The sequence below is a fragment of the Beta vulgaris genome, chromosome 6 (genome assembly GCF_026745355.1).
Source record: "Beta vulgaris subsp. vulgaris cultivar EL10 chromosome 6, EL10.2, whole genome shotgun sequence".
Classification (NCBI taxonomy): Eukaryota; Viridiplantae; Streptophyta; class Magnoliopsida; order Caryophyllales; family Amaranthaceae; genus Beta; species Beta vulgaris.
The window spans coordinates 16,926,943-16,997,704 of record NC_079207.1 but is presented as its reverse complement, the minus strand read 5'-3'; the positions used below and the strand labels follow the sequence as shown (position 1 = coordinate 16,997,704).

Here is a 70,762-nt window from a genome sequence, read left to right as displayed (position 1 = left end):
AGACCATTCTATCCTTTACATATAATGTTACTCTAATAATATTAATTATTACATACTTTTGTATGCTAGTTTTTGCATAGATTTATATTATCATATAGTTACTAATACACATAGCAAACCCTTACTTATGACCAAATTCGACCATTTTCCCTTTGTTTAAATTTAGAAAGAAAAAACATAAGTGAATAACCTAAATTACGATTTCGGTAAGTTATAACATCTTATAAAATACACTTAAATAATTTCCAATAAGATCATGACAAGGTGAAGAGAATGCACCATAGATTTTTTTTTTTAAAAAAAGGACATCATAGGTAGTTTTAGTTGCAACAAGTATGCCAACTCAGGCCACGCAACACCTATCAGGTCCTCCAATTAATAAGCATCGAAAGGATTTACTTAGTCTGCCCTGTTGATTACATAATTAGCCAACCGGTTCATAATACGATTAACTTTTCTGTAACAATGGCTAATTGTAATTTTGCACACTTATTGAGCAATGAATGCCTTGCACTTGAATAATATGAAAGTAAGGCAAGATGGTTTGGGTGGTGACCAAACGACAGTTTAAATGAATTAAATTAGTTGTGATCCTTGAGCTTGGATGGGTGTTCAGAAAACCCCAACCGGTTGATCAGTCGACCTGCAATGATAAATCGGGTAATTAATGATTCAATACTATCATGTTTTAATGGATCGGTATAGACACTCAGAAGCATAATTAAGCTTATCTAGGGAGCAATACTGTGAGTCTGTGACTTGTCTTTCACCCTCCTGCATTTCTATAAGAAGGACCCTTGCTCAATTTCCACAAACATTTAAGCTCCAAGAAACGGAGATTATTTACTTATACTGTTAGTAGCTTTTTTAAGGGGTTAAATATCAAATAGACAAATACTCCAGGGCTCAGCTTTAGAGGGGGGTAGGAACTCGCATAACACTACATCAGTAGCTAATAATTAATGTTATCTGGATCGAAATCCTACTTTGGATCCTAAGGGTTGGTAGGTCGAATTAGTGCGATCGGATCGTAGGATCGTTAGATCCTACTATTCGGTAAAATAGAGATAATTATGCTAAAATATAGTGAGAACCTCATTTTAAATGTTTACACATATCAATTATGATTTAATTCATTAATTAGCAAATGGTGATAGTCTTTCAATATTATAAGATTGAAGTAACATGCCACCAAAATGAAATAGGAGAAATATATATAATATGCGAAATCACTTTGTGATTTTGTTATGATAGGATCGAGATCGTAGAATCGTAGGATCTTAGAATCATATGAAGATTCCACCATGTGATTTTTGTGGTTTGGTAGGATCGAAATATCCTACAAAATTAAGACCCTACATAGGATCGGGATCGGTGAGGTCTTTTCGGATTGTAGAATCGTAGGATTATAAGATCTGGATCCGGATTTTAACAACAATTCCAGTAGCAAATAGAAGTTTGATTGAATTTTTCTTTTATTTTTTATAATTTGAGATGATTTTATATATTAATTAGATCTCTACTCCCTCCGTTTCCTAAAGATCTTCCCTCTTTCCGTTTAAGGGTGTTTCCAAAAGATCTTCCCTCTTTTGCTTTATTCCTTATTTGGCAAAACAAATTTCCCTATTTACCCTCTCATGTCACTATCATATGGTCCACCATTACATTATTAATTCAATTTTACTCCCTTTCTCTCTCCTACTTTAACCCCTTTTTATTTGTTTATTTATTTTAACCCCTTTCTCTCTCCTACTTTACCCACACCATGCCCCACACAACTTGATTTTCCTTGGTATCTGTAGGAACAGTAAGTGGGAAGATCTTTAGGAAACGGAGGGAGTATTATATAAGGGAAGGGGGGAGGAAGATCATGTCCCCCTCTGAAAATACTAAATTACCCTTAATGATCTAATTAATAGAATGAAAAAAATTACAAAACAAAACAATTTAAAAATCCTTTCTCATTTTAGCTTGACATTTTAAACAAGTTTAAAATGGTATATGCATCAAATACTCCAATCGAAAAATTAATTGGACAAAATATTTTGACCTTTTTTTAAAAAGAGAAGATGGTATATATGACGTCCACCTGAAAAGTCTAAAACATTCACTACCTTTGATATTCTTTAATCCAGTCAAACCAACTCATTATTTCTGTTCTTTCTGCTCAAAATTCATTCACAAAAGATTAATATTAAAAATCGCTCACAACCTTTGTTAGTTTTCTACATTAGCAAATTAATATATCTAAATTCATCTATTTATTAATCTTTTACATTTTAAGTTCAATCATAAATATCGTACGAGTGTAGCATATAATAAAATAACAAGTTTTGAAATTAACGCGCGCATCGCGTGTATATGAAGATATAGAATATATCCAAGTACGTTTGATGTTCAATTGACCTGCAGGCATTAGTTTATCAATGTACATTAAGGCTCTGTTTTGTTCAACCTATTTTAACTTATCTCAGAAAAAATAAGTTCTAGATAAGATTAAATAAAATAAGCTAAGTTCATATTAGATAAAATAAGTTGAATATAATGGATTATCAATGTTAGAATAAACTAAAATATAAGTTCAGATAAGACAAGTTCTAGATAAGATAAAATAAGTTGAATCAAACAAAGTCGCAAAAAAGAAAAAGTTTAATCAGGTACCCTATGACTAGAACCCAAAAAACTCGGGTGGGTACCTGGTTTTTTGGGGTCGGTCCACATGCCTTTTGAAAAATACCCGTCAACACGGGTATTTGCATATCCGGGTACCCTAAAAATCGGATAGTCGGTTAACACCGCTAAAACCAAGTGTACAATTAGCGGATGCTATCTATAGTATGTTCAAATCTTCTGAATTTAAATGCAGTCAACTAATATTCAAGTTGGATTATACTATACATTAATATACGGTTATAGCGAATTTAACCAAAAGTCTCATACCACTAAGGGGGCGTTTGGTTCATATAGTGGTATTGATTTGGAATCAGGAATGAAATATAGGTCGTATAGGTTTGGAACTTGATACCTCATACAGTGTTTAGTTTTATTTAGGAATGAAATTTTTTCTTTTATTTGATACCTAGAGGTATTGGTATGAGTCGTACCTACCTCCCCTTGTTTTCTAAACCCCATATCTTATGGGTTTGAGGTTTTGGTTTCAAATCTATCGATTTATTAAACAAACAGGAGTTTGCTTATTCTAAACTCATACCTCAATCAGAATCATATGAACCAAACACTAGGGGTGTTCATAAAAATCTAAAAAACTGATAAACTATACCGAAATACCGATAAACCAGTCAAAATGGGTGGTAATCATACCGATAAAGAAAGTTTTAACGGTACGATTACCGAACCGATAAAATTAACAATTAAACGGTACGGTTATAGTTATGATTTTTGAGTAAATGGATAACCAAAGTATCGATTTTTTTCTCTATTTAATTATTGTGAAACATTTTCAAACAATTTCATTAATTCTAATATTTGTTACTAAGCTACAACGATTAGAGGAAATATGTGATTATTTGGAAATTCTAGTACTAATTATAATATAAACACTATAATTAGGAAATGGAGTGAATTTTTAGTGTTATTTATGTTTTTCAATAGATCTATTACCTACTTTATAATAGATTTTATATTAGAGTATATATAATATTAAAATATATGCACAAAAAAATTAAAAAATATATATGTACATTAAGTAAAACATAATAGTATAACTTAAATAACGGTTAATGATTAACCGAAAAAACGTACCGAAAAAACGGTTAACCGCTTAGGCGGTAACTGTCTAAACGGTTACGGTTCTCAAAAAGAGCGAACCAAAATGTCGTTTTGGGACGGTTAACCACCCATGACACACCCCTAACAAACACACTAAGTAAATATAATTTTTATTTGTTTAAAATACCATCCTTAATACTTTATTAATTATGCTAACTAATATTCATATATTGTATAGGCTATATAAAGCTTACTTGGTGTAGTTGGTGGTAGGGGCGTTCATTAAAAATCGAAATACCGTATGAAATACCGAAAAACCGGTCTAAATGGGTGGTTAAATTACCGTACCGACAAAAAAATGTTTGAACGGTACGGTTACAGAACCAATAAAATTAGCGGTTAAACGGTACGATTATGGTTATGATTTTTGAGTGAACGGTGAACCGAAATACCGAAATCTTTTTTTTTTCTCTATTTAATTGTTGTGAAACGTTTTCAAACAATTACATTAATTCTTATATAAGTTACAACAATTAGAGAAGCATGTAATTATTTGAAAACTCTAGTACTAATATAAACAATATAATTAGGAAATGAAGTGAATTCTTAGTGTTAGTTATGTTTTCCAATTGATTTTTTATCCACTTTATAATATATTTTATATTAGAGTATATAAAATATTAAAATATATGCACAAAAAAATTAAAAAACTATATGTACATTAAGTAAAACATAATAGTATAACCTAAATAATGGGTAATGGTTAAGCGAAAACCAACCTAAACGATTACGGTTACGGTTCGGAAAAAGAGCGAACCGAAACTTTCGGTTACCGAACCGAAATATTGTTTCGGGACGGTTAACCACCCATGCCCCTAGGTGGTGGGGAACTCACCTTGTGACTTGGGAGGTCACAAGTTCGAACTCTACTACCTACTTGTGCTTTGGAGTAGAGATTTCCCTATATTCCCCATACTTTCAAGCGTTGACCTGTGTAGTTGGGGTTGCTGACATGAGCGAGGTGCTAGTCTAGTAGGGGTCTTCTCTTACCAAGGGTCCCCAGTGGGGGGGGGGGCAAAAAAATTATATAGGCTACATATACTTCCTCAATTTCCTATTACTTGCATCATTTCTCATTTTTGGCTTTTTTTTATTATTATTTGCATCATTCTTATTTTTGATAATATATTCTCTCATCTAGCACATAAGGTTCATTTTTTATTTATCTTCTCACTTTGGTTTTTTTGAAAAAAAATACGATACAAATAATAAATCAGTATAATTAATATTTAGATGGAAAAATTGACAATAGAGGTCTGAACTTTGGGCGATAATTTTTAAAAGGTTTGAACTATTGATTAACCTGTGTAGGTCCCAACTTTAGGGGGTCTTAACTTTTAGCAGGCCTCGGTGACTTAAAATTGACGATTTTTTTTAAAAATCTCACCTAGTTCCTACTTCCGTCCCTCAATTAACCCTTCTAGTGTAACCCAAGTTTTCAAGTTATGACCTATTAAGCCAATTTCAAGTCACAAAGGCCCGCTAAAAGTTAATACCCTTAAAGTTGGGACATACACAGGTTAATCAATAGTTCAGACCTTTTAAAAATTATCACCCAAAGTTGGGACCTCTATCGTTAATTTTTCCTATTTAGATTCATTTAATATTTTTATTTTTAATTATTTTCTTTTAACACCTCAAAAACGCTTATTAGTTTTTGCCTATTTGTATATGGGACAGCATAGCTTTTGCCTTTTGCAGACAATAGATATGTCACCAAAGGTGGCCATCATTTGCTAAATGCCACAATTGTTACATTATTTGCAGGATCCTAAGCCATGGTCTAGCATCCAATGAAATCAAACTCAACGTTGCTGACTTTCTCCTCTGTCCCCTGTATGATCACTTTTTTTTAGGTATGATTACTTATAAATATTCCCGTCCCCTCAAAAAAATCTTTAAAACGATGGTTGTTAATACCTGATGAGTAGTCTTTAAAATGAGTAATAGGTATGATTACTTATAAATATTCAATTCTTTAAAACGATGATTGTTAAGTCATGATGTATTAAACTGTTAAAAAATATGAAGAAAGAGGTGGTAGCTCAGTGGAATACCATCTCGAATTTTAGAGCATTATCCAGGGTTCAAGCTAATAGCTTAGAAGGGGTTGGTCTTCGGATCAATTATCTTTCCTAATAATAAAAAAAAATCTGTTAGGAAACACGGTATTCTCGAAATCTCAATTTATTTCTAGTTTGTCCAAAAATTACTTATTTCAAATGCTACTCGATTGCAAATAATAATCATAAAATATATTAATTCATAATACTTAAAAAATGTCACATTATCTAAATCCTTGCATAGATTAACATAGCATTAAAGTATTATATGGACGAGTACAAATGTTCTACAAATAAAGAAGTTTTTGTACATATTTTGTAGACCAAGTGAAAGAATCGCTAAACCATGTGGTAGAGCGGCTGCCAAGGTCGCCTTCACCGGTGGTGGGCACCTCCCCCCCCCCCCCCTTTTTTGAAAAAAAAATAAAAATAATGAAGAAAAAACAGAGGAGAGAAGAAGACGGTGGTAGTGGTGTGTCGGGGTAGGGTGGTGGTTCAATGGTGAAGAAGATGGTGGTGGTGGTGGTGGTGGTGCCTTGATATGTCAATTTGAGGATTTTTTTTTTCAATTCCAGTTCAAAGTTTGATATTCTGTTGGCATGGGATTGGCGGTGTTGGTGGCGGCGGCGGTGTTGGTGGTGGTGGTGTCAGCGGTGGTTGTGGTGGTAGGGAAGAGGGGAGGGAAATGGAGAAAGAGAAAAAAGGAAATGGAGGTATACATATACAATATAAATACACCATATGTAGGGCGTTAGTAGGAAATTCCAGGACGTCAAATAGCATGACCCCATTAGATTTTCCTAGACTTACTTGAACTTATTACACCTTATCGTGTGAGAGTCCAAACCTTATGTTTGTTGAAGTGAACTTATTAGATTATTAGATTTTATCTAAACTTATTTTAAGCTATCTGAACTTAATTTTTCTGATAAAGACAGAAAATAAACTAAACAAGACAAAGTTACACCTATCAGAAATAAGGAGTACAATATAAATCAAGTCAATCTATAAATGGATAACTAATTAAAGATAGTCTTACTAAAAATGAGCTTCCATTAGTAACACTTAATTAAGGTAGGACGTTGGAGGAATAATAAGGAGTACTTGATAACGGGGTATAACTATTAACTAGTAGGTAAGTACATCAAAAAGATTGTCCCTTTTTCTTAAGCTCTTTTTCAACTCCCGGGAAACTTCACCACCTACTTTACTTTAACCATCTCTCTCTCTCTCCTTTCTTCTCTCTTCTCTCTTCTCTCCGTCAACTCCCTGAAAAAACGTAACCCACGCCATCACATTCACACCCTCCTCACCTCCTCTCTTCTCCAATTCTTCAACTCCTAAAAACCAAACATTACAACAAAACCAAACACAACCTTTAAAAAAAAAAAAAAAAATTAAATCACTCTTTAGAAATGACGGTACTAGTAGTAGTTCACTCTCCACCTCCTCCTTCTAGCACCTTCTAAATGCCACGTGGCAGACACCAATGGCGTCGCGAAACGGCGGACTCGAGACCGAAGAAAACACCCAGAAAGTGGGCCAGACGTTCCGGGCCCTGGTGGAGAAGGCTGACCGGAAGTTCTCCCGGGTAAGGGACCTGCCCGCTTTCGGACCCGGCCCGAACCCGACCCGGTACATGAACAAGGTGTTCAAGGCGTACACGAAGGTGTGGGATTACCAGAGGAAGAACCGGGCCAAGCTGGTGGGTTCGGGCCTGCAGAGGTGGGAAATCGGGGAGATCGCGTCTCGGATCGGGCAGCTGTATTTCGGGCAGTACATGAGGAGTAGTGAAGCTAGGTTTTTAGTGGAGTCGTATGTATTTTACGAGGCTATTCTGAATCGTGGGTATTTTCAAGGTGGTAAAGAACATGGTGGTGGGGTTAGTGTTAGGTTTAAGGAATTGAGGTTTTTTGCAAGGTTTTTGTTGGTTGCTTTGATTTTAAATCGTCGTGATGTTGTTACTTTGCTCGTTGACCGTTTCAAGGCTCTTGTTGATGATAGCCGTGCTACTTTTTGGGTAAATTTTTCTCCAATTTCTTATCACGATTCATATCATTTTCTTGCTGTTGAATTTATGATTTCTAATTAGGATAAATTTGATATTAGATGATTCGATTGTTGGAATCGTTAATATACTTTGTTGTCGAATGATTGTACTACTTTGCTGTAGCACTAGGTTTGATCATTGATGTGGTTTGTATTGGGTTCATAAGTTTCGAGGAACACCGGAATTTTACTTTGGAACATGTTTTATTGCGAGCTTTCTAAGTTGGTTAGTTCTGTGAGGGTAGTATTGAAGAATTAGGTTCAAAAGAATTCTACATTATTGTTTGGTGTGGCTCTGTATGTGCTAAAATGGCCGTTTATATTATTTCTTGATGTTTAGATGAGTAAAGAAGTTAAGGTTCTCAGCTATCTAAGTTCATTGAATCCGTTTTGTATGAACACTTTGGTTAAGAACCCGTACGACCTTTGCACTTAGAGAGAGAGAAGGGTGGGGGAGGGGGGGGGGGGGGGTTGTTTGACTGGTCCTTAGCTGTGTTTTATCACCTATTGATGAAGGAGTATAATTTGTTTCTGGAGAACGATGATCCTTTGCTGATATAAATAAGGTTGTTTGTTTTGAATTTGTCTTCTCAGGAAACTAGCTTCAAAGAGTGGAGGCAAGTAGTTCAAGAGATTGTTCGTTTTGTGGATGTTGACAAGCCGTTCCCAAATGCTCGGCCTTTGCGTTACTGTGCCATGTTTGACACTCATCCAGACTCGTTGCCATATGTGGCTCGTTTCCATGCAAAGAAAGTTTTGAAGTTGAAAGATGCAGTGTTAACTAGCTATCACCGGAACGAGGTGAATGCTTTACCTGGGTTGACTTTGATGGCCACCTTTGGTGGACTTGTTGAACTCTTAGGCTGAGCTCTAAGCTTAGGATCACCTGACCGGTTGCTGTGTATGTTCCAGGTTAAGTTTGCAGAAGTGACGTTAGACACATACAGAATGCTGCAATGTTTAGAATGGGAGCCAAGTGGATCATTTTACCAAAAGCATCCAAGTGAACCTGTTGAAAATGGTATTCACAAGGATTTTTCTGGTACCTCTGGGCTGATTGACATAAATTTGGCTGCTGATTTGACGGATCCCACCTTGCCCCCAAATCCAAGGAAGGCAGTTCTCTATCGTCCGACAGCGACACACTTGATTGCTGTGAGTATCCAAGATATTGCACTTTAGTAGCTTTTGCTCTTCTGAGTTCCTGAGTGTTTATTAGCTGACTATATGAACATCAAATGAAATAATTTGTGCTAAGAAATTGAAGACTAAATTCATCTGAAAAAAAAGTATCTTATGATTCAGAATGGTGATAGACCTCTTATTGCTGTTTAAAATCTTCTGTTAGGAACTTTTTTTGATGATTATGCTTCTTCGGCAGGTTATTGCGACAATGTGTGAAGAGCTCCCACCAGATAGTATTATGCTAATATATGTGTCATCATCTTTGGGTAACTTGGCTTCTTTTGAACATCATTTATAATATATAACGTGTTTGGTTTGCAAGCTTCTTAGTAGTGTGGTGACTCTATTCTTTTGCAGGAACAACTAGTTCCACGAGCACGGACAGCTCTGGCGGTTCTAGAAGATTTTCAAAGAGTAAAGTATTGTTTTCAGCTGCTCGTGACCAGAACACGTCTCCTGGAGATAGCAAAAAGGGATATTTAAGTGGTTATTATGATAATTCCTTGTGTTTAAGTCCACGTGGAATTAGAGGTGTGCACCTTACAGAAAGTTTGTCTTGTCTTTATTTTGTAGGTTTTAGAATTTTATGGTTTGGGTGGCTCGAATTTTACCTGTTAGATTTAAGTATAACTTATGAGTATAATCCCGGTATTTCAGGTGCAAATTACCTTTATCCTGGAGACTTATTACCCTTCACTAGGAGGCCTCTCTTCTTAGTTATTGACAGTGATAACAGCCATGCATTCAAGGCAGGTTTGTCAAAACTTGTTCTGACTAGATAGGCTATGACTAATTACATTGAGCTGACGCCTAATTTTCTGTTTCTTGAACTGTTCTAAAGCTATCTATAACTTCTATCTTTTGAGGTGCTTATGCTTTGCCCTTCTGATCTGCAGATTATTCATGGTTCAGAAAGAGGGGAGCCATCAGCACTGTTACTATCCCCATCAAAGCCGTCATTCAAGAGCCCTCCTAATGTGGATGCAACTGAAAATGGGAGTCAGTTCACTCTGTTTTTGACAGCTCCTCTGCTAGCATTCTGCCAAGTGGTTGGCCTCTCTGCCTCTGATAGAGAAACAGTGAGCTTTCAACAATCACTTTGAATATTTTCCTTTTCAAAAATACTTGGAATTCGCTTTAACTTTATATTGTTTGAATTATAGTAATAACAAACAATAATTTCAGGACATTTATGATGAGGCTGAAAACATAATTGCAAATGCCTTTGCTAAATGGGAAATGATGTTATGCTCGTCAACAAAAATTGATCTTGTTTGGGCTCAAGTACTTTCAGATCCTTTCCTCCGTCGCATTATTCTTAGGTACATAATCTTGCTCCTTGGTTATTTTGCAGTGAGGCAGCTTTTTTTTTTCCTGGTGGACCTTTTTTTTGTTTTTGATCAAGAGTCAAGACAAGGTTCAAAGGCTTAGGCCTTGACATTTTGGGGTTGTTTGGTGCAAACTAGATAGGTGGACTGAAAATATTCACTTTACTAATTCTGACAAAACTATCTATTCACATTATGGAAAGTTTACATAGAGCTGGTTAACTATGGTCCTTTAGAAAGAAGCAAATCTTATAATAATTTGATTATGGTATAGTGCTATTCTGCAGACCAAGTGGCATGTCTAGTTATAGTTAAGATCACCTCTCACCAGTCACCACCACCCAAGAAAGACGATAAAGGGTGAGTCCTCTTCACCTTAAAGAAAAACGTTTTAAGGAATATAAGTTCAGATTAGTTCCAATGAGTTGCAATGGTTCAGATAAGTTCTAATATGTTCTAACTAGTTTCCAATAAGCTATAAAGATAAGGTCCAATAAGTTCAAATGAGTTCCCACCAGTTCAGTTAAGTTCTTATATGTACTGATAAGTTCAGCAAAATCCAGGTGGAGATAAACACCCAAAAGGGGGTGATGTCGCTATCTTGTTGAAATGTCCACCTCCTCAAGTCCTTAGGATACGCTTTCACAAGTTATCTACATGTCATTTAAATATTTCTTTGAAGGGAAACGTTGAGCTTATCCTCCTCTTTTTATCTCTGTGATGCTATTCAGATTTGTATTCTGCGATGCCGTGTTATCTCTCTTTCACTCTCCTGATGCAAGGGATTCATACGTGCCTAGTTGCTTGCCACATCTTCCGGGTTTTGTATCGCCTGATGCAGAAGCTGTTGAGTCGTATATTCAACGGCTTGCTGAGCACCTCAAAGTTTCCGACTGTTTCTACAACATGTAATTGTAAGCTGGTATCTTGTCAGCGCATTGTAAGGCTTACTACTAGATTACAAGTTTTGTTATTCCAGTGCGACACTCCCGGAAGATACCGTATCACTTTTTGTGGCTATGGCGAATAGAGCTTCTGGGAAAGGCTGTACTACAGAGCATTTGGGATGATGGCACTTCAACTGATGGGAAGTTGTATTTAGGTGTCATTGGGCGGATTCTTGTTGTGGTATACGATGTGAAAATAGTGTGTAGATGGTTTTTTCTTCTTTTTTTTTTTTTTTTTTTTTTTTAATCTTTTATTTTTTTTCCTGGGAGGTGGATATTAGCTTAATGTTCTAGCAAATTGCTGTTATTGTGTTATATTTCTTAATAATATTTATACAGGAAATGCTGAATTTCGTCACACTTCTGTACAAGAATAATTTGATCCAATATTAGAAGTGCTCTCAAAAAAGAAATTTGAAGTGAGGCAATGCCCAATATGTGATATTGTACGGATGAACTGAAGCGAGAATGTGTGTTTTGAGAGAAGCAAGATATGATTTTCATCTTAATTATTCATGTCTTTATCTCATGTATTTAGGAATTACTTCCTCTTTTTTTAGATGATTTATTTTGATTTTTGATACTATTTACATATATGATTTTGACTATTTTTTGTGATTTATACTTAAGGAAAAATATAGTCATGTGAGATCTTGTTAGATTCGTCTTAATGTATATTCTGCAAATATTATCTTTTTGTAATTTTTGCTTAGAGGTTAGTTAATTATCGCTCCAAAATTACTTAAAATCGCCCCAAATTCATTTTTTTGGACCATTTTACCCTTTCCTCTTTTCCACACCATCCAACACCCCCATCACCACCCCCTACCTCTCCATTGCCACTTGTGACCCTCCACCGCCGTCACCTACCTCCCCCAACCACCACCATCACCCACATACGATTGTCGCAAATTTTTTTTAGGCTTGGGCGAACGTCCGTGGTGGACGTTCTCCCCATGGCCGGAACGTTTGGCCTGGACGTTCCGGCCATGGGGCGAACGTCCACCGCGGACGTTCGCCTAAGCCTAAAAAAAATTCGCGAAAATCAATTGAGGGTCGAGGGAGAGTGGTCCACTGGTGGTCTTGGTCTCATGTCGTCGGGAGGGGTGGACCAACGAGGCCGTCGGAAGTCCGAGTACAGCGCCACAACAGGAGGTGGCCGGCGACTGAGAAGGAGAGAGAGAACTCAGGGGTTAAGGGCTTGAGAAGGAGAGAGAGAACTCAGGGTTAAGGGTTTGTCGTGGCAGGATTGGAGGTGGGTGGTGGTGGCATTCTGTTAGGAGGTGGGTGGTGGTGGTGGTGGTGGTTGCTTGGCAAGAGGTGGGTGGTGATGATTTAAGGGAAAAAAAAGAAAGAAGGTATAAGAGGTAATTTCAACTATTTTTTAGGTGATTTTAAGTAATTGTTAGGCGATGTATAGAAGTTCAGTTTTGGTTATTGATAACTAGAGATATTAGGGTTCAAAGAGTCCGTTTTTGGAGAGACGGTTTCATGTTAGTGTAACGTGAGACCGCTGATGTCATGCTGACATCACGCACGTGCATCAAACCAACATGAGAATTAGTTAAGCACTTGCACCTATTAGTTATGCTAGCTTTAAAGTGTTTCTGGATGAATTAGTTAAGCACTAAAATATATTAGTTAAGCGCTGGAGTATATTAGTTAAGCGCTGGAGTATATTAGTTATATCATATATTTCAGATTATAATGCATTTTATTGACTCTAACTTCAGTATCACACATAAACATTCTCTCTTTCTTCTCTAATTCATCGAGACACTCTAAAATCTGTATAATTTTTCCTCCTCCATTCTCTGCATACAACCTGCATTGGATGTTTAATTTGGATGTAAGTAAAATATTTGAGCACAAGTTTGCAATGACAATGTCCACAAACACTTACTTTGTGTTTTTCACCTGATAAGATGTTTATCATGTTTGAAGTGAAAGAAGAGTTTGACACATATTCATCACAAAGGGTAATATATACTGCCCAATGTTAGATGATAACTTGCACTTGCAAAAACTTTGAAGAAACAGATTAGATCACTTTTGGTACCGAATGTTTAACTTTTGCATTTAAAAGTTTAACTTTTATTTGAAAAACGTAACTAACACCTAAATGTTATTAGTTATTAATTTATTCGTAATAGTTAAATAATATGAAGTAATAGTTATGCTATTAGGATTGTTGTATTTTCATGCCCTGAGAATCATGCACTTGCGTTCAATCACAAAAATACTACATAAGTGTATGTGCAAAAAGTGGATTAGATATGTGAAGAAGAAAGTGTGGAAAGGAGAAATGACTAGATGATAAGAGGTTTTTAGTGTGTCGTTAAGACACCAAAAATCACTTTCCAAACAATATTTTAAATACTAACAAGCAATTACTAAGAAAATAGTAAGGGCAAGTCAAGGGTCGATCCACAGGGAAAATGGAATTAATTAAAGTCTATCAAGTCCAAACTACCTAATTGAATGGTATTTGTGGGTTTGAAAAGGTTTGGTAACAATTATGACTAGGTAAAAACTAGAAATAGCAAATACCAAGAGTTTAAATATCAAATAGGAAGACACTAGAGTTAAGGTTACTAGTATGAATAAGAACGGACAATGATTGTTGACGCGATTGTGAAGAAATGGAGACGATCATGCAAGATTCAGTTTCCCTCTAAAATACTCGATTCCTCTCTCGAATGGTCCTCAAGAATAATCACTTAATTAATCAACTAAATCCTCTCTCGAATGGTCTTTAGTTAATTGATTAAGAGATTCAATAAATTCGGAAAACCCTTAATAGAGGATCCCCTTAATTTCTACCCAATATCTTGGCATAGAAATTAAGTTGATTCTTGGGGATGATAAAAAAGTTCAAATTCGATTTAAGAATATTTGAATTCAAAATACCAAAATATAAATGTGATCAATATCTATCCTAAGGTTTCAAAACACCAAGATCAATGCATTACTTTCTTTAGAACATCACAATCTCATCAATAAAACATTTAAAACCCTAATTCATACTTTCACCCTAACCCTAGATATAAAACTACTCACTAATCATGGATTCTAAGCAACTAAACATGAAATCTATGACTAATCTAAGGTTAAACATGATTAAAAGATAATTAAACTAATAAAAATCACAATTATGAGACTATGAGAATGAAAATCTAAGAATAACTAAACAAGAACAAACACGAAAATAATGAAATAAAATTGAAACTTCAAATTAAATTGAATGAAAAGTACCTTGAATGTTATCCGAATCACAAACTATGATTAACAATTCTCAAATCTCAATAAAACTCAAGTTTTTCTCTTTCTAGTATGAACCCTAAAAAATACTCTCTAAATACTAGAATAAAACATAAGTTCCAACTAAAAACAAAACTATCGTTTTTAATGAAGGCTCAATTTTTTTCTTTCCGGAAACGAAGGGTGCAGGCGCACCTCACCCTTCTGCCTCCAACTTGGACAGTTCAACTTAAAACGAGCATAACTTCTTCGTTTTTTATCCAAATCAAGCTTATGACCAGTCGTTGGAAAGATATCGAAACGAGCTTTCTCCTCCAACTATATTACCTTCATTTGATTTGTGGTTTGAAAGTTATGTCCATATGAAGTTCTCTGTTCAAGATTCTATTGTGCAATGTGCTCCTTTGTGCGAGCGGACATGGGGAATGGTGCAAGCGCACTATTTCTCAATGTGTGCTTTATTTTCATTGCTACCTTTTCCAACTTTACAAATCGTAGTCATCTTAGTAGTTTCACCTATATCAAGAACATGGCAAAACAATGTGAAAGCAAATGTACTAGAAATTCGGTCAAAATGACTAAAAATCTAGCAAAATGTCACTATGATCAAGTGAATGAAATAGAAGGGGAAAGGGAGAAGAAAGAGGGAAGAAATGGGAGAAAGAGGATCAAAATGAGCTAAAAGGAGTCCATAAAGTACGTTTGAAATGCACTTTTCAATAGATAAACCAATATAACCCCATGACGATATGAAATCGCAAGAAATTTAGTTCTACAATCTCATCCTCAAAAGTCAAGATGATGAAGATGCAAGAAAGGTACTCCAAGAAGTCTACAAAAATACTACGTACTGCAATCATAAACAAAGTCCTAACTACAAAACCAATCATAGAAGAACGATGCTCATCAAGTACAACTACATTGGTTATTTTATACCTGTATGGTTCAAAAACAAAGAGAGGAAGTGCAAGAAAGAAAAGTCATTTTGAGAAGACTAAAAAAATAAATTCCAAGAACCAAACTGAAATTGGTACAATAATTACTCCAAATGGTAGGTTGTTTTAAGTTAGTTTTTCAGGTTGTCTTTTGTATTTGACATTTTAGATTTGTAAAAAAGTTTTTTCTTCGTTTATATTAGAAATCAAAATAATGCTCAATCAATCTTAACTAATTATAGAACAACACTAACTAATGTATCGAATATGTTAACTAAAAAACAATGGAAGTCTACATAAAGATTACCAGCTCTAAACTATTGTGCTAAAATACTTAACTAATTCGCCAAAAATCTTAACTAAATCGCAAAAATATTATCGTGAGAATTTGTGAGACACGGTCCGTGTTCTAAGAAAATATATCTTTTGGGTTGGTCAGGTCTCACGTTAAGACTAACATGAGACCGTCTTTTTTAAGACTTTGTGGGGTTCAAATTAGTAGTGCATTGGTAAGTTTTTTTTATGGAGGTAAAAAAAAAATACATTAGGAGATTTCATGCTCGAGGGAAATTCTTAATATGTCGATTACAAGGATATGAGAAAGAGAAGAATTAATACAAGGAGTGACAATAAAAAAAAGAATTAAATGACCAACATTAGCTATCTAATCAGCCGCTCGATTTGCTTTTCGAAAGACATGGTTGAGCTACTAGATGTCAAATTTATTAAGTAGAAGTTTGATATCTCGCATTGTTATAACGGATGTGAGAGAGAAACAAATTATGAATGCAAAAACAATAAAAACAGACAACAGATTTACATGGTTCACCAATTTGGCTACATCCACGGCAGAAAGAGAGAATATTTTATTATGTGAGGAAAACCAGATTACAGAGAGAATAGAGTGAATTTCGTAGTCTAAAACCCTAGAATATAAATAGTGTATTAATATTCCCGTCAGAAAACGCGTTTCCGCGTTTACCGGGCAGCCGCCCGATCGGGCGGTAATTCTTTCCTTCCCCAGCTTCGTTGCGCTCCCGGTCGGGCGAAGTCGCCCGAGTCGTTGTTCGGTGACTCGTCCGATCGGGCGAACTCCTTTCACTCCTATTCTTCAGCGCGTTGCGGGCCCGATCGGGCGGCCTCGCCCGACCCGATCGGGCGGTACCCCGAAACTCCCTTTTGACGCATTTCTTCGAACACCTTCGAGGCACAATTATTCAAGGCATATTTCTACAAATCTCCACCTTGACTTGAATCCTCTCACAATAACCAGATGCATTGATCACAATGCCCAGAATCTCCCAAACACCAGATTTGTCCCAACAGACAACCAGGCCAGATTAGTCCCTAAGGACCCCAGAATTGCCCAAGAGGGCAACTAACAATCACGAACAGCTTGTAAGTCCAAGCAACCTTGGAACTTACCCTGTGGAATCAGATTCGAACAGATGTGTTCCTTATACTCTTTCCTAGCACAAGTAACACCTTCCTTGGACGGCCCAAAAATATTCACCTCTCCGACATACAGTGCAAAACCCACCATGTCCACAACCGTCCTTTGGGGAGAGTTCCCAAAGATTTCATGCTGACCAGAGTCAAGTTTGACTGACCCAATTTGATGACGAAGACACGGAATTTCAGATTCAGATTGTGAGTGTTGACAGACTTCTCCCTGACGTAAACCACCACTCCAACCTAGAGTGCCTCTGTGCTCCACCTGTTTCTTAACACTATCACAAACAGCCAATGTAGCAACTCCGGACTCAGATAACGTAGACCCTTGCAACACATACAATGTCTCCCGTTTAACCCCTTTCAAAATCATCTTCGAACCCCTGTAGACATACAACCCTCCACCCTCACCTTTAAAACTGAACCCTTTCTTGTCTAACAAACTAAGTGAAATCAGATTCTTTGTGACCTGTGGAACATGCCTAACATCATTCAAAGTACAAACTTTGCCATCACATGTCCTAATTCTGATGGACCCTATACCAACTGTCTTACAGACCTCACTGTTGGCCATAGTAACACTTCCATCAACCTGTTTATAGTTATAAACCACTCCCTGCGCGAACGATATGACAAGACGCTCCAGAATCTAAAACCACACATCCCTACAATGTGACTGACTATTAGCTACTAGGGCCAGATCTTCCTCAGAATCACCTCCAGTTTCTGCCAAAGCAGCAGAACCTTCATTCTTGTCCCTCCTGCTTCTTTTTCTTAGGACACTCCCTTTTCCCAATGCCCCGTTTCCTTACAGTAATTACAGACATCACTAGATTTAGGACCTCTAGAAAACGGTCTCCTGGATTTTTTCCCCGAATTCTCTTGTCCATTACTACTGGCTACTAATCCAGCAGCCTGATCGACTGTACCTGTACTAGACGCCTTATGACGAATCTCTCTAGTATGCAGAGCAGATCTTACTTCTTCTAACGACAGACTATCTTTACAACAATAAAGGAATCCACAAAATTCTCATATATATAGGCAAAGATACCAAAATATTAAACAGCATCCTCATCATTACTTTGACATCCAATATTTCGCAGATCTAGCAAGATGGTATTTAATTTATCTAAGTGATCTCTTAGAGACGTACCTTCCTGCATACGCAGGCTGAACAGACGTTGCTTCAAAAGCAACTTGTTGGTTAGAGATTTCGTCATGTATAAACTCTCTAACTTCAACCATAGACCAGCAGCAGTTTCCTGCTCCGCAACTTCAGTAATTATGTCGTCAGACAGACACAACATAATTATTGAATGCGCCTTTTCCTCCAGAATTTCCATCTTAGCGGAAACTGAATCCGTTGCCTTCTTGGCCAACGGTGCCTACAACCCCTGTTGCTTCGATAAAGCCCGCATCTTGATTTGCCACAGAGTAAAACTATTCCTCCCAGTAAATTTATCAATTTTGACATTCATCCCAGACATCTTTCTCACACAGATCGATCACCAAAGCTCTGATACCAATTTGTTATAACGGATGTGAAAGAGAAACAAATTATGAATGCAAAAACAATAAAAACAGACAACAGATTTACGTGGTTCACCAATTTGGCTACATCTATGGCATAGAGAGAGAGAATATTTTATTATGTGAGGAAAACCATATTACAGAGAGAATAGAGTGAATTTTGTAGTCTAAAACCCTAGAATATAAATAGTGTATTTATATTCCCGTCAGAAAACGCGGTTCCGCGTTTAGCGGGCAGCCACCCGATCGGGTTGGGCGAACCCGCCCGATCGGGCGGTAATTCTTTCCTTCCCCAGCTTCGTTGCGCGCCCGGTCGGGTGAAGTCGCCCGAGTCGTTGTTCAGTGACTCGCCTGATCGGGCGAACCAGCCCGATGGCATCGGGCGAACTCCTTTCACTCCTATTCTTCAGCGCATTGCGGGCCCGATCGGGCGGCCTCGCCCGACCCGATCGGGCGGTACCCCGAAACTCCCTTTTGACGCATTTCTTCGAACACCTTCGATGCACAATGATTCAAGGCATATTTCTACACGCATGATATTTGCTATTTGCCATGGAGGTACACAATTACCTTTGACTGCGCTGACGACTAAAAGATTATCGTCTTCAATTACGATATTTTTAATATTTTGTTGGAATGGGTAGGAGCAAACCTTGGTGAAGAGCGGAAGCTCCGGCGATGTATGTTGAGGTCGTACAAGGTTGAAAGCACGGACATGTATAAGGTCTCCCAAATGGTTGCAAATGATAATACAGAGTGTCTTGACAATTGTGTCTAAAGGAAATGTGTTAACAAAAAAACAGAAGAAGTATGTATCAAACTAACATTTGAGCTTGAGCGATTGCTGGTGTTCAAGGTTGTTGTATGGACAATCATTATGACCTTATATGTGAGATTGTTTATTGAACTTTTTTTAGTTAATCTTTCATTATTATGTCTATCACTTTGTTTCGAGAGGAAAAGTTGTAATAAAATTTGTGTATTGCATAAAATTTTGGAGATTTTCGGGATTTTATTAAAAGGCATAAATGTCATCAAAGAAAGTAGTGGACTTCCAAATAAACGAGTGGCAAAACAAATTACATCCAAATTACAAGAGTGGCAAAACAAATTACATCCAAATTATAAGAGTGCCAAAAATAAATTAGAATCTTGATGTTCAAATTTGAGATTGCAGGTTTAAGGCTCATAATAATTATGTTTATAATTTAAGTGATTATTCACATATTATCATTAGCTAATTACCCCAGTTCATATATTGTCTTTCATTTTTCACCACCAAATTAGCCCACATATACGTAATTAGTCTATTTAGCTAACTTTAGTTATGTAAACAATTCAATGAGACGATGAATAACAATGTTCTCGGATGGAGAGGTGTGTGCTAGCTCAATGGAGTACCACCCCGATTTTCGGAATATTACCCAGGGTTTGAACCCTCATGCCTATAATATATTGGGGAATTCTCTTTGAGGTGGTAGTAGACGTTCAAGCCTGTTGTCTTCTAGGATGTTCAACCTTGTATAGTTGTACCCAACATATAAGCTTCTGTACCTTGCATGGTAGTAGCCTCGTAGGGGTTGGTAATCTAGCCAATTATCTCTCCTAATAAAAAAAAATGACAAATGTCCGCTAATGTTACTACCATTTTCGGATGCCTAGTAACATTTATTGTGGTATATTGAATTAAACCTCAAAAGGTTTAATTTTGCTTTAACATAAGGGTCCAACATAAATATAATGTCCACTAAGCGAAGTCAACAAAGATCAAGATCAGCAAAGGAAGACCACCAAGACTACGAAGAGATGAAGGTCAAAGGCATTAAAAGAACGAGCAATCAAAGGATAATCATAAGACAATTCAACATAAAGAAGAACATGCACTATATGGTGACAGTTATTCGGTGCCAGAAAGCGTCAGTTGAGGTTTGAATCAAGTATGATTCAAGCATTTTCCCTCCCTAACATGCATGAAAGTTATACGTTATATTTCTCTATAAATAGAAAAACTATCATCAAGCAAAGAAGACGAACAATCCATCACAACTACATTTCTTAATTCCTTAGCGTAACTTAGCGTCAGCATAGTTAACCCCCTTCTGGGATAGTTTATTTAGTTCCATAGATTATGTTCTAGCGCTACTAGATCTTTAATTCTCCAATTGGAGCAAGAAACTATGGAGGTAACAGCCTTCATATCTCCTCTTTAAGTTATCCAGCCTATTTATCCCTTATGTGTTATAAAATCCATCCTTAAGTTTGTGGCATGTATGAGAATTTTATACTTTAATTAAAAAGTTTAATTATTGTTTGTTCTATTTATTTTTTCGCCTGAAATTAATTTGTTGTAGTTTTTTTGATCACTAATTACATTGCAACATAGTACATTAGTAAGGTTTTTCCAATTAAAATCGGTAACCCCCAGGGATTAAATCTCCCAAGGCATTCAATACTAAACTATTGGTTGTCCATTGACTTGTTTGCAAGGTAAACGAATTGATTTTGCACCAACAAATTTTTTTGCGGCCACAGTGGGACAAGAAGATTCATAACCCGATTGCGAAAATTCTTCTTCACATTTTTGAAAACTAACTGTCAAAAACGGTTATTTTTGTTTTTATTAATGTTGGAAACACGTTTTAAGAAGAATAAAGAAGTTATTGCTCAAGGTGAATCAACTTTCCACAACAGGGAAACTAATAATTCTTCTATCCCTCTAGAGACAAGGGCACATGGTAACAATGGTGAACCAATTCACCATGGTCATGAGGAGTCGGTTGGAGAGACCTCATCAAGGGATGACTCATCTCTAAGTAGTACTGGTCGTGGACTTATACAACAAATGTATGGAAAGTTCACGGAGGTAGTAAAGAATTTACTATTTGAAGCTAGAGAGAGTCAAAGACAACAATTTGACTCTAACTACAGAACTCTAGCCCATGAATTTGACATAGTGTTCACGAATATCCTCCAAAGGATTAGTGAAGAGAATAGAGATATTAACTCTAGGAAAACGGGCATTACTATTTACCGCCCGTCTTTACTAAAAATAACTTGTAATTTTTTCAAGATTTTCGATAAATTACCCCTATGTATATTCACTCACTCTCTCTCTCTCCTACTCTGACTCTCATTCTCACTTTCTCTCACCTCACCCCAACCACCATAGCAAACACCATCACCGGAACCACCACCACATCGGCAACCACCACCGCCGCGTCAACAACCACGATAGAGGCAACACCAACACCACCATGAGACCCACCCCGCCGCCACCATCACAACACGCCAGAAAAAGCATGAGTTGTTATTTTTCGCCGAAAAAATCCACCACCCTCGTTGTTAGTATGTAACACATCGGAAAATTTTGTTTGATTTCCTCCACCAATTTTTTTTTGTTTTCTCCACGAAGTTCGTTTCCTCCACCGAATTTCGTTTCCTCCATGGAGGGAACGAAAATCCACATTGTTACCATGGAAACCCAATTTTATATAGTTTCCATGGTAACGAAATGGATTTTCGTTCCCTCCATGGAGGAAATGAAGATTTGTTTCATTTCCTCCTCCATGGAGGAAACAAAAATTTTGTTCCATTTCCTCGGTGGAGGAAACGAAAAAACAGTTCGGTACCATGCATTGTGGCGAATTTTTTTAAAAAAGACTAACCACATTTCGTTGGTGGTTGTCCGCGATAGTGAGATGGTGGTCCGTGGTGGTGGTGATGCACTAGTGTGGCTCCGGTGGTAGTTGTTTGCCGGTGGAGGTGGTATGACGACGGTGTTGGTATGTCGGTGGTGGTGGTGGTGGTACACTGGTGGTGGAGGTCTGAGAGATAGGGTGAAATGAAGTTGGATGAGAGGTGAAAGAGGAAGAGTGGGGTGAAAGGGGATGGTATGGGGGAATTTCAAGGAAAAAGTACGGGCGATTTTTAGTAAATAGGGGCGGTAAATAGCGATTGAGAAATTGATAGGATCCTTGTGGGTATCAATGATACTATCAACGCAACTTTTACGGCAATGTCTAATTCTCTTGCCACTTAAGTAGTTTCTTACCAAGAACCACTATTCGAAAAACACTATCAGTTAAATGAGAAACTAGTTAAGGCCTTAGAAGAGGTTCTTTTAAATAGAGCAAGGGGAAGTTATGACACAGCGCCAAAAGTTCCTCCACTAGGTTACCCTCCAAGGGTACATTTTTCCCACCCTAAAACTAGTGATCCAATTAGCCTAAGCGATCCACAAACTTCCTCTCATGTTCATCAAATAAGGGTAATACCCATGAGCCATGGAGAGAGTAATCATGGAAATCTTAAGAGAAGTGATGGAATGGCAGCGGGCGTGGAGCCAGGCTGGCACCAGGCATCAGGACATCATCAACCTTCGTTTTTCATGGGTGGTGGACATGTTGGTGACAACACACAACAACCTAGATCATCACATGGAGGATCGAGGCAGGATTCTTTTGTTGTAAACAACAATAGTATGATGTATGCCTATATACCTATGAGTCAACCAACAATGGCTGGTCCTCCTATACTTACTAAACAACCAACTATGGTTGGTACTCCTTATCATGGGAATGTTCCAGGGTTTGGTCAGCCACAACCCCCATTTGCTCAAGCAACTAGTGCTTATTATCAAGGGATGCGCACAAATGAACACACCTCCGCCACAAATGGCACACAGAGCAGCCACTCATACCTTCATGCACAATCAGAAGATCTCTATGGGAGGATATCAAAACCAACCTTTCAACCCTAATCCTAATCCTACATATGATCATGCAAGAAACATGGGATATAGGAATATATGGATATCCAGGAAGGCAGGGTCCATTGGCAGCGCAGGTTGAGACACTAGTTCAAAGGTTTGTGGGTGATACCTCCAGGAGGAATCAAAGGCAGATATGCCAAAAACCTTACCCTGAATGGATTGATAGAGCAAATCCATTTCTTAGAACTTTTAAGATATCTGACTTTACCTTGTTTTCGAGAATGATAGAGTTTATGCTGAAAAACATTTAGTTAGGTTTAATTGTAGTGCAGAGAAGCAGCTGACAATGATTTCTTAAAACTTAGGATGTTTTTCATGTCTCTTACTGAGACTGCTCTTTGGTGGTACACTAATTTACCACTTAATTCTATTCATTCCTGGCAAAATATGCAAGTGTAATTTACAAATCATTTTGTACGCATTCCAGGAGTGACGCTAAGTGATCTGGCCAGAATCCAACAGAAGTTAAGAGAGTCTATGGAAGACTACCTATCTAGATTCAAGATGGATAAGATTATGTTTCATGTTAGCATTCCTGAAAGAGAATTTGTACAAATGGCTCAAGAGGGAATGTGTTAATCCAGTTTAGAAAGTGGTTTGATGGTCATGTCTTTGGTGGTTTTGTTGAATTAGCAGAATTAGCCGTAAGGTATGAAAGAAACCAACAAGCTGAAAGTACAGCAAGGCCCCAAAGTTTCTTTGCTCGAAATGATGAGCCTTTCCGCTTTGAAACTGCACAAGAAGTTGATGTGGAAAAAATATTCATGGAGTACCTTACAAATGTTTTCCTTTAGAGAAGAAAGAGTTTTTGGCTCTAAAGGATATGAAATTTGGACAAAAGAGAACATATACTTTTGATGCCAAAAAAAGCTAATGCTATCTTTGACTGATTGTTACCTAACAAAAAGATAAAATTGGTAGGGAGACATAGAGTAACAACTGGTGAAAAAGTTAAGTGTAAAAAATACTGTAAATGGCATGATGCAATAATTTATTATTATTTTATTTAATAACTTATTATTATTAATAAATCATTCTTATGAATTTATTATTAATTAAATTATATTATATTATATTATATTATTATCGCTACTATTAGTTAGAATTTAATTCAGTTCGGTTGCAATCAGTTCAGTTCAGTTCAACCCAACAAGAGGTGGGTTGTTTGTTAACCTAAAACCCTAGCCGCCCTCCTCTCTCTTTTCTCTCTCAAACCCTAGCCTCCCCTACCTTTTTTTTCACCAATTAGGGCTGCCATGGATGATTTCATCCATGGTTAGCCCCTTCTTTTCTTTTCTTTTCAGTTTTTAGTTCATTTATTTATTGTTTTGTTAAATAAAATTCTCTTTATGAGATTTTCTCAAACCCTGTTTTGGGGTTTTTAGTCTCTTTTGTGGAGATCTCCTTCTCCCCTTATTTTTTTGGGTGTTTGCACCCGGTTCACCCTTCGGGCTACATCCGGATCGAGGCCAAGTTCGGGGTGGTTAGGTTCCATTCCTCTCCCAAGGGTGTTGCGGGGATTCGAACACGAGTCCGTCCTACCAAAGCCAGTCCCCATCACCACTGGACCAACACTTACTTGGTTCCTTCTCCCCTTATGGGAGTTGTGAGTATGGTTCTTTTGTCTTCAGGTAGAAGAATCTGTTCTCATTGTTTGAAGTTCGACACTAAACATGAAAGTATTGAAATCTCGGATGCGGTCAACATGGCTTAATCAAGAATGCTCTTCCCAAACTATGTCATAATGATAAACTTCCTCATCAATAGCCGCTTGATTCAGCAAATACAAGGGGGCTGAGCTGTATTGCTCGATCTGGTTCATTGTAGTTTCTTGGAAGATGAATTTGATGTAAACTTGTTTGATTGGATTTTGTTTTTCTTTATTACCTATTGTAGATGTCATGAAATTTATCTTTACGAAAAAAAGTTCGATTTATTTCACTTGTTTTATACCGAAAAGAATATGTCCTAAATCCTAGGAAAAAAAAGTTACCTAAATACTGAAATTTTAACACTAATGTCAATAAAAAAAAATGAAAAGAAAAGGGATTTCCCCCCTCTATCCGTGGGATTCCCATAACTTTGATAAATGATAAGAAACCAGGATAAGATATGATGTCCATTTGGAGGGACATTACCAGATTTCACTGAAACCCAACCAAAGCTCGGAAACTAGCTAACTACTGCTCAAAGACAATCAAATTTTCACTTCAAGGTATGCTCTTTCTATCAATCAAATCTCAATTAAAATTCTCAACTCAATTCTCTCTAAATTCAATGAAAATAATTAGTTGAATAGTTAAAAATCAATCAAATTGTGGGAATTTTCAGGGTTTAGTTTATGCAATTAGTATATCAGCAAGAATGGTAGTTCTGGCAAGCAGTGTAAGTATGAGTTCAACAACGGCAATGATGGGGAGTACCTTTCTTTATTCCCAACAACCTCAGAAACCCTTTTTCATTTTGCCAAAATCCAGAAACACTACTCATTCTCTCTCTCTTTCTTCCTTATCCATTGGTGGCATTCCTCCTTCCTCTCTTAGAACTCCTGCTGTCGCCGTCGCCGCTGCCGCTGATACCACCCAATCTAGTCCTTCCTCCACTCAGGTTAGCTTCCCAGTTCATAATTTTGTGTTTTAGATGTTACTACATTATAATTTGAGCCTACTTATAATGTTACTTGTTTTGGAGTATTTGTGAATTTGTTAGTATGGATTTTAGTGCTTTTTAAACTAGTTGATTCAAGCTAATGAAGCCTGAGAATGGCTGGAATATGAGGTTTCTCCATTTTTTATATTGCTTTGTAGTATTGATGAAGCTCATATATGTAAATCAATTATGATGATCAAATATGAATTGTTATGAGAAAAGCTTATATTGTTTAGCAAATCCCAATTTAATTAGTAACACTCAGCTAACTATAATTAACTGAAGTAGTGATCATTGTGGAGATTGCATTCTCACATATCCAAATTGGCCACTGAGAAATAGGTTATGGTTTTGGGATGTAGATGAGAAGATGGTTCCGGAGCTCGTCACCATATGGGCATATGGTCATAAATTCGTGAAGGTTTTCGTGGCAGTAGGAGATTGTGAAGTTGTTTGGTTGACGAAACCATAAATAATTAAATATCTATCATGCTATCAGCTTCTAAAACCTATGCAAGCGGCACTTTGTGCAGAACTAGAAGTTGCTATTGTTAACTAAAGTTTTTGTACTTGAAAGATTTAATTTCTAGGAAAGACAATAGTTTAAGAAGGTTCTGAAATTGAATCAAGGAAACAGTCAATACTCAAGTGTCCAGTAATAAGTGCTGCTTAGTGTTTTAATATTCTGACATGGGTCATTGTTGATGTTGCTGAACTAAGAGTCTGACTTGATTAATGAGCACTTTAGCTTTTCATCAACACCGAAGGATGGTTCAATGACGATCCTATAAGTGCTTATTGAAAGCATACACATATGTGCGTTTTCCGGATATAGCAGATCCTGTTCTGCAATGATATCTCCCAAATATTGCTATTTATTTGAGCTATGCTGAGAGAGAAAATCAGGGTTAGTAGCTTAGGCTCTGATATCGATGCTTGAATATGGCAATAGTTCCTAATGAGGAATGAATTATGATTTACACTACATACACAATGAGTATATACTTTGAACAAGAGAGTCCGAATCATGCACAATTCAATTAACTTTTTGCAAATATAACTAATTTACATATTAATTTACATAATTAAATTTACTCACTTTTCGAAATATAAATTGTTTCAGGATGATCATTTAAAGTATACTTTTCAAGATTCACACTATCGCTTTCTTTCTTATGTTTCTATTTTTCAGGATGATCATTTAAAGCATACTTTTCGCATGTTACAAACAGTCACACACTGCCTTGAATATTGCTTTGGATAGCAAGTGAACAACACTTTTCAATCTACTTGCTGCTTCTGTTCCCTTAACTTCCTCCCTTGTTTACCAGTTTGATTGTATGCATCTTTTTCTGATCTAATGCTGGTGTGTGGAGATTTGGTTCTTTTCAACTTGAAACATGCTCTTTTCCTAGCACTTTTGGTGATCATAAACTGCAATAGCTTGCCTGCTCCAATTACAATTTTCTTGTAATATGCAGGATCAAACAACTAAAAAATATTATTTTGTGGTTGCAAATGCAAAATTCATGCTTGATGAAGAGGAGCATTTCCAGGAGCAAATGTTTGAGAGGCTTCGCTATTTTGGAGAGCAAAACAAAGAGCAAGACTTTTGGCTTGTTATTGAACCTAAGTTCCTCGAGAAATTTCCTAATATCACTAAGAGATTAAAGAGACCGGCCGTGGCTTTGGTTTCAACAAATGGTACATGGATAACGTAAGAGGCACTTCACTAATGTTTTCCATATCCTTTAAAACAATCAAAAGATACTTTGTTACTTGTTCTTTGGTTTTGTTTGGTTAGATGGTAAATGATTTTCCATGAAAAGCATTATTCGAGGGAAAAAGCAATTTGAACTAGTTTTCCTTTGTTTATAAGAAAAGTTAGAGAGGAAAGGAAACATGTAAATGGATGGTAGAGGGATGGATTAAGGAAGAGAAAGGAGAACTCGGAGTCGAAGGTAAGGAATAGGATGTAGATGGATGGATAAAAGAAGAGAAAGGAGAAGGTAAGGAATAGGGAGAAAATTGTGGAATTCCTTCCTTTTGGAGAAGAAAATGTTTTCCGTCCCCCAGATTACTCTCTTCCACCATATAAAAACAAAGAATTGAAAATGAGAAAATTGTTTTCAGGGCTTCCAACCAAACTCTCTTTCAGCAATAGGTTTTTCAAGATTTTGCATTGCGATGTACAATCATGATGCATGGGCCTGGGGGGGTGTCTTGTATGTGATTCTTAATGCGCTGTTCGATTTATAGGCATTGTCTTGTACTTGACAGCAATAGTATCAACTTCTGAATTGAGGAACTAGGGCCTAGATATCTTAATGCGCTGTTTGATTTATAGGCAGTGTCTTATGCTTTGTTTTTCTACATGAGTTCGGCTATTTACAGAATATGACCTGTGGAGAACAAAGGGAGCTGAATAATTTTGTGATTTCATAAATCCCACGACCTCCTCTCTCTTGTTCTCACAGAACGCTTCTTTATAAATGTACATCAACTACTTGGATCATTTTTATCTTCTTGCAGTAACCTATCTATTCAGAAGTCAACCTTATGTGACACCGCCATAGTTATATTTTGGCAGGTTCATGAAACTGAGATTGGATCGTGTTTTAGCGGAAAGCTATGAAGCTGACAGCATAGAGGAAGCATTGGCCTCAAATCCCACTAAGTTGGAGTTCGAGGAGCCAGAAAAATGGGTGGCCCCATATACAAAGTACAAATCTGGCTGGTGGGAGTCGTTCTTGCCTCCTGGATCCCAAAAACCTCAGGCTTAATGTGCATTATCCCCCAAAATTTTCCAAATTGTGTAGAAGAATCAAATATCTAGTGCTCAGTCGCATGGATGGTTGAGGTTTGTCGGGTTGTAAACCCTGTCGTGGATAGTACGAAAAACCTGATTCTCATCTTTACTGGAAAGATGGGGACAGGTTTTGAAGCTGGTGAAATCACAGTGACAGCAGTTGAGGATAGAAAATAATGCAATGTTTGTGTTTGATTTGGTGAGCGGCTAGAGGTTATGTGGTGTTGTTGATTGATAGTTCGTATAGGTGGTGGTATTTTTAGGCAATGTACTGATTGTTTGACTACTTTTCCTTGATTTCTTGTATTTCAAATTTTATAGGTAATAGTATTTTCTTGTATCAGAGATCTTGGTAAGTGGTGATCTTGAGGCAATACCACCAATTGGATATATGGGCCATGGTTCATTGACATTGAAAGTTAGTAACTTGCACATGTGATTGGTTATGGATCCATAGGCAGCCTATAGTCATACGATATCAGCCTAGGTTGGTGTTACTAGTGACGGAAGGTTTTTTTTATATAAGGTAAGTTGAAGTCTCTTGCAAGTACGGGGAATTTGGGGTTGGGGACCCCTCTTGCAAGGGGTTAGACTTACTCTCAAGACCCCTGAGATCGAAGGTGACCCCTATTGCTTATTAGTGAAGGAAGTTGTGAAAACATAACTTTGACATATTTACCTCAATTTTGACCTACCTTTCACAAACTTCGTGTGTAAGTTAGTGTTGATTATATAGTGGAAGTCTGACATATTACGATCTTTGATGTTGCTACTTATTTCGGTCAAACTCTTATTTGAGAATGTCTAATAAAAAGGTTTGTGTTGACTTGTTAACAATTACATTTTCTAGAAAATATTATTTCTCATAGTATGGCCAACTATCAAGGATTCAAGGTCTCTATTGGAAGAGTTCCATAAGGGGTTCTCAAACGGAATAAACCAAAACACTACCATTATTTAGCTTTAATTTTTTTTAATGTTGTCACTATTTGACTAATAACTCACTTGAGGGATTATAAGTGTAAATTCATTCTCTCAACCTCAAATATTTCAAACAAACTCTCAATTTTTTTATCATCTACCTAATATTCCGCTAAAAATACCTCTTTAATTATTAACAAATTGAAATTACTATTAATAGTAAATCAAACAGATACACCCATCATCTTATATTCCTTTCATCCCACCCAATATTAGACCCCTAAAGAGAAGGAAATGAGAAAATTGTGTGAACACCAAGTAAATATCACATGCTAAATAAAGAATAATGTAGATCCACCACAAAAGAAGAAGTAAAAAAAAAATTGACACAATAATCGTGGAGAAATTAGTTTCCCGCTATGAAGAAACCGTCATCTCCGTAATCGTAATCCATCGGTCTTTAGGCAAGACCAGAATCACAATCACAATACAAAGATACAACAACAAAAACAAGCACCATGGGAAGCAAGACAAAAAAGGCAAAAACACAAATTATAAGAAAAACACAATTATTAATATTTTTTACTCCTAAAACCGAAACAAAAAAAGGAATAACGAAGTTGATAAATGATAACAAAAGATCAGCCGTTCGATTCCCACGACTCCGTATAAATCCTCTCCCTCTTTCATTTTTTACCTTCTTTTCGATTTTCCCCCTTTACATCGAGGAGAGAGAATCATCGAGCTCGTTTTCAATTTGCGATTCTTGCTCTTCTCAACCTTTCTGCAGGTTTGTTTTCCGATCTATCTTTCGTTATTCGTTGCCCTAATTTTTAGTGTTTTTTTTATATATATTATCCGATTTCTTGATCGGATTACATTGCGTTTGTTGTGATTCGGAAGTAAATTTTTTATATTGATTGAGGTTTTTGAATATCATAAAATTGTGGATGTTTTCGGTGTTCGATTGGTTGTGATTGATGATATTAAGCTCAGCTGAGTTTATTCGTGAAGGAAGTTTATTTTTGGTTGATGAAAGTTTTTTGTTGTTGTAATTCGGAGGCAAATTTTTGAGTTTCTCTTTCTCATTGATTTAGGTTTTTCGTTATTTATGAAATGATATAAAAAAAATTGTGGATATTTTTGGTGTTCGATTGGTTGTGATGACGATATTTAGCTCAACGGAGTTTATTCGTGAACGAAATTTAATTTTGGTTCTTGAAAGTTTTTTGAGAATCTTTGTATTTTCTATTTTATCATAGTTAATTGTTTGAATCAATTGGAAATTTGTAAGTTTTTATTAATCATTACAATCAATTGGAATTTTCATCAAATTAGGGTTTCAATGTCTAATACACTGTTTTCTGAATTCGTTTTATTTACTTTTCTCTATCGTGTAATTAGGTTTTAGAAGAATGTTTTTGTTTTTATCGTCTAAGATACTGAAATTCATCATGTTATCATATATGAGCTGATTTTTTAGTTAAATTGCTTATGTATTGCAATGAATTGGGGGTTTTTCAGGAGTAGTTGCTTTCAGCAAAGGTCCTTGGAGGTTCAAGAAGTATGCAACGCTATCGGGTGAGTCCTTATTGGATCTAGAATTTAATTTGATTGTATGGTGATTTCTGCTGAATATTTAGTTATTATTGTTGGTTGTAATTATTTGGATTTGTGTGCTAGAAGGACGAGGATTTGGATGAATATGAGGATGACTTAGAAGATCAATATGAAGATGCTGATGAAGATCAATACGAGAATGAAGATGAAGAGGAGGAGGAAGAGAAGGATGAGCCTTTGTCCAAAGAGGCAATTGAATACCTTGAAAATAGGGAAAAAATTAAAGCAAGACACAGGTCAATTTTACGGAGGGAGAATGGCAAGAATGGTGCCACTATTAACCACTTGAAATTGAGCAGGTATGCGTGGTGGTGATTTTTTTTTTTCTTTTTTGAGTGCATTTTTTTAGGTCTTGGCAAATTGTTTTTGAAGATGATTGTTGGTTTGTTTGGCTTCACTCCTAATTAGTTATTCTTTCTTTCCTTCTCTTTTTTTTTTGCAGTTTTGGGAATTTTTTTGGTCCCTCTCAGCCAGTGATTGCTGATAGAGTTATCCAAGAAAGCAAATCATTATTGGAGATTCGGCATTTGGCACCTAAAGCATCTCCTTGTCAAAATGATGTATGTGTTTCTGGTCAACGTAAGTTGCTGCTGTGTGATGTTGTCTTATGGTATGCATAAGCGTCATTTGTGATGTCTAATGTAATAATGCACCAGACCTTTAGGCTTGGCCTGTGCTTTCTAGAATCGGGTTGCTTAGTGTATCGTAATATGTACTTTACTTTAGTCCAAGACATCGAGGTGCCACACCAATAGGTTGATGATCTTTAGAGTGCCCCACAGCCGTTCAGGCCCAAGAGTCGCTCCTATGTTTGTGTTGTTTTGTCTTATGATTGTTTTATTAAAAAATTATGGATCATGGTGCCTTTTTATATGATATGGTGGTATTGGGATGCCTTGTTGTGGAAATCTATGATTGCTTATTCTTTTAATATGTTATTTTGCGTCTTATAATCCCTCAAGGTATGTATGTCCCTCTGGCCTAGTGTGTTTTGTCGCTGTTTGTGAAACATTGTTGACTTTGGAACTTGTTAGATATTAACTTTGGGATGCTTAACATCTATTAAGAAGCTGCTTTGCATGATGTAGAACATTCGATATTGACCGATTCATTGGTTGCAATGACACACTGTCTGGCCATGATGGTGGCTTGTTCAACATTAGACTCATATAGCACGCTCACATGCCTGAGTTATGACTTTGACACATCCTGGATATAGGATGATATCAGTATGGTGCTTAGTAGTTTATTCAAATATTTCAGTGGAAGTAGTAAGGTGATGGAAAGGAAAGGAAGAGAATTGCTTAAATAATGAGGAACATGGCAGCCTTTAGATGTTACTTCTCCTTAATTATTTCTTCTTCAGAGTGATGTCTTATTTCTTCCCATTTTAATATCTTATTTCCCAATGCAGTACTACACAAAAACTTATATTTCCTTCTCAATTTGTGGGTAAGTCATTCAGGAACAATCTTTAAAATACAGGGACTCTTCCATAATGGTGTGGTTGGATGCCTGTTGACGTTTGCTTTCTTCCGGGGGGGAGAGGTGTCGTTATCCCTTAGTGGCTTTTTCTTTATTGTATGTATCGCTATGGTGGCTTTTTTATTGTGACTTAGAAAACTTTGCTCCTAGAGGTTGCTTGTAGCCTGCTCCCATTGGATGTAACTTCAAACTTTCAACTTTATTTTGTGAACACTTAGCTGTAGCCTGATACTGTTAATTTTAAGAACAAGCTTACAGGACTTGGTTTTCTAAGAACAGATACTGAAATGAAATTTGAGTTTCATTTGTCGTTTTCATATTCGAGAGTGTTCTGTTTTTTCTGTGTCCTTCATGAAACGTCACCGATTAATTGCTGACTCCACTGTAGGTAAGAAAGGTTAGTGTATCATCCACCACAGCATCAAAAAATGGACCAAGCATCAGGCCTCCTCCAAAACAGGTTTGGACTTTTGCCTGTGTGCATGTTTTATCCGGTTTTGTTTCTATTTATATTAGTTGCTGTTGCTTTTTTCTGATTGGAACTTCGTTTGTGCAGGTTAAATCAAAAGTACAGTTGATGAAACAAACTAGAGATTATTCTTTTCTAATGTCAGACGATGCAGAGATTCCTAAACCAGCAAAAGATCCTGGTCCGCAGAAGTCTTTAGTTTCAAAGCCTGGTTTGTTCCTGCTTTATAATTTATTATGCTTTTACCCAATTTAATATGTATGCTATATTTTATTAGCAAGACTTAATTAGGGTTCTTACAGGTCATGAAGATGTCAGATCAGCACAAGTTCGAGCAAACAGATATGAGCCATCTTCACATTCGGGTAAAAAAAGATATGATGGGTCGGAACAAAGGAGGCCTTCTTCCGGGAGCTCCCAGGTGCATGATTACCGTAATGCACCCCCTCAGAAAACCTCTAACAAGGCTAATCTTCCTTGTGATTCAAGAAGACAGCTGGATTTGAGAAAGCAGTCCCAACCTAGTAAGCAGGCAGACAGAAGTAGTGGAAGTGGTTCTAGACCTACTGTGCAGAAAGGCTTGCCCCCAAAGAAACCATTATCTTCCAGTGACAGAAAATTGCCTGCTGGTTCCTTGGAGAGAAAATCTTGCACTGCTCCTGTGGGAATTAAGTCTGGTGTTGCAAGGACTTCTACAATTGATCGGCAGAGACTGCCTATGGTAAAGCCTCAGGCCTCTGGTGTAACTAACCGTTTTGAGAATAAGAGGGATGTTCAGCGAAGTTCAGAAAGCAAAATGGTGAGGAAGGAGAATGTTGGTGCCTCGAAATTTCAGGTGCTTGCCTCTTATCTAATGCTATATATGCCTCTGATTTTGTTTCAAGTTACAAGCAGGTCATAGTTTTTTTTTTTTTTTTTTTTTTTTGAAATCTCGTTGTATATCTTTGTTAAACAAATTTGGTTTTGTTAATATTTTATCAGATGGCGAGGCAACCCAAGCAAGGCTCTCTTCAATCGAATGTGGAGAAGGGCCACCACATCAAGAAGCAAATGCCTGCTGGACGGTCACACAATTCACCTGCTGTCCTTGATAACAATAGTAAGAATAAAAAAAGAAAGGCTACAGAATCAGAGTCCGACTTTGACTATAGGTCTGCAATTAGGGATATATTCGGGTAAAGTTTCTCTCTTAAGTGTTTAGCTCTTTCTATAACTTATGTTCTGTTAAATATCTTTATGCTTCGTTGGTAAAGTTGGTGCTGGTAGGATGATTGTTAATCTTCTTCTTTTAAGTAATTCTACAAATGCTGTTTTTTGAAATGTTTCTCGTGCACCTTCATTGAACAGTTACAAATTACTGTTTACATTTTTTCTAACCTGCTTCCCATGTGGTGAATTGAGTTTGGGGCGTGGTGGGAATTGGAACTTTCATATGTTGCCTGCTGTTCAGTGTTGTTTCAAGTACTATGTTCTCTTTCTCCCCACCCTTCAAGTGAGTAACTGTTTATTATTAAGCATGTTATCTGATCTAGAGTGATTCTTGTGTAGGTATCGTCCCCAGCGATATCATGACGATGATGATGACAGTGATATGGAAGCGGGATTTGATACTATAATGGAGGAGGAACAAAGAAGGTCAGTATCATTGATGATCGCCCATTTTTGAGTTGAGAATAGAAATTTGGCTTCAATTCTGCGTTTAAACTTGTTGTGGATTGGTCAGTGTGCTTCCCTGTGACCACCCCGCCCCCCTTCCAAAAAGGGTGTATGTGAAATTCCTTGGGATATATTCGCGTGTCATATGTTTGTAGCGGGTCCCACCATCCTCCTCTCTCCAGTTCTGTAGAAAGCATGTTATCTAAATTCCCTTTTTCTTTTGAAAAGGGAAGTTCTATCATTTTGACATTCACTTCAGAACATTTCTTCCCCTGACTATTCAAAATGGTCTTTGTGCAAGGGAATGCCACCAATCATGGTTATAAAGCTTGACGGAGTGTGCTTATTATTGTTAAAGAATTCTCTATCTTGTTGCACATACCGGTTTCTCTCTCTGAGTTAATGTTTTGTGTTTTTCCTTTTGTTTGATTGCAGTGCAAGGATAGCTAAAAAAGAAGATGATGAAGAATTGGTCAAGATCCTCGAAGAGGAGAGACGGGAAGCGCTGAGAAAAAAAGCCAAGATGCGTCGGCGTTGATTGTTATTAGGAAGTTGTGCTGTATTTATTCAGTTTTTTTGGCATTGGCAATTGGTTTTACATGTGACATGCCATTCATCAATTGTATTTCGAGTAATGGCAGTCAAATCCAAAGTCACTTTGTAGGATGGGGAAGGGTTTGTGACAATATTTAGTGGGCTTTTTTTTTTCCTTTGCGAATTGGCCGCACTGGTGGAGTGGTGGGGGAAATTTTGGAGAGGTAATTTGATCACATGTATATCCAATAAAAGATCATACAGATCTTTGGTTCTGTATTCGGAGAGGGGAAAAAAGGTTCCTTTCTGTTCCGAGAGCTCATGTCAAAGCCTAGCATACTGATTAAGGTGTGTTACTTCCAATTAGATGCAAGTTCAAACTCGTGTTTTTAGTGTCATCAAACTCGTGTTTTTAGTATCATCTACGAACGACGAATATTCTGCTTGTACGAAATACAAAGTTCAGTGTAGACTTGAGAAACAATTGCGTTTGTCTTTTCTTGCCAGTTTGTGAGTTTACACGAGTAATGTCGGGTTTCTTACATGCTTTTACGAAAGGCAGAAATTTGATGTGTTTTCTCCTTTTCTTTTTCTTTTTACCATAAGTTGTTCTGGTTGTTGACGATTTGGAGTATCTATTATCGATTTATCGTTGTACTTGAAAACTTCGTTTTCACACTTCTTAAAAAAAAGGATTTATTGGTGAACATGCAAACTAGTAGCTAGTGAACATGTAATTCTTTGAAGAGACTAAGGTAAGGAATTCTAATGCCATGGATCTTTTGATAAAGGACGAAAAATTCAGGAAATCCACCAATGGAAGAAAACAACCAAATTTAATGGAGCTTAGGAAGAATTAAGTAGAAAGTGTTACTTAGCTTGCAGGTAGACGGAGCATGGAGAGGTTCCGCTAATGCAAAGAATTGGGTGCAGCTATAGCTTGGGTGAATGAGGGGGACGAATCGCTTAATTATTCAATTAAAATATTCGCTTCCTCTCCAATTCAAACTGAAGCTTACATTGTTCTAAGAGCATTCTTAATGATGAAAAAAAATGGTTCATGAGGATGAACCTTTTTTTTTTCTTAATGATGAATTGGGGAATGGTTGGCACGTGAATCAAGGCTCATCAATTCGGAAATCCAAATTGGTTCATGAATTATAAATGAAAGCCACGCTGGAAGGGGAAAGGGAAGAAAATGCTTTAAAAAAAATAAAGCGCCACATGTCATCTCTTCAATGGTGAGAACAGCTCACAAAAAGACAAAAAGTCTGGAAAAAAAAACTGACGCACGTCAGTTTGTTCCATGCAATTATTCGATCCTCTCACATCTTGCCAAGTGGTGTGTTTCTATTGGTCCTCTTATTATTAACGTTACAATTTTTGTAACGTTAATAATTCAAAAAATACAATTTGAAAAAAAAAACATATACCAAAATTCATAATTTTTTTTCTCTATAAATAGACACCAATTTTGCTATACTTTATTCACAATTTCAATTTTCTCTTCTTTTCCTATTATCATTTCTTTCATCACATTATTTTGCTTTAACTTACAATCTTTCAGAATTTTTTTTTCATAATTATGGATTCTAATTATCCTAATTATGTACCTAATCCTGGTAGAAGACGCAAAAATCGTCTAACAAATCCACAACAAAATACAAACCAAAACCCCATCAGTTACCAACAAAATCTTAATAATTACCCCCAAAATCCCACTAATTACCCACAAAATTCGGATAATTATCAGCAAAATCCACATAATTATCAGCAAAATCCCCCTAATTACCCACAAAATCCGCATAATTATCAGCAAAATCCCCCAAATTACCCACAATATTCAACTCAAAACTATTCTCAAATTGATCCCCAAAATTATCGCCAGCAACAACAAAATTCCCAATATAATTCCACCCCTGAGAGTTCCCATAACCCACAAAATTACATACAAAGTCAAGATTACGATGATGATAATGATAATGAAGAAGATGATGGTGAATTTGAAGTTCCATGCACGCAACAAACCTTCACTCAACTTTTGTCTGAACCAACACAATTTCAACCAACCAAGAACCCATTGAGAAAAAAATTTGGTGGAAAGCTGAAAAAGAAGCACTAGTTTCAGCATTCATGAATACAAGTGTAGACAGCATTGTTGGAACGCAGCAGAAAAAGGGTGCATTTTGGGGGAGAGTGATGGAAAAATTTGAGGCAGCTAGAGAAGCCAACCCTCATGAAATTCAATTCCGCACTATGGGCAGTATGAAGGGCCAATGGTTCAGAATGTTTGAAGCGGTGCAAAAGTGGTGTGCATGGTATGACAAGGCAGAGGCAAGAAAGAGGAGTGGCCAAAATGATGATGATGTGATCTCTGAAACTCATAAGATATTTAAAAGCACGGGAGGTAAATTTCACTTCTATGATGAATGGATTTTGATAAGGAAGTTCGATAAGTACCGTTCCATATTAAGTGACCCTTGTTACAAGATAACACGTGGACATCCATCGAATACGCCTCAAATGTCTAATTCTGTTGGTTCTGTAAGTAGTGGAAAGAGAACAAGGTCTGAAGATGGAGGCTCCAAGGAAAGGATAGTAAAATGAGAAATAGTGATGAACCATTATTTTTGAGTTCATGGTTAAGAGTAAAATTGTAAATGGTTTGTGAGAATGATGTGGAGGAGAGAGAAAAGAGGAGAGAGAAGGATGCACCATTTTTTTGGGTTCATTAATAAGAATGCTCTAAACGCCATCAAATACAACTACGAATCAAGCAAAGCACTATCAATTGAGTCAGATTCAAGAGAGATAGTAGAAGGATTGTATTGTCCCCAATTTTTATGATATACAAGATGCTTATTGAATGATAAGAAACTTATTTCCAAATCTATGACATCAGATATCTAAGGACTAATACACTTGTCGTGCACTTGCGCTCTAGTTGGTCCGCGTCAACTCTCTGACACACATCAAAGTTGCAGATTTTAAATTTTGTTTTTGCTTGGAAAACCTTCAAACTGACGCGTCCTGGAGGAATTTCTTCTTCAAATTATCCTGCTAAACCTGTTTTGCGGGTGTATCCGGCTTTTCTAATATTTTAAGGTCTTGACACCTATCGCTATAGTTTTGTTCATGGTTCACGATTAAGGGAAAAAGGGGGGGTCATCCTCATGAACCATTTTGTGGTTCATGGTTACAGATGCGATTTGAATCTCTGGGTTGTTGATCTAGAGCATGTTCTTTTAGCTTTTTTTGAACTTTTTAAATTTTATTTTTCTAAACTTTCCTCTTTACTTTTCATGTTCTTTTTTCTAAAACTTTCTTCTTTTTCTTCAAAGCAAATAGGCAAAAATAAGATGAAAAAAAACATATTCTTATGTAGGCGTGATATACAGCATGCATACCTCATTGTTGATCACATTATTGACCCACATCACCTAATACCTTGGGTATGTTTTTTCACCTTATATTTGATTATGTTATTTTATTTTTTTTTGAAACTTTTATGAACTTTTCTTATTTTTTTCCTGAACATTTTGAAGATTTCTTATTTTTTTTTTCCTAAATGTTTCTTATTTTTCTTGAACTTTTCTTAGTTTTCCTTAACTTTTCTTATTTTTTAGGTTTTTTTATTAACTTTTTTATTTTTGCAAAAACAAAAGAAGGTGTAGAGAATATATCTTACTATCTAGGACTATGGGAAAGGTCTACCGTATGCTATTTATCTCTCGAATAACCAAACTTAAGATTAAGGATTGTGGTAGCTGTTAGCTGCATAAGTATATGTTAGATGTCATATTAGCTATCAACTATCATATATTAGGTGTTAGAATACATTTTGTTGTATTTCATTAATAAATTCGATCATTGATAGAATATAAAATATTTTGTCTCTAGATGTGGTTTGTATAGATAGATTTCTAATTTAGATAGGTTTCCTAGAAATTGTTAGAACTATTATTAGATTGTATCCTATATATATATTTATGAATGGAAATTAGGGGAGTTTACCCAATCTAAATATTATATATCTTCCCCTCAAAAAAAAACAAAAAAATTATATATCTAAGGTAAGTTGGTTTAGATGAAAATAAAGTTATAAAATGTGAACAATAATATAAATACTATCATTAGCGAACTAATTTGTATTGAAGTGCTGTGATTGATAGGTCAAGCCTCACAGGTCCGAATCCCCCTTCTCCTTCTTTGTACTGCCTTCGTAGCTCATATAGATTAAAAACAAAAAAAATTTAATGAGCTAATTTGTACTTGTTATTAGTTCAATTTATACATGTCTCCACCCCAAGATGTCAATATTAGGAGATTTTGTCAAGTCAATTTACAATTAACCTCTACCCAAGCACGATCGAAAGTTTTATACAAGTTTAGTAATCTAAATATTCACATTGGACCCAAACTAATCGATAACTGATTTCCAAACTTAAACTCCTAATTTCCCGCAACCAAAAACCAATGCTTCCATTAACCGGCTAAAAGATAATAAAATTCTAAAGTAATAACCTACATCATATAAGGGTATATTCGTCAATACAAATTACAATCAATAACCCGTTCACCTAACCAACCATAAGAGATTTACTAAAAAAACCTCAAAAACGTGTTGCTTAGAATTTGTCAACCAATAGGAAACAAAAGATTAACCCCCCTTAATCCAAAGTAAATCCGTACATAAAATCTGAGCCGTATACTTCAATAGAGAAAACACAACTATTGATATTAAACACCGTTAGATCCTCCAACTGCAAGAGCACACGGATTACTAATATTAGCCGTTCGATTTCCACATCCTTAGCCGACTCCTTCAACATATATAATCCTCCTCATTCCCAGCTTTTTCAAACTTCTGCTATTTGTCTTCAACAAGAGAGAAAAAGTTAGAGAGAGAAATAAGAGTTTTAATTTATAGAAGAAGTTGAAGTGAACAAGTTTTGTCCAGGTACTTTTCTTCCGATCTCTTCATTATTATGATTTTACCTCGCTTTTAATTGGTAGATTTAGTTTTCAATGTTTGATTTGGTACCATTGGTTTGTGAATTAGTTTTTTTTTTTAATCGTCTTTGAATGTTTCTTTTGCGATTTAGTTTACATATGAAATCTGTGTTTTTTTTTTCAAATCTGGAAAGTTAAAATTAGGGTTTTTAGTCGTGAATTTGAATGCGATCGATTTGTCTCTCTCTTTTGTTGATTTCTCTTGATGTTTATGAATCTTGATTGCTTAGAAAGTTAGGGTTTTTTTTTTAAATTTCTGAAGCAAATCTTCATGTAATCTAACCTTAATGTTTTTTTTTTTTAAATTTCTACTCTTTGAAAAGTTGAGATTGAGTTTTAAATCGGAACAATTTAATTCTTTGAAAGTAATTATTTTGCATCCATTTCGATTTTGTTTTTCCGGCACAATCGCCAAATTGTTACAAATTAGGGTTTTCTTCGCTCCTGAAACAAATTCTATGTGGTTGAGAATGTCGTTTCTGTATTAAAAAACGGTTTTTACGTGATTAGGGTTTGATAGAATTCCAATGAAGTGAGTACTTTGGGATTTATTTTATGTATTGATTTCAATTTGTTGATTTGATTTGAATAATTGTGAGATTAATGTTTTGTGTTTGTTCCAGATGGCCCGTACCAAGCAAACCGCCCGTAAGAGTACTGGAGGAAAGGCTCCCAGGAAGCAGCTTGCTACCAAGGTTTGAATCAATCAATTTCATTATCTCTTCGGCTCGTCGAAATACCCAATTGTTTCCAATTTGTCTAACTTGTGAGTGAATTTGGTTATTGTAGGCTGCTCGTAAGTCTGCCCCAACTACTGGAGGAGTGAAGAAGCCTCACCGTTACCGTCCTGGAACCGTGGCACTTCGTGAAATTAGGAAGTACCAGAAGAGCACAGAGCTCCTGATCCGAAAGCTGCCATTCCAGAGGTTAGTTCGTGAAATTGCTCAGGACTTCAAGACCGATCTCCGTTTCCAGAGCCACGCTGTGTTGGCCCTTCAAGAGGCTGCTGAGGCTTACCTTGTGGGTCTTTTTGAGGACACTAACCTTTGCGCCATCCACGCCAAGCGTGTCACCATTATGCCTAAGGATATTCAGCTTGCTCGCAGAATCAGGGGTGAACGTGCTTAAGTTATTAAGTTGATGGTCGTTTGTTATTGTTATTACAACAACTATAATATTAGTAGTTTGATGTTTTTGTTTAGGTTTAATTCAGGACTAATAGGGGTTGTTTTTTGTTGGGGATGATGGTATTCAGGCTGATTGTGTAGTTAAAGTTGCATTGGTGGTGTTTTTGAGATGAAAGGAACTCAATTCTGATATATTTTGGGTATGGTTGTTTATGTTGATTTCCGTTTTTGTGGATGTCATACTGATTTTGTGTGGAACATTCATCAAATGTAGTTGATATATATTCAGTTTAATTTGTGTTGAACTTAATTTGATACTTGATTCTTATGGGTTTATTCGAGTTCAATAATTTGCTTCTGTGGTCTTTGATATTGCGGCAAGTAATGGCTTGAGCAAATTCGATATTCCATTGGAATAACGTGGAGGTGGAATTCTCTGTAGTTTAAGAGAACCTGTCAAACACTTTAATTGAATAGATGTTCTTGTGTTGGTTGAGTTATAAACGTGTAATGCGGTACTTCATTGCTACTTAACAGGTTAGCGGAAGGGAATTTTTGTTCAAAGGGTTTATTGGAGTTAATCATTTGCTACTGTAGTTATCGATATTGCGGCAAGCAGTATCCTGAGCAGATTCGATATTACATTGGATTAACGTGGAATTCTCTGTAGTTCAAGAAAACCTGGCAAACTTAATAGATGCTATATTGACTTTGTCCACTAATTGTTATTTATACATAAGAAAAAATATAGTCATGTGGGATTTTGTTTGATTCGTCACGGTATACACCTTTCAAATATATATTTTTTACAATTTTTACTTTTATACAATTGGAGATATTATCGGTCAAAGTTGTGCCTCGGCAAATGTGAAAAGTCCAATGTTACATCTAAAAAAAACGGAGGGAGTATTATTTATACTAAAAAAGATGAAGAGATAGAAGTAAAATTAGTATCAATTAACATGTTATTAAGAAGTAAATGATTGAATCATCTTTCAATGAAAGGGATGTGAAATGCATTCTTAGCACCCCTTTGAGTTCTCTTATTGATAAGGATGAAATCACGTGGGCCTTCACAAAGGATGCTTGCTACTCCGTTAAAACTGCATATATGATTGGCAAGGGTGGGAATCTTGATAATTTTCATCAAGCATGGGTTGATTTATGGAGCATGGAAGTGAGCCCAAAAGTAAGGAATTTTTTATGGCGCATGTGTTCTAATACCCTCCCAGTTCGAGACCTTCTCAAAACCCGACATATGGTTGATGAAAGCCCATGCCCACGTGGATGTGGTGGAACTGAATCTCAGGTTCACGCTATCTTCTCCTGTCCTCATATTATGGATCTCTGGAAGGATTGTGGTTGTGACGAGCTACGGAGTTGGTCGTTGGATGGGTCGATGTGTGACATTCTGCTTAGATGGCGTGAAGTGGACAGTAAGATGCGGATTAAAGGTGCATTCATGGCCTGGTGTATATGGGGCGATCGGAACTCATTAATCTTTAGCAACAAACTAACCCCCCACAATGTGTTGCTTGCTCGGGTTGCTTGCTGGGTTGAAGATCACGCTGCATATGCACAAAAGATTTATCATGCCCCATCGCAGCCTATGGTGAGGAGCTCAAGTGTTTGGGTTGCCCCCCCCTTTGAATGTGATCAAACTAAATGTTGATGCTTCTATGGCTACTGAAGGTTGGGTTGGCCTCGGCACTGTTGCTCGAGACTCGAATGGGCACGTCATTTTTGCTGCTTCTCGTCGAATTCGGGCGGCGCATTGGTCGGTTGAAGTGGCGGAGGCAAAGGCGATTGATATGGCCTTGCGGTTGGGCAAGCGGTATGGTTTAAAAGATATTATTGTTGAATCGGACTGTCAAACGGTGATCTCCCGGCTATCTAAGCATGCTATTTTTCTCTCGGATCTTGATCTTGTGCTTCATAGTATTCTCTCTTCTAGTGTCGATTTTAACTCCATTAGTTGGTCTCATGTTAAACGAGACGGTAATTGTGTAGCTCATAATTTAGCGAAGCTCATTCCTTTTGGGTTTGAACAAGTTTGGGAGAACCACTCACCTTTGGAGGTGGCTCCTTATGTTTTGATGGATTCTTTATCAATGGAGTAATGATCGACTGCTTTTCCCCTCAAAAAAAAAAAAAAAAAAAGAAGTAAATGAAAATATTAAGGCCTTTTAATCCCATGAGTTACATTCCACAAGCATTTTCAAAACCTAAACTCCAATGCAATTTTTATACCACAGAGAATTGCACTAGCTGCAAGGCATTTGGTTTCTAGTGTATGGGTGATAATCAGTCTGGTCTGTTCGCAAACGTTTCAGAATCGGTTTAGTGAAAGCTCGACTTATGGTGGCTCATTAAGAGGTGGCAAACAAGTCATATAGGTCGGGTGCGGGTCAGTTCATAATGGGTCTGATTATAATAGGGATAACTTTGTGTTCAGGTCAGGTATGAGTCTATCTCGGGTGCAGGAGATTTTGGGTTGGATTGGGTCGGGTTAAGTCCAATTGGATGAAGTCAATTTTCAATCTCGCAAAATAAATAAAACACATATAAGACTAATGAAAGTAAGTTAAACAATTATGGATAGTGGCTAAATCATATATAGTATTTTATGACACATTTTTCCTTAAATTTGTTTTAAAAGTAACTAATATGACGACTTCTCGGGTCGGGTTCGGGTTCAGGTCATCATTTGTCGGGTCACTTCGGGTCAGGTATTTATATTCGGGTTCAGGTCATATTCAAGTCTATTTCCTTCGAGTCGGGTTATTTCGACTTTCAGTTCTATTTCAGGTCATTATTTTTAGGGTGGAGAAACGGGTCTCGTCACAGATATGTCGGGTCGGGTCAACGGGTACGTGTCTGTTTTGAGGCTGTACTCCAAATGGTGGAGCAAATGGTGAAACGGATGGTGGAGTAGATAGTTGAGTAGTGGGCTATGAAAGTGCCACATTCGACATTACGAGGCAATGACATTTCTGCACATTTAAGATATTTTTCGCATGAATGCTGCCTCTTGTCAGGGGTAGGCACAAATGTCTGACTCGAGTTCCTAGGAGGTGGAACACAAAAAGCCACCCATATCTAACATTGATGCCTCCAAATCGTAATGCCTCGAATGGTCTGACTTCTCTACAAAAGCCATAAAAGGGTGTCTTTGTTACGTACCGTAGTGAACTCACCCTTAACTTGCTTCTCCTTTGTTATAACGGATGTGATATAACAAATATTGAATGCAGAATAGCAATGAAGAATACACAGATTTATGTAGTTCACCAACGGTGTGTTGGCTACATCCACGAGCAGAGAAAGTGATTGTGTTTATTGATCTTGAGGAAATCTAGATTACAGATGTGTATAATACATTAATGACGACTTAAAACAAATTTGGTTAAAAATATATTATAAGCCAACTCGAAAAAGGTGTCTCCGCGTCCAAAATCCCACCACCCGATCGGGTCGAGCGTTCATTTTCTTCCAACCCATGATTCGTCTCGGGCCCGATCGGGCGCTGGTCGCCTGGTCGTAATTTGATGACCATGCCCGATTGGGCTCCTTGATTTTACCCCTATGCTGAGACGATCAACCTCGCCCGGTCTGGAGAACCTGCCCGACCTGACCGGGCGGGCCTGTGATAACTCTTTTGACGATATTCAAGACACAATTTGTAACGGCGCGACTTTCATACATCCTTATTAGGTTAATTAATTAAGATAAGCAGCGGAAGACTTAGCTTAGTCGATGTGTTACCGCCGTACTTTCCGTTTAGGGAAAATACAAGGTGACAATTAACTTTATTATTTATTGACTTTACTCTGATTCTCCACTTATTAAAGAAACACCATAATAATTGAAAAACATTTTTTAGAAACTACAACAAAGTTTCCTTTGTAAATTGGACAACATAAAATTGAAAAATGTTTAGAAAACCTGTTACAATTTAAAAAAAATTATAAATCCAAAACTCAACGCTTTCGCGGAGCAACAACCAAAGTGAATCAAGAGCACTGCCGCTCATCCAGAGAACAAAAATAAAGTTTAAACTATTAAGACTAATTATTACAATGTGGGACGTCATCGCCTCAAAAGAAACGTAAAACAATCATAACCGAACTCTTAGCACGTAACTGCTTTTATCTTGGGAACAATGCTCCAGAACCTCAACCTGAAACTATTGCAACACTGCCACCCACCAAGTGACATGCTATAATTGTGATAAAACAAAACATAGACAGACACATCATCACAACACTGAGTACTAACCCATAAAACATTCTTAACACATGCTTTAGTGTCTATGACTCTCACGTAACCAATATGTTCACCTCGTTCATAACCACATCATAACAGCGTAGCATCATTTACATTATTCATCATGTTCCATGACTTTTAAGTTCTTTCAGAAATCATAGCAGAGTCGTTACATCATCATAGTTCTTTCATATTAAAGTAGAAGACACATTTATATATCATCAGAAATTAATAAAACATATAGTTTGAATAATACAGGATATCATAAATCATTATCATGACGTTATCCCCCATCGGGAGGTGACATATAATGCCATAGTGCGGGTGCCACCGAGGACGTTGTCCCCCATCAAAAGGTGGCGTTGCCGCCAGAAGGTATGTGCATGACCCGACACAACATAATACTTTCTTACTTAACTCTATCATGTTCCGTTTCTTTCGCATATCATAGTAACATTGCATAATCGTAACCGTAATCATAAGCGTAATCTTAGATGAAGTATAGTCATAGTCATAAATCATAATCATATTATTATATCATATTATACGCTTCATCGTTGTCTTTTATGATTATGCTATATGTAGTCCTTAGGATTGCATATAAAATATAAATACGTTGCTTAAAGTGGAAATTATTTGTAAACTTATGACAAAAGTTTACATTAATTTATGTAAGAAATGATTGGTTAATGCTTGTTTTTTTTTTTTTTTTTTTTTTTTTTTTTTTTCCATTTTAGCTTTTTATATGCAGCCTTTGAGACTTCATTTAGCTTTTTATTTTTTTAAAAAAAGTCTTACAATAATGTTTTGTATAAGTCGATTTTACTCGAGACGCGCTAAAATTTAAGAACCTAATCAGTAACAAATTCCTCATATTTCAATTGAATAAGTTCACAGATTATTGGACGGCTTTTGGTTTGTAGGTAACATAAATTATTTGAAAGCATGGAAGAAAAGTTAGATCCACAAAAAATTAGTTCCTTAAGAAATAAGAAGAGTAGAAAGGTTATTGAAACCAAATTTTCCTAACACAAAAAACCAGTCCTTAACTCCTTATTGGTAGGGGGGAAGTATTAGAAATGAACGCTAGAATTGATATAGAGTTACAGGGACTCAGAAAACACTATTCTAATATTCTTACTAAATGCTATGAAATGCTGGTTCAATCAACCCATCATTTTTGTTGCTAAATGCTATGAAATGCTTGCTTTTCTGCCACTTTTGGACAACCTTCTATTAGCGCAATGCAGTGCTTAATCCGGCTAGTCTCGTGCCTTCGTCATACGCTGCACCAACGTAACTTGTATTCAACTCAACATGTCTATGATTGTAATACCAAGATTACCGCTCTTTTCAGAGCAGGGAACATTGAGGCTGCCCGCCAACTGTTCGATAAAATGCCTACCAGAGATATTGTCACCTGGAATGCTCTCCTTACTGGGTACTGGCAAAATGGTTTTTTTCCTGAATCAAAGAAAGTTTTTGAGTCAATGCCAGAACGAAATGTTGTGTCTTGGAATTCTATGGTAGCAGGTTGCATTGAAAATGATATGATTGATGAGGGGTTTCAGTATTTTGGCATGATACCCAAAAAAAATGTGGCTTCATGGAATGCAATGATATCAGGTTTTGTGAAGTATGGTAAGGTAGAGGAGGCAATTCGGCTATTTAGGAAGATGCCATACAGGAATGTCGTATCGTTTACGTCTATGCTTGATGGGTATCTTCAGAAAGGGATGGTTGGAGAAGCAAGGGATTTGTTTGATCAAATTCCTCAAAAGAATAGTGTTACTTGGACTGTGATGATCAGTGGGTATGTTGAGAATGCAATGTTTTTAGAAGCTCGGGATTTGTTTGAGCAGATGCCAAATAAGAGCATTGTTGCAACGACTGCAATGGTCACAGGATATTGTAAAGAGGGAAAGATGGAGGACGCCAGGGTTTTGTTTGATCAGCTTTCGCAAAAAGATCATGTTGCTTGGAATGCTTTGATCACAGGTATGCAATCTGCCTTTACTATATTCAACTGCAGCTTGGACTCTTTGTTGCTTGTTTGTTTGTATTCATATTTGGACTTGAGTTAACCTCTATATAATTAACTTGTCCTGTTTATAGACAATCTAAACCTTCTGCAAACTGCTGGTATCGAAAGAAATGTCTTGTTACCTTTGAGTTTTTCAAGTGAATTTCTTGGCATTTTAAGGTGCTGATAACTGATCACAGAAACTTTTATCTTCACTGAAGGCTATACTCAAAATGGAAATGGAGAGGATGCTCTGAAGTTATTCTCGGAGATGTTTAGACTTGGTGTTCAACCTGATAAGGCAACCTTCGTATCTATCCTGACAGCTTGCTCCTTTCTGACATCCTTAAAAGAAGGTAGGCAAACTCACTCGCTCGCTGTCAAGTCTGGATTTGGGTTAAACCTATCTGTTTGCAATGCCTTGTTGTCCATGTACAGCAAGTGTGGTGGTGTTGTGGATTCAAAATTGGCTTTTACGGAAATTTGCAGTCCGGATGTTGTTTCGTGGAATACCATTATTGCTGGATTTGCACAGCATGGTCTCTATGAGAAAACCTGCGCACTCTTCAATGAGATGCGTGCAAATGGCTTCGCTCCTGATGGAATAACGTTTCTTTGTATGCTGTCTGCTTGTGGTCATAGTGGCAAAATAAACGATAGTATGGCTTGGTTTGAGTCAATGGTGAAGGAATATGGAATCTCTCCCAGGTCTGAACATTATGCCTGTTTGGTTGATATATTATGTAGAAAGGGCCAATTGGAGAAAGCCTACGAAATTATTCTAGAAATGCCAATTGGAGGAGATTGTGGTATATGGGGAGCTCTTCTTGCAGCTTGCCATGTTTACTTGAATGCAGAACTTGGGGAGTTAGCTGCAAAGAAAATATTGGAGTTGGATCCTCACAATTCCGGGGCTTATGTGATGTTATCAAATATATATGCTAGATGTGGTATGTGGAAGGAGGTTGCCAAGGTAAGGTGTTCAATGAAAGAGCAGGGTGTTAAGAAGCAGAGTGCATATAGCTGGATAGAACTTGGTGATGAAGTGCACATTTTTGTGGGTTGGGGTGTTTCTCATCCAGAGATTGATAAAATTTTGTCAAATCTAAAGCAATTCAGCTTTCATTTAAAGACTGCAGAAGATGTTGCGGACTTGCTTTCGGAAGTTACCTGTTTTGGCTAGTTTTCCCTTTCATAAATGTGGAAAAAAGCAATCTACTACGTATAAGGCATGCTGAAGTCTATCTATAATGTTGTTCAAAGAATTGGTTGATGTCTGTTATAGCTTTCATGGGACTCGTGGAACATATTAATAGATAATTTTGGATGGCGAAAATGCGAGTGAGGGATTAACATTGGTTCCCTATCAGCAGTTGAAATCTTGTATTGGTGCATCTGCAGCTTCTTGAGGAACTTTTATGTTTGCTTTATAGAAATCACACGCTCCGTACAAGGGGGTGCATCAAGTTGAGGTTAGCTGATTCTCTGTTGCTGAGAGCATTGACGAAATCAAAATTATGTGCCAAATTAGGACCCTCCAGGACCAGAAGTGCTAACTCAGAAGTGTTCAACACTGTCTGGGTATGACGAGCAAATTTTGTGTTTTCCTAATATTTTTCAAGGATCTTTACCCAAGTATCACATGCATTTGAGATGTTCTATATGTGCTAGACACGGGTTCGGCAAGCCACATGGATATATGGCCTAACAAAGTGCAGAGTCTGTTATCTTTGAGCACTCCTTTACTCTAGTACTTTGAGAGTGATTGCTCCAAGGGTCCTGGTACAGTGGTACTTCTGTAGTCAAAACTGTGATCTTAATTGGTTATAACATGTCCGTAATTTGATCAAAATGCTGGATCTTTATATAAACTCGGCACAGTGACTGACAAATTAGACGGTAAAATGAGTAATGGACTGCTAAAAGGAGCTATTTTGACACTCAGCACTATTCTCTGACAACCATTTTCAGCATGGTGACTGCCAAATCAGGCGTCTGATGAATCATCAAATTCGACTCCGTGAAGGGATATGAACTTGAAGCTTAGGAGATATAATCTGGTAAGCACTATTTAAGGATTTTTTTGTGTCTTCATCTCTTGAAAATTAATAAATGTGTGATATTCTTTGTATGTTCCATGAAGGCCCAATTTCAAATCTTTAGAAGTTTTGCGGTTATCCATAATCATATTTTAGTTCTTATTAATAATTAATCAATTATGAATTATTGTGGGCGTGATCTGCTGACATTTCAAGGGAATGCAAATACAAGCAGTACAAGACAAGTAGCTCATGACATCATAGTCGACTAACTAACTAATCCATTTCTTTTATTTTCTTAAATACCCATCCGTCGTACAATGCTGATTTGAGACCATGTCAAATTGTTGAATTCTAATTATGTGATCAAATATTTAATTTTACATGGGTTTTCGTCCAATCTAAAGTATGTCAAAGTAATGCAATCTGATTACAGTTTACAAGTATTTTCATATTCCGTCAGGGAGGCTCATGGTTATCTCATGCATTCCAACGTGAGTTCCTTTTTAGACTTTTGCAACATTGCGTTCAAGTTAATTAGAATATAATTTTATCTCATGATTTAATCTATTATCTTTATGTGATGATCATTGGTGCCCAATAAAATTTTGAACCCCTCTTTTTTTTTTTTTTTTAAAATTTATATCATGCACTTGAGAGCACGAAGAATGTCGCCACAACCATAACGCCCCAAGGCATAAAGCCGATCTCTAGCGTGCACTTGTCGTGCACATGACGGGGTGGTGAAGGAGCACATGCATGATATAATCTTCATTCTTAATATTAAGTATCTCCCTAAATTGGTATTAATCTTGAGGTAATTTTTTTATGGCAAGTAAAGCCTCCATGTTTGGTTAATATTTTCAATGGTTATAAGTGGGAGATCATTTCTTTGTTTAGCAGTGTTCTATATTTTAAGCCCTCCCAGATTTGTTCTCATCCCTATCATTTGTTTTCTTAATATAGAAGATTCATATTACCTTAGATTTTTCCTAAATTTTAGATTATGACCTTGTTAAATATGTATCCTTTATTCCTCTATCCCCCTCTTTTGACCGATCTGATTCTCCTCTCAACGAGGACTAAAAAACCAAAAAAAAAAAAAAAAAAAAAAAAAATCTGGGTGGTGGCTTGGGCTTGTTCATTTCTCAGGCTCTACTCAATTTGATTCGAGCTACAATTGGGGGTTATTATTTTGTGTTCTCAGTATTGATATATTGCATCTCCCCATTTGAATTTACTACGTCAATATTCTTTATATTGACTTTTCCAATTTAATATTAGAATAAAATAAAGAGAAAAATAAAATATTGAGAAGCCTTTTGTTGTTGGAACTTTATCCCAAACTTGCCAAGAACTCAAAGGTGGTCAATCCTCCCAGGTATATTCTAACTGCATGGCGTGTTAATATATTTTCTGTTTCTCTTATTGAGTTTGAGCTTATATTGTCTTGAGTTCTAAGAGAATGTTGATTTTCTACAATCCTTTCGAAGAATAAAATTGTCAGTGGTTCAGAGATGCAGGCTCAGATGACGAGGCATGAAGACATCGAGGAGGAGCTCAATGAGGTGAAGGCCCAATTGAGCTTTATGGAGAGGGAAAGAGACCGCGCTTTTAATGAGGTTAGAGAAATCAAGCAGCAGATGAATAATGCTGAGTTAAACGACATGAAGGAAGCCCTTCAAGATTCGAACAGAGAGCTAGAGACGAAGGAAAAGACCATTGAGTCGCTGAGATCTGAGGTTGAGAAGCTGAAGCAACTGGAGATAATGTTGAATGAAAAGGAAGCTTCACTGCAGACGGTGAAAGAAGAGATAAGTGGTTTTAAATCCTCTTTAGCAGATACAGAGGACTCGTTATCTGATAGCAGAAAAAAGGTGGAAGAGTTGGAAGTTGAAGTGGGTAGAAGGAGAGAAGCCGAAGCAAAACTGTCCGAGTCATTTGCTCAACAAACAAGTCAGATTGAGCAGTCCTCTATCTTGCTAGAGAAATCAAAGCTTCAAATCAATTCACTTGAAGAGAAAATGCAAGAGTTGGTGGAGGAAAGTGAAAGGAAAGAGAGAGAGGCAAAGGAAGAGATAGAGAGGCTTAAGGAAGAGGTTATGGTACACAAAGAAAATGCTACTCGTAGTAATGAGGGCAATAAACCTGTGTCACTAGAAACTAGAGATTTGTTGGATGAGATTGATGTTTTGAAGAACGAGTTGAAGCAGGCTATGGAAGCAGAAGACAATAGCAAGAAGGCCATGGATGACCTCGCAGTAGCCTTAAAAGAAGTAGCCTCAGAATCTAACCTGGCTAAGGAACAGCTCACGTCCACAGAACAGCAGCTTGAAGTAGTGAAAGAAGAAGCAGCCAATTTGAAGAAGTTAGTTAAGAGTACCGAAGAGACATATGAAGGGCTCTTGAAGGAATCAAAGAAAGAGAATGATCGGCTGAAAAACACGGTTGACAGGCTAAGATTAGAGGCAGAGGAGTCTCTTGTGTCTTTCAATGAAAGAGAAATGCAATTTGTCAAGTGTATAAAGAAGACTGAGGATGAGAAAACTATTATCCAAGAGGAATGCAATAACCTGGCAAAGTCGCTGAGGGAGGCTGAAGATATTAGCGAAAAATCAAAGGAAGAGAATAAGAAGTTAAGAGATATACTTAAGCAAGCTCTGAATGAAGCTAATGTGGCTAAAGAGGCCTCTAGTCTTGCTAGAGCTGAGAACTCTTATCTTAAGGACTCCCTTACTGAAAAGGATAAAGCCCTTGTTACTCTCGCTCAGGAAACTGAGCGCCTTCGTATTAATGAGGCCGAGGCAAATGATACTATCAAGGAAATGAAGCGAGTAATCAAATCAGGATCTAAAAAGGAAAACAAAGAACAGAAGAAGGAGAGGGATAGCAAAGAGCTGAAAAAGGTGCCAAAGAAAGAAAATGTAGCAGAAAACACAGAAAAGGACCCGAAAGAATACAGGAGATTGAGTAATACATTCAGTTTTGATCTCAATCAACTTTGGCCTCACATTCCTAGTATGACTTGTAAGTCAGGGAAAGATTTTGAAGAGGATCCTGAGGAGGATGATGACCTTGGGGGTTCAATATTTGACCTTGTACAATCCCCGGTGAAGGATATATCCGCCTATCACCGGAGAACTGCATCAGCTTGCAGTAGTGAAGATAATCTTAATTTTGATAATTTTGATGAGGATGCACAATTTGATGATATGGAGATTGATAGGACCTCCCAAGGGAAGAGGAAAGCGCTGTTAAGGAGGTTTGGTGACCTCTTGAGGAGGAAGAATTCTCATCCTCCAAAGGACTTACCTCACCCACCTAAAGAAGTAGCACACTCACCAAAGGAAGTACCGGCATAATAGCTTGATCCTTTGTATCGTTTGTATCTCTGATAAATTCACAAAATTGCATGTAGTTTCAGTGTCTGTTTATGCACGTTAGATTTTACCCCGTTTCTCTGGTAGTGGTAGGAGAAAAATGCACATCCGGTAGTTTCAGAAGCATATTAAATTCAATACCCTGTAATATACTCCATCATGGAAATACCTCTATCTCATAATAATTGGCTAGTTCAGGGTTCTTTTGTTTATTCTTATATATCTTCTACTTTAAATCAACTGTTTACTACTCCTATGCATGTTTTCAAATGTTTTGCAGAATTTCGCACCTGCATTTTGACATCAACCAATTACAAAACCCAGCACCGTTGTCAATATATTGAGCTTGATATGATGCTCCCCCGTCTCGCAAGCTTTTTGGAAAATGAAAAAATAGTGACAAAGAAGTGGGTACACAAATTAATTGGGACAACTTAAAAAGCAAACAGCGCAAATAATTGGGACAAATTTGAGAATTATGTGGGAGTCCAATAGTTGGAGCTCTCATCAAATCTCATGGTCGGGAGTTAGACTTTCATGAACTTTTCATATTTGGGGTGTTTGTGTGGATATCTGCTTCTGGTATAAATCCCCAATTTTCACTCTCTAAAAGTTTCCTTATGAGGTGGAATTTGCAAATAAACTATCAAGTTTGTGCACGTATTTGGGTGGCGGGCATCTTTTATAAGCTCCAGCTAACAGAAGTATCCACTTAGCTAGTCACTGGGCATTCACCCGAAGAAAAGAAAGGAAAATTCATGATTTTGGTTGAATCTTCTACGCAAAAGATTGAAATGCTTATCATTCCAAATTGAAATATTAACAATAAATTTCAGTTGCATCTTTGGAGTGAATTTCTCTATTCAATTCATGTTTTTCTCCAAGTGCAGAATTGAGATAAAATTATTAGCAACTTTGATAGAGAAAGATAAACTCGTTGACAAATCTGGACCTACAGGAATCGTAACACGGTTACAGAATGTTTCAGTGATTTACACAAAGAAGCAAGTAAAAAAGGAACTATGCAGGGTGTCCAAAACCTTTTTGTTTCACTCCTTGCACAGCAAAAACGATGTAAATCATCAACAAATTTATCAATGCAAAACAATAGTCTCAGAGATTTAAGCTCAAAGACATACAATGATACAACTTGAAATATTGTATCTTGTATATTAGCAGCTCCTACATTGTCCTATGAACTCCTTTTAACTTTAACTTTCCTCTCTTGTTACTTTAAAGTTTAAACTCTCTTTGTATTGAATTTTCCTTTGACTTGTCTCTATTGCACCTCCGTTTTTAGTAGTTGTACTCGAAGAAATTGAAATGGTAATACGATTGTCAATACATAACTTTAAGCATTAATACTTTCAAATATGGACAAATAGAAATTGTAAAAAGTTAATCTTATGAAAATGAATATTGAAAAGAATAGTGAATAGTGAATAGTGTTAGAACTTAGGAGTAAAACATAATAATACTATATTTTTTACACCTAACTTAGGTAAATCACTTTTGGACTACAGTTTACTACTTACTAGTACTAGTCTACTAAGAGCATAATATATATAGGCTTAACCTCAAGGGATATTTGCGTAAGCAAAGCTGTCTTTTAGTTGGCAAAATTTTAGTTATTTCAAATTTTAGTTCTACCTACTTTTGCTTTATTCCCCGTTTATACAAAATTAACATTGAGAGAAGGTAAGATAATCTCACCCACAAAGTACCTCTAGTTGGGTTTCATCCCACAACCTCATTGTGAGATACAAACCTTACTATTAAACCAAGTACTACTTGTTGTATTTAAAGGTTTTCAAGGCTTGAATGAAGAACAAGATATGAACAAATATATATTAAGAACGTGTTATGCCGTGGTAAATAAACGACTGCCTTGAAACCAAAATTCGTTGCAATTGAGGTATATAATTGTAATCATCGATTCGTTCCCAAAGGTTTATACAACTTTCAACACACAATAGCACTCTTGGGTGTGAGATGAAGTCACTAAAACTTATGCCCAAAAGAGAGAAAGAAAGAAGAAGAGAGAGAATAAAATATGTGTTTTCCAAAATCAGAAAATGAATCATGTTTATAGGAGTAGAGAAGGAGAAGTAACATCCCAAAGAAATCAAAGAACTCTAAAGAATCCAATGATCATAATCAATCCAATTAAACACATGACAATGAATAATGAAAAATCCCATCATAAAGAGTAATCATGGATTAGAATAAATCACCATTATAAGGATGATAACCATCCTTAAACCACGTAACTAAGGGGAGGTTACAAAAGGGATCCAAGGAAATAATGAAAAAATTCGGTGTTGAACCAATATGGTTTTGATGATGACAAACTAAAGTAATTTAACTAACAAAGTTTATGAGTTTTATGTGTGCAAGAATCATTGTAAAAGGTTGTGCCTATAGCATTGAGAATGCTTGTTATGAAAGGTGTGCGAGGTGCATTGTTCCTATGGATAAAGAGAATACTACAATCAAGGTTAAAGTGAAGAGGCTTGACTTGATGATTGAAGTGAAGATATTCAAAGGAACAACTATCCTAACATGAAGGAAGCTTAGAATGCATGAGTTTGTATTTAAGTTCCCAAATGTAAAAAGGGAACAAGATCCTGAAAGGGAAGAAACTTGAGTTATAAAGTTGGAATGAAGGTTTAGAGTCTCTAGTTAAGTTCCTAGGTTTAATGAGTCTAAATGGTAAAAAGGTTGTGTCAGTTTCTATTATTTAAGTCTACGAGTTCCTGTTCTGTTCCTATGTTGGGAACAGACATTGGTGATAGGCTGTCGTACACCCGTCAAAAATAATTCCTGCAAAACCTTCTAACAATGTAGTAGGGTAAGTAGGGTCGAATCCATAGAGAGATGGTCGTTTTAATCTAGTTTATAAGGTATAGAGAAACTAAACAAGATCACAGATATTTGAATTAAAGTTCTAAACTAATCAAATACGAAAATCAAACTAAAAAGGATCTAGGGTAATGGTTCACCATGTTTATAACTATAATCTATCAAAATATCATCAATGTTCAATAATCAGATATCTAGAGCACAGGTTAATCCTTGGTCAGGCATTAACGCTCTCAAATCAACATATGCTAGTACGGTCGCTCAACATAATCAGATTTGCTAATTGTAGGTAAGCCTCTAAAGAGTACTATCTCTCGATCTATGACTCGATATTAACAATATTTAATCAACAATTGATCAGATTGCAAGATTAACAATAAAACACTAATCAATTAAAGAATTCAATAACTAATCAAACCACGAATAAATATCAATCAATAATCATATCATATAAACATGGATTCCCAAACTCTAGAAATAAAAACTACTCTATCATGAAATAAATAATGAAATCTAAATCTACAAGAAAAGAAAATCAAAGAAATCAAGGAAAGAAACTAAAAGAAATCATGAATTAATGAAGAGATAAAACTAGGGTTTACAACTAAAAACTAAGAGAAAAAGAGGAGAGAAAACTAAAACTAAAACTAAAAATAACGTGAGAAGGGAGGGAGAGAGAAAAGAATGAAAACCAATCTAAATAATATTCAACCTAATATGACTAGGAAAGTAATTTACAAGATAAGGAAAGTCTTAATAAATCATTAATAGGCGGATTAGTGATCCGCGCGTACGCGTGGCAGATTCCAGCAGAAACAGTGCAATCTTCCAAAGGCATAACTCCTTGACTAAAAGTCTCCTCGCGGCGTGCCACCTATCGTTGGAAAGCTCTTCAAGTCTAGTTTCCAAATCTGCTGGAATTACTCGATTTTAAGAATCACATCAAAAGTTATGATCAGAAGAGTAGACGTGACTCCTTTTTCACATTTCTTCTAATGATTTTCCGCTTCGTTTTTGCTCAAACTCGTACTATAAAATATCTATGACGATCCTTATGCATTGTAGCTTCTTTCCAAGTGCTCCTAATCCTCAAGTTTAGCTAAACATACTCCAAATACGTCATCAATGCCTGAAATTCATCAAAAACAAGAAAACATACCGAATAGGAGTAGAAAAGCATAACTTAAGAATATAATGCAATAATGAACCTAAATATGAAACTAAATGCTCTAAAATGCAACCTAAATGCACCTAAAAACTATATATAAATATGACTTATCAAACTCCCCCAAGCTAAACCATTGCTTGTCCTCAAGCAATAAGACATAGACATGGAAAAGTTAGACAACCTACAATATAGGACTACAACAGGGCTAAACACTCAATTGAAAACACAAGAAGATATAATCACTACATAACCAAGCATCAAACAATCTCGAACAAAGCCGCATAGCATTCATGTATCGCAATCGACTCTCCAATCATACCACAACCATCTCCCCAACTGGATTTAACCAAACCTGACAGACCTCACTATAGTTATGTGCACTCAAATCTCTCATGTGTTTAAGGGATAATAATGACTCTCAACCTAAATAAGTCGACTCAGATGAAGCAAATACTCTTTAACTTTGACTTTTTGACTCACTTAATACTCAACAATACAATATATAATGATCAAGAGGATTTTAAGGGTTGTAATGGGGCTGAGGTTAAAGGTATGGAAATAATTTGGGAATTGTGGTGGAAAAACCAAGAAGGGGGAGCATCATATAACTGAAAACATGACCAAGATAGATCACAACAACTCCGTACAACAACCAACAATCTCCAAATATAATCAACAACCTTTTTCACTCAAGAAATTCAATCATAACCCTTTTTATTTCACTTTATTCACAACTCTTTTTCACTTCTTTTTCATTTCATTTTCACTTTTTTTTTGTGTTTCTTTTTTTCAAATTTCATTTCAATTTCAAAGCTCACTAAACATACTTTTCCATCTTCAACCACAAATAGAGCACTTCAATTCAATACAAACCAAACCAAAACTAATACTCGCTCCCCCAAGCTAGGCTTGGGACAAGAATCAAATGAGGCAATGGCTTGTAATGTAGGTATTAATCAAACAAAGTCAGAAAAGGCTCAAGGGGGCTAGAGGAAGGATAATATGAAAACAAGAATAACTCTGGAGCTAAGATCATCAAATGAAACGCCTCAATCATATCAAAATGTATGCACTATCAAATATCAAGGAGTACCAAGTCAAAGTCAAGATCAATGCAACAACGAGGAACTAATCACACATGAAAAAACAGAACAGACACAGATATGTCAGTTTATAGGCACAAAAGCTCACTTAGGTTAAGGTGTCTGCATAGTAATGTTAAATCGAGCCAGAGAGATCAATCAATCTTACCACAAACAATCAGTTGCGAAACAATCGTGCTATGAAGTATCATGAACAAGATGAGTGACACTTAACAAATGTAGTAAAATATCAACAAGGTTCTCAAAAAGTCTTAGCAGTAGTCCCATAGATGCAACTAAAATGAGATGAAATCTAAATGAGATAAATATGCAATGCAACTAAGAAAGCAGTACAATTTTTTTGGTTACACGTAAACTCCCACTCCTAATAAGAGTACAAACCGTGCAACATCCTACGAAAGCAATAAATCTACACTAAAAAGCAATAAAGATAGAATATTCCTCTCCCAAGCTAGAATATGCAGTGTCCTCACTGCATAAACCAGTTCAGAAAAGGAACAAAAACCAACCCAACAATCATCCAACATCGAGCACTCCCACAAAACCACAACACCACAACACACCACAAAACCCAACATCCAATGAACTAATAATTCAATTAATGTGCAAAAGATTCTCAACAAGATGGCAGCAAAATACAATTTAAGCAAAAATTCGAAATGAACATGAACAACAGGTATAAGTGAGAAAAGATGCTTACTGCCCAATTAATTGGGGATAAGAGTCAAATGTGCTCAAAAACCGTGTCGTAATGCTTCACAAAGCCAAATTTGAACCAATTTGGTGCCAACTTGAGAGATCCTATAACAACATTGATAAAAAAAATTATTAAAGTTCATTGGGAAAAAAGTAAAACAAAGAAAAGTTAAAAGAAAAAATCAGATTAATAATAACAAAAGAAAAAAGAAGCAAAAATAAGAAAAAGGAGAAAGAAGAAGAAATAAGAAGAAAGAAAAGATCAGGGTGGGAAAAAATTCGTGGCTTGGTCACGGAGATGCGACGAAGCGACATAGGAGGGGAGTAGGGGGAGTTACTGGTTGGTTGATTATGGTGTTTTGGATGGTGAACGATGTTTCTGTGAGGCTGAAGAACGCGTGACTGGAAGATGCTGGTTGGCGGGGCTGCTGCTTGCCGGAGGTGCGGCTGGGGGAGGCCGGTAATGGTGATGCGATGGTCGGATGACGGTGGGCGTGGGTCGCGACTGGCGCGGTACTGGGCAGAGAGCAAGAGGCCGGCGATGTGGGAGAGCGCTGGGTTGCTGCCCAGACCAGGAGGATGTCGCGAAGAGATCGGTGGGTGCCGGCGAGGAGAACCGGTGGTCGGTGCTCTGTGATGAGAGGGGGAAGAAGGCGTGAAGTAGAGTAGCATGAGGACGAAGGAAACAAATAGGGGAAAGGGGATTCTGCTGGTTTCTTTTGTTTTTCTGAAATTTCACCTCTCCCGGCCAAGCACAAAAACTCGCCCGGTTGACCGGGCAAGCAATACTTAGCCAGTTTTTTTTGTAAAAATCTTCAGCCTCATAAATCGCTTGCGCGCCCGGGTAGGGTAAAATCCTCCCGGTGGGGCGAAATCTGCCCGGTCAGGCAACTTCGACCATGCCTTAGACGACTTTTTTTTTTTTCGTTCCACCTTCAAAAAAACAAAAAACAAACATACATACATCAAAGTGAGTAAAATCACTCAAACACGATGAAACAAAGATAAAAATCAAAATAAAAAGTAAAGAAAAGAAGAGAGAAAATAAGTTAAAACTCGAGTTGCCTCCCAAGAAGCGCAAATTTAAGGTCTTTCATGACCGTTGAAGACTAGTAGATCACTCATAATAGTTCAATGCTCTAAGAAGCTTATCATATGTTCTCGCAGACATCTCAGAGCATATTATATAAGAATGAAAAGGAAAAATGAAAAAAATTAGTACTAAAAAAATACTAAAACTACAAAAAGAAAAATCAAAGGAAAAATTATATTTACAAGAAGAAGTAAAAGAAAAATTGTTAGTCTTTTTATATGACTCAAAAGAAGGACAAACTAATTGTACATTATTTACATTATCATGACATTATCATGAAAGTCATTCAAAAGAGGAGAAAGGAGCGATGGAGGGTATAATAGAGGGGAAAAAGATATAATATCAAGTTTTTCAGAGAATGGAACATGAGACTCAAAAACAGTAGGTGGTACCGATAAAGACTCATAAATCACCTCACGCTCAACTTGACTTTCCTCCAAAGAGGAAATTTCAACCATGGCTTCTTCCTCCTGCAAAACATCCATCACATTAGTCGTTCTTTCAATATTTTCATGATCCCAATAACTCATTTATTATCCACCCTCATTATCATCATAAATAAACGGATTGGGGCTAGAATTCTGAGCAGATTGACATTCGAATTGGGAAGAGGGGTCAAAACCATCTACTAAAGGTGATGTCATGTAAGTTTGGGGTAGAAGAGCAAATGAAGACATCTCCCACTCATAAGTATCCCTAGCCAACCACATAATTAAATCCCAACAATAATCAGGTGATTGGAATAGAAATCGTCCATTACACATACATTCTACCACCATCCTAGTTTCATCATTTAACCCCTCATAAATCACTAGACACATATCCCACAGTTCAATTCCATGATTAGGACCAATAAAATCACCAAGCCTACGATAATGATTCCAAAACACTTCATTCTCATACTGAGTAAAAGAAAAAATTGCTCTAGAATTACTAACAGATACACGAGGTTCACATAACATATGAGATATTTTAGGAGAACTCATGCAAAAATTGGGAGGATTTTGATATGATGTATCAAAACTGTAAACATGAGAATCCCAATAATTATTATTATGTTGCCTAGCAAAAGAATTATCCCCATCATCAAAATAACATGACTCCATGATAGAAAAAAAAATTATATATAAAAAAAATAATCACAAAAAGGAAAAAAAAGTATATACAATTTAGTCTCACCAACAATAAAAACTATATAAAACTATACCGTCTCCCCGGCAACGGCGCCAAAATTTGATAGGCTGTCGTACTCCCGTCAAAAAATAATTCCCTGCAAAACCTTCTAACAATGTAGTAGGGTAAGTAGGGTCGAATCCACAGAGAGATGGTCGTTTTAATCTAGTTATAAGGTATAGAGAAACAAACAAGATCACAGATATTTATATTAAATATAATAATCAAACTACGAAAATCAAAACTAAAAAGGATCTAGGGTAATGGTTTACCATGTTTATAACTATAATCTATCGAAATATCATCAATGGTTCAATGAATCAGATATCTAGAGCACAGGTTAATCCTTGGTCAGGCATTAACGCTCTCAAATCAACATATGCTAGTACGGTCGCTCAACATAATCAGATTTGCTAATTGTAGGTAAGCCTCTAAAGAGTACTATCTCTCGATCTATGACTCGATATTAGCAATATTTAATCAGACAATTGATCAATTGCAAGATTAAAATAAAACACTAATCAATTAGAGAATCAATAACTAATCAAACCAGAATAAATATCAATCAATAATCATATCATATAAACATGGATTCCCAAACCCTAGAAATAAAAATACTCTATCATGAAATAAATAATGAAATCTAAATCTACAAGAAAAGCAAATCAAAAAATAAGGAAAGAAACTAAAAGAAATCATGAATTAATGAAGGAGATGAAAACTAGGGTTTACAACTAAAAACTAGAGAGAAAAAGAGGAGAGAAAAACTAAAACTAAAACCTAAAAAATAACTTGAGACAGGGAGGAGAGAGAAAAAGAATGAAACCCCCAATCTAAATAATATTCACCCAATATGACTAGGAAAGTAATTTACAAGGAAAGTCTTAATTAAATCATTAATAGGCGGATTAGTGATCCGCGCGTACGCGTGGCAGATTCCAGCAGAAACAGTGCAATCTTCCAAAAGGCATAACTCCTTGACTAAAAGTCTCCTCGGGGCATGCCACCTATTGTTGGAAATCTATTCAAATCTAGTTTCCAAATCTTCTGGAATTACTTGATTTTAAGAATCACATAAAAAGTTATGATCAGAAGAGTATACATGACTCCTTTTCACATTTCTTCTAATGATTTTCCGCTTCGTTTTTGCTCAAACTCGTACTATAAAATATCTATGACGATCCTTATGCATTGTAGCTTCTTTCCAAGTGCTCCTAATCCTCAAGTTTAGCTAAACATACTCCAAATACGTCCTCAATGCCTGAAATTCATCAAAAACAAGAAAAACATACCGAGTAAGAGTAGAAAAGCATAACTTAAGAATATAATGCAATAATGAACCTAAATATGAAACTAAATGCTCTAAAATGCGACCTAAATACATCTAAAAACTATATATAAATATGACTTATCAGTTGGTACAGTTTGGGAACACAGGTTGGGAACAGACCTAAAACGTCCTAGGTAGTGCGCCTAACATTACTTGTGCGCCTAAGAGGTTAGTTAGAAGTTTTAGGTTAGTTTGACTAGATCCACTATTTTAGGGAGTTTGTTATTAGTTTGTTAGGAAAAGATTTTAAAATGGTTTTCTGTTCCCAGCGTATTAATTCTAGATTTTATTTTTCAATTTTCAAAATTCAAAAATCCAAAAATATTCTGTTCAGATTTTTTCTCCTAAAGATCTGATTTTCATATTACCACTCTTTCCTAATATCTCTCAAGTTAGTTGGAAGATATTATCTTTTATTTCTTTAATTTATTTTCTTTATTTTTTTTTCTCCTTAGAACGTGTGTACTATACACGGTTTACTAGTTTCTTTTTCCTTTTATTTCCTAGTTTTCCCTTAAAACAAAAATGACTCCTTTTTCTATTTCCATTAAAACCGAAAACTTCTCCACAAAATCATGAACTCTAAACAACCTTCTCATTCTCTCTCTTCCCAAAAATCCGAAAAACCCTCTCCTTCCTCCATTAATACCGAATCTCCAACTCCCATGGATATCTCTCCTAATCAACAAGGGTCCTAAGAAAGAGGAAGAAAATTGAAGAATCAATGGAGATGGAAGTAGAGGAACCACATGCAAATAGTGAGGGGAAATCGACGGTTCCTAAGAGAGGAACAACCAAGGTTGCAAAAAGAAAATCCTCTGCAACTAGGTATGTTCATGGTTTATGCATTGATATTTCTTGGTGTAAGAAGGTTAATTTTCGTCAATTGCTTAATATGATTAAGTTTCAAGGTTGGGAACTTCTTTTTAAAAATTGTTTTGGACAAAGTTTAATTCCCAAACTTATGGATGAATTTTGTGAGAATTTTTCAATTGGTGAAGAAGGAAATTGTTCTATACTTGTGAAGGGAACCCAAATTTCGGTGTTCCTGTGAGGGGAACCGATGTATACTTTAAGAAACAAAGAGGCTCTTATCCATTTTCTGATATTTCTTTGATGAGTTGATTGTGAAGTATGGTGGTAAAAAGGGCACTACATTTCTTGATCACAATCTTCTTTCTCCTTACCACAAAATTCTGTTCCACATTTTAAAGAAAGCCATCTTACCTCGTCTCTCTAAACATGCTCAAGTTGGCATGTTAGACTTAATCTACATTCATTGCCTAGTCTCTCATAAATGCATAAATTTTCCCTCCTTGATGATTCAACATATGGGTCATTGCATTGAGAATGGCTTTGTTGTTGGTTATGGCGCGCTTATAACCGAAATATTAATCAAGTTTAATGTGAAGATTTCGGGGGTTCCTAATATTGGTGTGTCTACGGGAAATATGTTAAATGTTCGTGCTTTGAACAATTTAAATGTGTGTGTTGTGAATGGAGAAGTGATAAAAGGAAAGGCGAATATTGATGATGATGCAACAATTGAGGGGGAACTAAGAAAAGAAATGGAAAAGCTTGAGGGAGACGAAATAAATATGAGAGAAAAATAAAAGAATAAAAGGAGAGATGTGTGAGAGGGAGTAATAGAGAAGAGAAAAAGTTCCAAAAATTTTCAAGTTCCTACTTCTACAAAGCTGTCAAAAAATGGGTTCTAGTAGTCCCAAGGTGTTCTTTTAGTATCAAATCTAAAGTAAACAAAAGGAATCAGTTATTTCCTTGAATCTCAAAATAAGGAACAGACAGCAGAATTATATTCAAAGTATTGAAAAAGAAGTAAGGAACTACATGTTATTTGAAAGGAACGAGTGTGTCCTTCAAAGGCAAATCACAAGAAAACTAGAAGTTTAGGAAAGGTAATGGTGGAGGAACTAGTGACCAATTCATACATATATATCTTTGCCACTTAGCCTATACCAACCATTCCTTCACAAAATGAGCCTTTGATCCTCTCTTTTAATTCTATTGGACATTTCGTTTGTTTGCTTTTATATGGATTGCACTTTGGTAATAGTGGTGGTTTATGTTTAACATGTTTTAGTTTCTTTCACTAGTGGAAAAATGAAGAAGGGCTGCGCTGAAAAAGGCCTGTAGGGCTGCGCTTTTTGACAGCAGCCCTTTCAGTAGCAGCCCTTCACTTTTTAAGTAGGGTTGCGCTAGAAAAGCGCAACCCTTAAGCTAGAAGGGCTGCGCTAGTTAGGAAAAAGCGCAGCCCTTCTAGCCCAGAAGGGCTGCGCTAGTTAGGAAAAAGCGCAGCCCTTCTAAGCTAGAAGGGCTGCGCTTTTTCCTAACTAGCGCAGCCCTTCCTACCAAAAAAAAAAAAAAAAAAAATTTTCTTTTTTGACATTTTTTTACTCATAATCTCACATTTTCTGAAATTAAACAGAAGAGAAGAGAAACGAAACGAAAATACTAAACCCAAAACAAAAAAAAGAATGAAACGAAAATGAAAAAAAAGGAACAAAAACTAATATACAAAGAGAAATATACAAGAACATTAATCAAAATAAACAAAGAGAAGTATACAAGAACATTAATCAAAACAAAGAGAAGTATACAAGAACATTAATCAAAACAAAGAGAAGTATACAAGAACATTAATCAAAATATATAAACAAAGAGAAGTATACAAGAACATTATAGATCTCAAAATACAAGAAATACCTCCAAACATTAACCTAATAATGTTTAAATACATAAAACAAAACCTTAATACATAATTTAAGGGGAAAAAAAATTTCGGAAAAACTTAAAATGCCTATTTGGAGGCTTAAACGAACTCGAATGGCTTAAAAAGCCTAAACATCACAGCATAGCGGTAAGTTTGACTCGTTGGCTCGTTCTGCTTCCGAAAAGGTATCACAATAGGCAATCGGACTCCGTCGGCATGATTCGTGCAAATCATTTCAGCGTTTTTGTCGCAACATTTCTGGGAGTTTTTGAGAGGATTAGAGAGAAGAGGAGAGGGAGGAAGGATGTGAGAGAAGGAGGAAAAGGAATAATGAGGGACGTGAGAGAGGAGAGAGAAGAATGAGGGATATATTTGACGAATCCCGCTTAATATTTGAAGCCCGCGAACTTGAATTTTTCAAATTTTACTTAGACAGAAGGGCTGCGCCTTTTATAAAAGCGCAGCCCTTCATTTAGTAGGGCTGCACTTTTAGAAAAAGCGCAGCCCTTCTGAAGTAAGAAGGGCTGCGCTTTTTCTAAAAGCGCAACCCTTCTGTTGTGTAGGGCTGCGCTTTTGTACAAAAGCGCAGCCCTTCACTAGTAGGGCTGCACTTTTAGAAAAAGCGCAGCCCTTCCTCCGCAGCCCTTCCTTTTTTTCCCCTAGTGTTTGACTAATTGATCATCATGTGCATGAGGATGACTAATATTAGTAGATTGATGTTTGAGCTAATTGAAATTTTTAACTGATGTTTGACCATTAATTTTATGTTTATGGTGGTATGGTGTCACTATAAGTTAGAAAGGTTGATCATGAATTCTTTAAAAGTAATTCACTTTTTGATGATGTCAAAAGGGGGAAGATTATGGCAAAATAACTTGATTATTATTCTTACTATGGTCTAGTCTCTACTTAATATGATCTTGCATTATAATATTATATTCTAATTATGTTAGTTTTTATATTATTTTGCTTTGGTTTGTCATCACCAAAAAGGGGGAAATTGTTGAACCAATATGGTTTTGATGATGTCAAACTAAAGTTATTTAACTAACAAAGTTTATGAGTTTTATGTGTGCAAGAATCATTGTAAAAGGTTGTGCCTATAGCATTGAGAATGCTTGTTATGAAAGGTGTGCGACGTGCATTGTTCCTATGGATAAAGAGAATACTACAATAAAGGGTGAAGTGAAGAGGCTTGACTTGAAGATTGAAGTGAAGATATTCAAAGGAACAACTATCCTCACATGAAGGAAGCTTAGAATGCATGAGTTTGTATTTAAGTTCCCAAATGTAAAAAGGGAACAAGATCCGGAAAGGGAAGAAACTTGAGTTATAAAGTTGGAATGAAGGTTTAGAGTCTCTAGTTAAGTTCCTAGGTTTAATGAGTCTAAATGGTAAAAAGGTTGTATCGGTTTCTTTTATTTAAGTCTACGAGTTCCTGTTCTGTACCTATGTTGGGAACAAACGTTGGTACAGTTTGGGAACACAGGTTGGGAACAGACCTAAAACGTCCTATGTAGTGCGCCTAACAATACTTGTGCGCCTAAGAAGTTAGTTAGAAGTTTTAGGTTAGTTTGACTAGATCCACTATTTTAGGGAGTTTGTTATTAGTTTGTTAGGAAAAGATTTTAAAATGATTTTCTGTTTGAAAAGGATAATATCTTATTTTAAAATCTTATCTTTTTATTCTAAGTAAATCAAAAGATTTTCTTTTTAAATAAAATCTGATTTTCATTTTTTATTTAAATATTTTAAAAAGATATTTTTTCTTAAATCATTTATTTTTAAATAGTTTAATTATTCCACACGTATCTAAAACCACGTAATATGTTACTGCTTATCTTATTTAGTTAAGTAGTGGATTAGTGGGTTAATTACTTATCAAGGAATATTTAATTTAAATTGTTTAATTAATTAAAGTCATGGAGATCATGGGATAGTGGATTAATTAGTGGATAAAATTGTCTTGTCTTAATTGTCTATAAATAGGCGCCTAAAACCTTAGAACGAAAGTGTGTCTGACTTAGCTAATTTGTCTTAGTTGTCTAAAAGAGTCAGTGCCTTTTTCTAAAGAGAATTCATACTTACATTAATCGAGTTTATTACTCTTCCATACTGTTTTACAAAGTGTATTTTTGAGAAAAAGGGTTTGAGTGAACTCTTGTAAGTGTGAGAAGCTTTGAGTGAAGCAAGAGAAAGAGAAAGAGAAAGGAACTTATAGTGAAGTTTGAGAGGAACGACAGTTGTGGGAACTGTCGTTGGGAACTTGAGTTTAGTAACTTAAGTTGTGGCTCGAGAGAAAAGTAATAGGATTGTAAATAGAGTTGTTTTGGCCTATTATAGTGAAAAGTTTGAGTTAAAATCCCTTGTGGTCGAGATTGTTTTTTCCTATTGGGCCTAGGAATTTTTTCCTCGCTAAAATCTCTTGTGTATTTCTCTTGTTCCTTTCGTTGTTTTATAATTCCGTAAAAAATAACGTATATTTGTCACACTATAATTCACCCCCCTCTTATAGTGTTCCCTTAGAAGTCAACATTCGAAAAATGAGAATATTGACCTTCGGGGTGATCGGGTCGGGCGACCCCCGCCTGATCCCGGCGAGACGAAAAAGTCAAAAACTCACAAGGGTCTCCCCGAACGGGCACAAATAGCGACTGCCGATCGGGCGGCCTCTGCCCGATCCTATCAAGCTTCCCGTTTTTCCATCTTTATTTCCAACAATCCCCCACAAAAAATGAGAAAAAGAAACAAAATGAGAGTAAGGAAATTTCTGGACATAAGAGGAGATCAATACATAACATTTGATATTACATTTAAGTAAATTGAAACCAAATATTTAGTGAAGAGATACTATGACTTACAAGATCAAGGGTTAACAAACCTTGAAACCCTTAAACTTTTGATGAAAGAGTGGACTAACCTTGAAACTCTAAGATTTAAATCACGCCCGCCACAACACATACATCACTACGAAAATCTAGTAAACTCCGCAAAGTGAACGTGTTTTCGCGTTTACCTTAGTTTTCACGAAAAATATAGGAAACTACCCAAGTTTCCATAGAAGATGGCGAGTTTTCACAACCATATAGGTGAATCTCTTGTGCTTCTCAAAAACTTCTCTTACGATTCATTAAGAATTTAAACAAATTCAACCTCCAAAAATATTACAACGATGGATTTCTCAAATGCTTAGCTAGAGTACCTACCACGTAAATAAATCCATTAAGAATTCTCAACGAATTCATCCTAATACAAGCATTACAACACAAAATGCCATAGGGATGTAATATAAGTAGTGCTAGTTATATAAACTTCATGGGTTTGAACCCATCTCGTTCGACGAATCAAGAACTTGGTTCCTTGCCAATCCCTTAGTCAAAGTATCCGCCAAATTTCTTTCGGACCTTGTATAGTTCATAGCAATAACTCCATTTTTTAGTGGTTGTCTCACCGAACTATGTATAAGGCGTATGTGCCTCTTCTTACCATTATAATTGCTATTGTTATCTACACCAATTGCAGCTTGAGAATCATAATGCAAAGATATATACCAGGGAAGATCTTTTCCCCCACAATGGAATGTCGGCAAGAAGACTCCTTAGCCAATCCGTTGCTTTACCTGCCAACTCAAGAGCAATAAATTCATATTCCATGGTGGAGCGAGCTAAACATGGTTGTTTTGAGGACTTCATGAGATAGCACCTCCACCCAACCTAAATACATAACCACTAGTATATACGACTTCATCATTATCGGGTACCCAATTAGCATCACAAAAAACTTCCAAGACATTAGGAAATCGATTTAAATGCAAACCAATTTTCATGGTGCCCTTAAGATAAATTAGCAACCGATAAAGTGCATTCTAGTGTTCACTACTAGGATTATGAGTATAACGATTTAATCTACTCACCGCATAAGCAATATCGGGACGTGTGCAGTTCATCAAAAACATTACGTTCCCTATTATCTTAGCATATTGCTCTTGAAACACATTAGAACCCTTGTTCTTCATGAGCTTTACACTTGCATCATATGGAGTCTTACATGGGCCTGAGACGAAAAAGCCAAAACTCATAGGTCGGGCGAACCCCGCTCGAACGGGCACAAACAACGACCACCTGATCCCATCGGGCACCTCGTTTTCTTCCCGTTTTTCCATCTTTACTTCCAACACTACTAGTTGTCGTAATTGAGTTTCACTTCTACTATATTCTCCTACAAAGTAACTAAAAGACACATAGACTGGTTACGTTTCCTACACCTTTTTATTTATTTGATTTATAGTAAGTGGGTTGAACTTAAAAGAGGAGGGAGTAGATATTAGATAATGTTAATGATTAAATAATTTAACAGCTTCTATAGGTAATAGTACAAATAATGTATTTATAATGATTTTTGTGAGAGAATTCTTCGTGTCAGATTCCATACTCCTGATCTCCTATATATAGGTGTCAAAAACTGGGTCAACCACGACCGACCCAAACCCAGCTTGCTCTGAGCCGAGAGTGGTCGGTTGGAAAGTCGATCCATTTCGAACCAGCGCCCACCCGTGGATCTGGTAACCCAACCTGAATTGTACCGAACCAGATTGGGCCCGAGCCCAGTTGCACCCGTGAACAACGACCCAAACCCAACCTGTTTCCAACCTAAAACTAACCCGCACCCAACTATACTCGCCAATGACCCAGTTATCACCCAACCTAGTTGTGACCCATCCAGTTATCACCCAACCTAGTTCTGACCCAACCAGTTAGCACCTGACCTAGTTGTGACCCAACCCAGTTACCATCCGACCCAGTTATCATCCGATCCAAAATCATTCCGACCCAATACAATCCGACCCAAAATCATTCCGACCCAATACAATCCGACCCAAAATCATTCCGACCGAACCCATTTATCACCCAACCTAGTTGTGTGGATGTGAAGAATTATGAGTTGATTTAATCTTCTTGTTTAAAATAAAAGTAACACCCTCATATAAGGGTGGTTTTGTGTTAATTTTCCATTTCCCTCACTTTAACATGGTATTAGGGTCGTGATCAAGAGTCGAGACTTAGAAGGTGGAGCAAGTTAAATCGAATTTGGTAATCTTTTAGTACTTTCGGTGTATTACACTTATATTTTGCTCCCTCTCATATATTATCTTAAATAGTTACTTTACAATAACATGAAAAGGAAGATTCACTAGTTATTATATTATCAACAAAGAAAAAATTCACTATAATTACTATCTACTCACTACTATAATGACGCCATGACCATTTTAATTACCTTTATTTTTGAAACGAAAAATGTA

At 36.5% G+C, this 70,762-nt stretch overlaps 7 protein-coding genes across 13 annotated transcripts; all 7 read left to right on the top strand.

The window, feature by feature from the left end:
* The first annotated feature begins 6,978 nt into the window (after positions 1-6,978).
* Positions 6,979-11,798, top strand: LOC104896031 (uncharacterized). Of its 2 annotated transcripts, none has more exons than XM_048637906.2 (9): positions 6,979-7,872; positions 8,496-8,702; positions 8,814-9,056; positions 9,283-9,352; positions 9,444-9,617; positions 9,744-9,835; positions 9,983-10,165; positions 10,272-10,408; positions 10,978-11,133. In XM_048637906.2, exons 1-9 carry the CDS (start codon positions 7,342-7,344, stop codon positions 10,985-10,987), a joined length of 1,647 nt encoding a protein of 548 aa, XP_048493863.1. In that variant the 5' UTR covers positions 6,979-7,341; the 3' UTR covers positions 10,988-11,133. The 2 variants fall into 2 exon arrangements, with proteins under 2 accessions (XP_048493863.1, XP_010681011.2); XM_010682709.4 differs by lacking the exon at positions 10,978-11,133 and adding an exon at positions 11,146-11,798 and having other exon boundaries at positions 6,983-7,872.
* Positions 11,799-25,370: 13,572 nt separating this feature from the next.
* On the top strand, positions 25,371-29,183 carry LOC104896030 (hypothetical protein). The gene is made up of 4 exons (XM_010682708.4): positions 25,371-25,528; positions 25,645-25,920; positions 27,444-27,679; positions 28,553-29,183. The coding sequence occupies exons 2-4, from the start codon at positions 25,678-25,680 to the stop codon at positions 28,743-28,745; spliced, it is 672 nt and encodes a 223-aa protein (XP_010681010.2). The 5' UTR covers positions 25,371-25,528; positions 25,645-25,677; the 3' UTR covers positions 28,746-29,183.
* Positions 29,184-30,300: 1,117 nt separating this feature from the next.
* LOC104896029 (uncharacterized) lies at positions 30,301-35,940 on the top strand. Of its 2 annotated transcripts, none has more exons than XM_010682706.4 (10): positions 30,301-30,482; positions 31,217-31,273; positions 31,376-31,611; positions 31,755-31,872; positions 33,186-33,257; positions 33,354-33,477; positions 33,569-34,101; positions 34,248-34,441; positions 34,815-34,901; positions 35,358-35,940. In XM_010682706.4, the coding sequence occupies exons 2-10, from the start codon at positions 31,259-31,261 to the stop codon at positions 35,458-35,460; spliced, it is 1,482 nt and encodes a 493-aa protein (XP_010681008.2). In that variant the 5' UTR covers positions 30,301-30,482; positions 31,217-31,258; the 3' UTR covers positions 35,461-35,940. The 2 variants fall into 2 exon arrangements, with proteins under 2 accessions (XP_010681008.2, XP_010681009.2); XM_010682707.4 differs by having other exon boundaries at positions 30,304-30,482; positions 31,379-31,611.
* Positions 35,941-37,589: 1,649 nt separating this feature from the next.
* On the top strand, positions 37,590-38,063 carry LOC125494345 (uncharacterized). Its single transcript, XM_048637908.1, has one exon. It carries the CDS (start codon positions 37,590-37,592, stop codon positions 38,061-38,063), a length of 474 nt encoding a protein of 157 aa, XP_048493865.1.
* A 2,197-nt stretch (positions 38,064-40,260) lies between these two features.
* Positions 40,261-41,901, top strand: LOC104896028 (histone H3.3). Its single transcript, XM_010682705.4, has 3 exons — positions 40,261-40,416; positions 41,093-41,164; positions 41,259-41,901. Exons 2-3 carry the CDS (start codon positions 41,093-41,095, stop codon positions 41,595-41,597), a joined length of 411 nt encoding a protein of 136 aa, XP_010681007.1. The 5' UTR covers positions 40,261-40,416; the 3' UTR covers positions 41,598-41,901.
* A 4,691-nt stretch (positions 41,902-46,592) lies between these two features.
* Positions 46,593-49,071, top strand: LOC104896026 (pentatricopeptide repeat-containing protein At4g02750). The gene is made up of 2 exons (XM_010682698.4): positions 46,593-47,860; positions 48,107-49,071. Exons 1-2 carry the CDS (start codon positions 47,107-47,109, stop codon positions 49,066-49,068), a joined length of 1,716 nt encoding a protein of 571 aa, XP_010681000.2. The 5' UTR covers positions 46,593-47,106; the 3' UTR covers positions 49,069-49,071.
* A 29-nt stretch (positions 49,072-49,100) lies between these two features.
* LOC104896027 (putative WEB family protein At1g65010, chloroplastic) lies at positions 49,101-53,544 on the top strand. Of its 5 annotated transcripts, none has more exons than XM_010682699.4 (2): positions 49,101-49,945; positions 51,448-53,544. In XM_010682699.4, the coding sequence occupies exons 1-2, from the start codon at positions 49,916-49,918 to the stop codon at positions 53,284-53,286; spliced, it is 1,869 nt and encodes a 622-aa protein (XP_010681001.2). In that variant the 5' UTR covers positions 49,101-49,915; the 3' UTR covers positions 53,287-53,544. The 5 variants fall into 5 exon arrangements, with proteins under 5 accessions (XP_010681001.2, XP_010681002.2, XP_010681005.2 ...); XM_010682700.4 differs by having other exon boundaries at positions 49,102-49,945; positions 51,440-53,544; XM_010682703.4 differs by lacking the exon at positions 49,101-49,945 and adding an exon at positions 49,991-50,418 and having other exon boundaries at positions 51,440-53,544.
* Positions 53,545-70,762: the final 17,218 nt, after the last annotated feature.

Coding starts and splice junctions, on each gene's coding strand:
- LOC104896028 (XM_010682705.4), top strand. CDS start 41,093: ATGGCCCGTACCAAGCAAACCGCCCGTAAGAGTACTGGAGGAAAGGCT. Junction 41,165..41,258: donor GGAAGCAGCTTGCTACCAAG/GTTTGAATCAAT, acceptor TGGTTATTGTAG/GCTGCTCGTAAGTCTGCCCC.
- LOC104896027 (XM_010682699.4), top strand. CDS start 49,916: ATGAACTTGAAGCTTAGGAGATATAATCTG. Junction 49,946..51,447: donor AGCTTAGGAGATATAATCTG/GTAAGCACTATT, acceptor TCAGAGATGCAG/GCTCAGATGACGAGGCATGA.
- LOC125494345 (XM_048637908.1), top strand. CDS start 37,590: ATGAATACAAGTGTAGACAGCATTGTTGGAACGCAGCAGAAAAAGGGT.
- LOC104896026 (XM_010682698.4), top strand. CDS start 47,107: ATGCAGTGCTTAATCCGGCTAGTCTCGTGCCTTCGTCATACGCTGCAC. Junction 47,861..48,106: donor TTGGAATGCTTTGATCACAG/GTATGCAATCTG, acceptor TCTTCACTGAAG/GCTATACTCAAAATGGAAAT.
- LOC104896031 (XM_010682709.4), top strand. CDS start 7,342: ATGGCGTCGCGAAACGGCGGACTCGAGACCGAAGAAAACACCCAGAAA. Junction 7,873..8,495: donor ATAGCCGTGCTACTTTTTGG/GTAAATTTTTCT, acceptor TTGTCTTCTCAG/GAAACTAGCTTCAAAGAGTG. Junction 9,353..9,443: donor ATATGTGTCATCATCTTTGG/GTAACTTGGCTT, acceptor ATTCTTTTGCAG/GAACAACTAGTTCCACGAGC.
- LOC104896030 (XM_010682708.4), top strand. CDS start 25,678: ATGGTAGTTCTGGCAAGCAGTGTAAGTATGAGTTCAACAACGGCAATG. Junction 25,921..27,443: donor CTAGTCCTTCCTCCACTCAG/GTTAGCTTCCCA, acceptor TGTAATATGCAG/GATCAAACAACTAAAAAATA. Junction 27,680..28,552: donor ACAAATGGTACATGGATAAC/GTAAGAGGCACT, acceptor ATATTTTGGCAG/GTTCATGAAACTGAGATTGG.
- LOC104896029 (XM_010682706.4), top strand. Junction 31,873..33,185: donor CATCTCCTTGTCAAAATGAT/GTATGTGTTTCT, acceptor ACTCCACTGTAG/GTAAGAAAGGTTAGTGTATC. Junction 33,258..33,353: donor TCAGGCCTCCTCCAAAACAG/GTTTGGACTTTT, acceptor TCGTTTGTGCAG/GTTAAATCAAAAGTACAGTT.